The sequence below is a fragment of the Phalacrocorax aristotelis genome, chromosome 2 (genome assembly GCF_949628215.1).
Source record: "Phalacrocorax aristotelis chromosome 2, bGulAri2.1, whole genome shotgun sequence".
In the NCBI taxonomy this organism is placed as follows: domain Eukaryota; kingdom Metazoa; phylum Chordata; class Aves; order Suliformes; family Phalacrocoracidae; genus Phalacrocorax; species Phalacrocorax aristotelis.
This window is the reverse complement of record NC_134277.1, coordinates 35,725,839-35,786,786: the sequence shown is the minus strand read 5'-3', so window position 1 is coordinate 35,786,786 and position 60,948 is coordinate 35,725,839. Positions and strand designations below refer to the sequence as shown.

Sequence of the window (60,948 nt, the reverse complement as noted above, 5' to 3'; positions counted from 1 at the left end):
AATCCTTGAAAATAACACATATGTTTTATTGTCAATAAATTAAAATTACATGCGAGATACCTATGGAAATGAATGGTACAATAGCACAAGTCTAGGTACAGCTCAGATGGAAAGATACTGACATATGGACACAGGACGGCCAGGAAATCTTGCAGAAATTGATTGAAGCTGCCATTTTCCCAGGTTCAAGGCTCCAGGGAAGTCAAAATTTTGTGTGAACACAGGTTATTTTCTTGCATAGAGTCACTTAGGAAATTAAGACTGGTAAGGCATAGAAGAGCATGGCTTTTAAATGAGTAATTGTGTGGGCAATGCTTTGTGACAGTAAGTGTTGGTGCAGCCAGTTTGGGCTCTGTCATGACGTGGTATTTGACACAGATCAAATCACAACCTCCTTGCCTTGGTTTCACTACACAGCAATTAGATTACTGATTAATTTAATCGTTATTAATCCTGAAGATTACCATAAGCGTGTGCTTCTGAGGATTAAAACTGAAATCCTCAAAGCACACTTGCAAAGAAACTGGTTGCAACAACAAATGTAAACTGAACTTTAAAACAAGAAGTAGCTCATTATGCATTATTCTGATTTATTTCAAGTTAATTCTTCAGAGCAATCAAAGGATGAAGTCAGGGAAAAAAAAAAAAAGGGAAAAGCTCTTGTATTGAAAAAGGCCTTAGAGTGCTGTGGGACGAGACTTTCCCCCAATTGCTCTGATTTGGGAAGGCTGATAAGAATCTGCTATCTAAATAATAATAAAGATGTGTCTGTGATAAAAATTAAGAGGCGTTTGATTATGAGGCATTCTCATTAAGGTGCCTGGAAACATCCCTTGCAGAGCTGTCAGCCAGTGTGATCGTCTCTTTGTTAGGGCTGGGGAAGTTAAAGACTATAGTCTTGTTAGTCAGCCTATCGCCAGCTCTGTTTCTAAGCGATGGTGGCCGGAGGAGGAGGCGGGGGGGGATGCTTTCGGACAGCGGTGAAATGCAGGCATGGGGCGCCGGCTCCCTCAGACCCAGCCCAGGCGCTGCCTGTCCTGCTCCGTGTGGCAGCTCCCACCACCGGTCGCGGGGCAGTTCAGTTCCAAGAGCGGGGCCGCAGCCCCAGGGGCGCCACCTCCCTCGGGGCAGGAGACCCCGGGCCCCGCCCCACCTTCCCCGGCGGCGGGGCTGGGTGCTGACCGGCGCTCGACTCGCGTTCCCCGTTCGGTACCGGCGGGGAAACAATGACTTGTTTCCCCTCCGCACACACACGCCCTGGGGCTGCCGCCCCCTCCCACGCTTCCGGGTCTGCGGCGGTGCCCGCCGACCCCTCAGCCCCTAGGCGCCCTCATAGACCGGCGGCCGCCGCCCGCCCCTCGGAGCGGGGCAGCACCACCCATTGGGGGAGAGGCGGGCGCGGGCGCCCTCACCGTCCGCTCTGCCACCCTATTGGCTGGCGTGACCGCGCTTCGTCCTCCCATTGGCTGTGGCCACCGCCAGGCAGCGGCGGGGTCGGGCGGTGCCAGCCCGCGGCTGCCCGCCTGCCCGGCCCCCCGCCCCTCGCCGCTGTCGCTCCCGGCGAGCGAGTAAGTCCGCGGGCGGCCGGGACAGCGGGGGAGCCTCTGGGCGGGAGGGGTGAGTTTGGCTTGGCGGCCGCTCCCGCGGAGCCAACTTTTCCCGCGTCGGGCTGGGGCAGCCCTCCGCGCCGCCGGGACGGTTTTGCGGCCGTTACGGCAACTAATGGAGCCCCTTCGTGCTTTGGCTCCCGCGCGCCGTGCTCCGCACTCCGCGGCGGGCTTCCCCGCCCTGCCCCGCCCCGCACTGGGGCAGCCGCCGGCGCGCGGCCAGGCGCGGCCGTTACCCGCCGGGCTGGCGGGCGGGGGCGACGGCTGTGAAGGGCGCGGGGGGTGCTGCTGCGGCGGCGGCGCGCGGCGGAGTTGCCGGGGGAAGAAGGGCCGGTTCCCGGGCGCGGCGGGCGGCCGTGAGGGGCTCGGCGGGCCCCCTCCAGCCTTGCCGGGGAGAGCCGGTCTCTGCCCCAGGTGCGGGGTGGGATGAGCGGGGAGGCGTTCCAGGGACCGGCTTCAACCCCCACCCCCCTTCCCGCGGGTCCTCCCCCGGCTCGGAGCGCCGGCGGCATCCCGGCCGCGTCTGGCGCCTGCCGGGGTCCTCTGCCCCCCACCTCCCGCTCGGCGCCCGGGCGGCGCCCGGGGAGGGCAGAGGGGGAGAGGCGGCGGACTCGGCGGGGCGGCTCAGGGCTGGCGGGGCAGCGGCCACTTGTGCCGCCGGGAGAAGGCAGCCGGGGGCGGGCGGGTGAGACAAAGGAGCTGCTGCCGCGCGTCTCCGCAGAGAGGGGCACAGGCAGCGCGGTGCCTGGTAGCGGGCTTCCCGCCCCCTGTGCTGGGCGCCTCTGCCTGATCGCGGGAGGAATCCCTGATTCAGGGAGCAGCTCAGTGGCGTGCTGTGGAATACACTCGTTCTAACCCATCTCCTCCGTACGGTTTTCTTTCCTGCCGCGTTGACTTCGGTGTCCACGATAGGGATGCGAGAGGCAGCAGCAACAGTTATGATTGCTGCGAGTTTGCGGTTGAGATCTGTAAGTAGGAAGTGCCGCAGGCTGCAGGGGGTTGTGCCTGCGTAGGCTTCGTTGTTTAACTTCACGCACGTTAAACTGAAGGAACTTTCCAAGTTCTTTGTGTTTTAAAGGTAATAGTAAAGGCAGAGGTAATGCCCGTGGACTTGTCTTGTTCCATGTAATCCTAGAAGCCATCACGTTTTTTTCCCACCCAACTGAATTCTAACTCCATCCCGAAAGAGCTCCTGAAGTCTTAAGTTCACAAGGAAAAGATTTGTCTACTTGAGGATTATTAGGTCTTCTTAGCACTGATCTTTCATCACTTTTAATATACACTGCTAGTGTGTGAGAAGTTGACTACAGAAGAACAAAATATGAAAGTTTCTGTGAAGTGATAGCTCTTAAGTTTGCTAGCTGCAAGTTCAGATTTGGCAATTAGGTTTTTTTTTAAAGGCAACTTGAACAAATGACGCTGCGAAGAAGCAAAAAGCAGTTTTATGTAGCAAAGTGTAGAATGATGTTGGTGATTGCCTTTCATTGCATCTAAAAGGCTTTTCTGTGGTTTTTCCCTCCAGTAATGCAGCTAGATGCTGGTCTCTTCAGAAGCTTGTGCTTTCCATGGAATGCCTTCCTCTATGACAGTGCGTTGCTTCTTCTCCACCTTCAACAAGTTCTTTTATGTTGTGAAAAGTAGGTAGTGTTGTGAAGCTTGGAAGAATTAACTTCCGATCTGTTTTACTTTCATCAGTGAAATACTTTTGGTAAGAGTAATGTTCTTTGAAGTTGAGTTTTAGATGCATCTGGCACTGTTCTTGGACTTATTTTTTCCGCCAGAGTAAGAGGACAATATGAAAGTACTACTTTTGAGATGCAAAACTTGGCCATTTCTCTCCTATGATAATCTCTTTGTGAGACAAGGTACTTTAAACCGGCCTTTTGTCAGAGGTGTGATAATTCTGAGGAAGTTCAGTATTGCTTTGGATGATTTATTAACTGTAGCAATTCACTTCTGTTCTCTTTTAAAGGTACATGTTAAATTTATTCAGAATGCTTCTTACAAGGAAAAAGGCTTTCACAGCCAGAATCGTGTTGAACTTCTGCCATAGTCTCCTGAATGGGAGGGTTTTCTTTCACTTGAGAGAGTCCGTGGTAGACATGTTCACTGGCATAGCTGGGTAATTAAGTCACTTGGGTTCTAATTTTGCAAGGACTTGTATTGCAAACAGGCATGTGTGTGAGAGATTGCAAGGCTAGGCACTACAAATGGTATGTGTCATCTATATTTTACTTAGTACAATGGGGCTGGCTCTAAGCTAGGAGAAGAGCATGTTTACTGATGCATATATTATGACTGTGTCAAACCTAACAAGTTGCTGAGTTAAAGTCTAATTCTTAGTACACGTTAGCGTAAAACTCTATCTTGAACCTTCTCTGTATGTTCATGTCATGAAATACATTTTCATTATATCCTACCTTAAGGTAAATATAGGTTCTCTTAACCTGTCACTGATTTTAACATATGTAATGTGAAAATCACCTTGTTCATTCTGGAGGCTTATATTATTAGTTATCAAATGTTGGCTAACGTCTGGCGATTTTAATTAGAAAATAAAAATATATTTTATGGCCCAATGTGACACCCATTTTGTTTCAGGTTGTGTGCAAGATGCATAGTTTGAGAAATCTGCATCATTTGTAAGAGGAAAAAGTCACAGTTCCAAGGCTTTCCTCTGGGACTAAGAGGCTGTAGAGTACCCTTTACATTTGAGGCTTTAAAATTAAAGTTTTATGACGCTTAAATGTTGGTGAGAATATTAAAATGTAATAGCACTTGGACTCCTAACAAAGATCACCTGGGCATTCTGCAAACATACAGAACCTATATGGGGAACAGCTTAGACTTAAATCTTAAGGGGGACCACCAGTTCACGTTTCATTCCCAAGCCTTCACTTAGGCAAATACAACCTCTGCCTAACCTGGCATGCCTCTGCTCTTGCAATTGCAAGATTGGGTACAAAGCTTATATTTAAGGCTGCCAAGTGTTTGTGCAGGTAGTTTTGTTAGCGTAAATGGAGATTACATGTATGACTCACTGCACTTGTGTGTTACTTACCGTGTTATCAATTACCAAGCAGTCAGTCTTCCAGGAGCAATATGCATGAAGTTTAAGCAGGAGATGCTGTCATGCTGTATAGGGAACGAGAAGCCTGATGATATGACCTTGACCGTGTGTATGCTCCGTCTTCTTTGAAGTTACGAGAACTAGAGTCCAAATCTCTTGTACTTCAGAAAAACTGAAGACTGCAAATTTGTATTTATCTTCTGAGGTGTAGTAGCTTGATGACTGGAGTGACTCTGTGTAATGGCTAAGACTTCTTCCATGGTATTATGAAAATGCAACGTGCTTAAAACCTGCATCTTTATATGCAGTGTTTCAGTGTATATGTTTCAGCATGTTGGTTTGTGCTTGGTAGGATGTACTTGAAAGTATTTGTTGTTTTACTGGAATCTGATAGTTTTCCTGGTCAACAAAATTACAGCTTTTGATTTATTAATGCTGTTCTGTTTAATTATGCAAGTATAGCCCCCCCACCTTAATTAGAATTGTAGGCATGATATCTTTTCTTTAAATCCATATTTTCTTTCTTTTCCAGACAAAATGGCCCTTTTGGCAGTTTGCTGTCCTCAGTTGCCAGAATTGAAATGGTGGCTCTTTAAATGCACATTTGGGAGTAGAGAATGTGTTGGAATTTAAGCATTTTTTTATTAGCCTCAGTTAATTAGGAACTTAGATTGGATAAATTTATTTGAAATGCTTCTTGAGATAATCTTGTAAGGCAATAACAAAGTGGTGTCAGGATAAGAACTGAAATCTATGTCAGATCAGTGTCATTAAAGACAAGGAGTACTGAAGTATGAAAATGTTTTGAATGTGTAGCAGCTGCATATTGCAGCAAGGCCGTGTGTAAAGCTTCTAGGCTGCTCAAGCTCTGCATGCCATTAAAATGTTTGATTAGTTCCTGCATTGACCAGAATCTTCCCTGTACTCTGTAATGTGTATTGTAAGTGTATGCACACACTTTTAAGATGAAGTACTCCTGCATGCTCTGAAGATTTTCTTTATAAATAAGTGATGCTTAAAATATCTGAAGTTATATGAAAACATTGGTGAAATTTAAAAAGTTTTCCATGAGGCTGAGGGGTGAAATTCTGCTGCATTTGTTCTTATTGTAAATCATTAGATTGCTGTCAGAATTTGTGCTGGAACTTTGTTAGCATGAAAACTCAGACTCCTGGATTAGATTAAAAAAACACCACCACCACAACAAAACAAACAAAAAAACAGCCATAATGTTTGAAAGGTCCAACAACTATAATAGTTTTCAATTTAGAGCACATCTAAAATAATGCAGGATATGAAGTGTTATCTTGTACTTCTGGTGAATCTGTTGTGGAGCCTTTGTCCTAATTAGGACCATGTTCAAGAGCAGCAGAATAAAAATAGAAAGTTGGCTTAGTCTGAGAGGGTGACTGTTATTTACAGCGATTTCTCTAGATGCATCCCCACATGAACTTACATGCTTTGGTAACAACTGGAAAGGGAGTGAATGAAAGCAACATAATTTACAGCCCAAGTGAGTACTGAAATTGTCTGAATGTGACCCTTTCTTGTAATTGCAATGATAAATGGGAGGATGTTTGTATTTGTGTGATGAATTAAGGGCTCTGTTTATATGGCCTCAGTGTAACTTCTAAATGGTGTACAAATTTAATGCAAGTGGGTTCGATAAACAGTTGTTACTAGGAGTATTATTTATTAGAACTGGAATCAATAAAGCATGTGGAATTTGGGCAGATATTTAATAGTCATTGTTCTTTTCTATGGAGAATGCAATAAAAGGTGAGGGCATGCATGAATACATTTCTTAGTTTATTTTAAATGATGAGCATTGCTGAGGAATCATCTGATTGTTGAGAGGAAAACTTGTTATCTCTCCAAAACAGATGTATGTTTGTGTTCTTCCATCTCATACCTCTGTCATATGAGATGCTGTGTAGCAATCAAAGCATAATAAAGAAATTTAGGTAAAAGCAATACTACGAGTAGTAAAACACAGCTATTGCTGATGCAAAAGCCGCTGAGTATTTGTATTCCATTCTGACTGGCATAAGAGCTTTCATTTTAAACTTAGTGACAGAAACTGCATATTTTAGGCACTTTCGAAAGCTATTGAAGACGGCGCTCTCAGGCAAGAGATATCCTTTACATTTTGTCATTTTTTTCTATTTGTAAGGTAACCTTTAATTAAAAATAGCATAGTAACCTCTGAAGCCACACTGGATGCTAATTAACACATTTCAGTGCTTAAAGCCATGCTGTCTCCTAAGGTTTCCTGCTGTTTGCACTGGATAAATATTTATGCTTCAGCAAGGCATTAACTTCAACCTGATGAATAGTGCCTACAACTTTAATATTTTTGTTAATACTAAACACAGTGATTCAGTACTATTACTATATTTTATTGCAATTCTTTTTTTTAGAAAGGGGGGAACAAGCCCGTTACACTTTAAATATGCGATAGTTTAATATTCAGTAATTAAGCTGTCTAGCAGTGTGAGTATTGTACAGAAGCTAGTGCTGGATAATATAAGGTCTTCATGAATGTATGGTTAATGGATGAGGCTGTACTATATCATTGTGGTTTGTTTGCAAGTACCTCAATCCTATTCTCATGTAAAGACAATTTTATTCTATCTTTAATTCTTTTTAATCCTACAGTATTTGCTATATTAAAGGAAATGATTGGAATATGCGTAAAAGCATTAAACTGGCCTAACAGATCTTTTACAACTGCGTTTTACAGGTTTTTAATACCAGCCACTGTCTCTGAAAATTAGGATACTGTGAATATTTTCAGTCTATCATGTAAGACGCGTTGGGTATGCTATAGTAACATTGCTATCTGAGGAAGCAGGCTATAGGATCTTCAGGTACAAAAATAAAAACTTTTTTCCACAGTAACACTCCTTCTCAGTGTTTGGCTGAAGGAAACAGTGTTACTCTTCCAGAGTTGAAGTAGGCTGCAAAATCAGACCGCAACGTCATATATTTTGTGTTAGGTTGATGAAAGGAAATTTTTTTTTTAAAGCCTGGGAAAGAATCATGTTAGGGAATTCCTTAGCTCTCGGTACTTAGTGCTAAAGCAACAGTTTTATGTTCCTTACAGTAACTTTACACTGGATTCTGCCAGCCAAATTCTGAGTATTCTCCTAGAGTTTGTGGTTAGTACCACATCTGGCTGAACCAATTACTGTCTACTCAGTTAAAATAATACCTCTCTTGACTTTCTTCAGATTGTGCCAAAATACCTACCTGCTTCATGTCTTGTGCTGTGGATATGCTACTGCTTTCACTCAGTTACAGCTTTTAGGCTCAATAAGCTGTAGTCTTTCCACCCCCATCTCTCACGCTCCTAATAATATTGACTCTATATGTCAGGTCTAGAAAGACTAATAGGCTTCTGCATTTTTTTTCCTGCTTTGAACTAAATTCCCAGTGCAGCAGCCAGAGGAGCAGGTGAGAGGCTTTTGACAGTAATTCTGCACACCTGCTTATACGCGTATTCTGTAGCTTTGCCAGTGCTGGTGTAGTATTTACCAATTCCTGCCTGTCTTGAGAGAATGTGATTTACATTTAATTGTAAAGCTGAGGGAAAAAAATAAAGTTTCTTCCCCCCCCATTTTCTAAGCAGTATTTGGTGTCAGTACTGTAAATGATAGGTATTTCCACCACCGTGGTGTTGTGATGAGAGACTGTACTTCAGACAATCAAGTTTGTCATGTTACTTAGTGAAACACAATAAAGGGAACATCTGTTTTGTAGACTTAATGATACTACTTGAAGCATCAGAATTCTGTTATTTCCACTAGAATTGGTTGAAGTGTTTGTTGAATTTTCAGTAATGTGTGCAATATAGCAGAACTACTCTTCCAGCACTTGGAATGCGTCATGTTAGAGGCTGACTGAGTAGATTAGCAATCTTGGCTACTTTTATTTTTTTGCTGCCTTAGTAACTTCTGTTTGGCATACATATTTTCAATATTATTATTTCTGTCTTATGCCAAAATTTAAGAGTATCTCAAACATATGCATTTGCACTGGTTACTAAGAGTTCTTACTAGAACATAAGTTATTTGTGCAGTGCTATTTTATCCCAAACTGTTGTTGTTGTTGGCAATCTATAGGTGTATGGGTAAAACTGATAAGGATTTTCCACCCGAAACTTAACATAATCATAGAAGATCTCTAAACTGTGCAGTTCCTTTGCATACATAATACACACATTCATTCATTCCTTAACGAAGTAATGAAAATCTTTGATTCATTCCCATTTTAGTGGTATCTTAGTGTCTTAGATGTTTTGTCTAATTCTGGCAAAGAAGTGGATGACAGCGCACCAGTGTTCACAAAGTTGCAGCAATCCAGTGAAATAGTGATAAGGTCTAACTCACTTAACCGTTTGTAATTGCTTTTTGTTGTGGTAAAATGAAAGTCCTGTATATATTCAGTAGCAGCGGTAGGGTGTGGGTATCCTTGATGTCAAGGCAAGAAGGAACACCTAAAAGAAGGTCCCTGCTGGTACAGTAAATAGAGGAACTGACTAAAGTGTGAACAGGAACCAAACCGAGTGATGAAACAGGAACCAAATGATGCCACATTTACCCTTCAGGAGGTTCCTTAAATGTGACTACTGATTTTAAATGATAGGTGTAAGATCCTTTTGTGTTGTGCAGTTATTGACCCCCACCCCCTGCATGTCATGCCGTTTGGAAAGTGGCCATTCGCTGAGTTTATATTTGTTATTTCCTCTCATTTGATATAGCCTGCTTTGTTCTTGGTTCATTGCAACTCATCTTTCCTGTGGGTATGACAGTTTTTTATGCACATAATGTGTTGCTTCCTAGGGTTGTTAAGCTGGATTGATGTTGTTCAGCTGTCGTTCATTTGTGTCAACGGTGTCCCAAATACAAGTGTAATCAATGACCAGTTTCCATGTATTGTCATAATTGTACCTGCAATTCAAGTGACTTTTCAGTTGTGCTTGTAAGCAGAATGGACTAAAGTTCCAAGTTCACAGGCTTGAGGCTATTATAGAAAAAAAATCTCGACTACTTGGACGTTAGACTACAGAAGTATTTGCCAGGCTCTAAATCATGATGTCTGTGCTCCAAACCAGAGCTCTGAATTTGTAAGTGAATGTTGAAGTACTGCTCACTTCTGGAAATACTAGATTTGAGGTCTTAAAGCACTTAGAAATCAGGCCTGTCTTGAGCAGAAGACATCTTGAGATTTAATGAGAATGCAAATAAAAGGGACAGGAAAAGAAAGTGAGTGTATGCTCTGCTATTTTTACTCTTAAACTGTTTCCTGCTACCTAAGTGATATCAATATAAATTCACTAGAAGCTTTGGAACAACAGCAGATTACTTGGTGATACTGCTAACCCTGGAAATCTGTACCTGAGTTGTTCAAATAAGAGTCCCTCTAGAAGCTGTGTAACTCGAGTTTCATTAGATTTATATTTCTTTCATAGAATAATTAATATTCTGAGCTTTAGATGCTTTAATGAAGTAGGAACTTTTTACTTGAAGAGCTTTTTCATCTGATATGGATTCAACCTAAATTAATATGCCCTACAGTGTGAGACAATTAACACCATTTTTCTGGTTTGCCACTAGTATGCTTTTGGGATTTGACTTCCTTTTTTTTAATTTACAATACAGAGCAAGACATACAGAGTAGCAGATTGCCTGAGACTTTAACTTGTACACACTTTGTACTACAGCACTGAAATGATATGTGGCAATAGAGCATTTCATGTGTTGGATGTATCTTTTCTGAATGAGAGAGAAGTGTGGGTCCTGCTGTTATTTTTTAAAAATTTCAGTTAAAGTAGTAGTGTTTTTCTGTTGCTTATAAAGTATGTAAAATACACAAAGTTGTTCTTAGGTGCTTTGAAATGTTTTTCAAAATAACGTGTCCAGTCTTGTGAGTATACCAGGCTTGTGTGGGAGGGCTGTTAGGGGGGATGGGAGGGAGGGAAAGGGTAAGGAAGAATGAGAAAACTGCTGTGGGGAGATAAAGCATATTTTTCCTGAAACTGTTTAACACAGCATGATGTGCGTGTATTGATGGATCATTTTAATTCTGTAACTCAACAGGGAGCAATCGTCAACCACTCAACGCAAACTAAATCCTAAGGTTATCTTTGGTATTGATGTACCCTTCCTGGAAAATGCAAGTTTGTTTAGCATTTTTCTGTCAAAATGACATACTGAAACATGTATCAGTAGACCACCATAAACCTCTTTTTGCTATAAAATCTGTGGTGTATTCCTAACAGCAAGGTTCCTGCTTTTCTCTCATGATCTTTGGGGAAATGGTAGAATGGTATACTGGAGATAATATTTTGCAAACATTAAGTTATCAAGAATGCTAATGCTGCTGCATTGGTAGAGTTAGGGTGATGGGGTGTATCATAGCACTCATTTAAAATAAATGCTCTGGAATAAAAGTAAAATCAAACCCTTCCATTGCAATCATACTTGATCATGTCTGATGTTATTATGCTATATTGTAGATCTGCCCTGGGTAAACACTTCATAATGGTTATTCTTGCAGTGTGCTATGTTGTTTAAAGCCTGTTTCTAGGACATCCAAATCATTGACCTATCTCAGGATTTATGCCAAAGGCATAGTTTCATGCTTGTTTCAAATACAATGGGTTCAACTTCCTCAGCTACAAGTGGAAATGCTTTGAAAGGATAGTTCATGTTTGTGGGTACATGAAAACTTAAGAATGCGTGCGGAGTAGGAGCCCAGGCCGTAGAGGGAAGTTCTAACTGACCACGCGCGACTGTGATGGAGGAGTGTATGATTTCAAAATAGTTATCTTTGGTTTTCATGCTAGTAATACTATTTTTAAGTTTTTAGAACTTAACTAATTTTTGGCAAATAAAAATAAGTCACTTCTGAAGCACCTCTACCTTTTGCAACCTAATTCTCAGTTTGTGGAGCTTCCTGGATTTCGTGGAGGCAGAAGGAAGATTCAGTTGAAATGAAGTCCCAAGAGCAGCTGCAAAACTTCTTCCTCATGGGGCTTGCATAGGATCTTCTAAAGTCAGTTTCTGGCTTGCAGGTAGGCATCTCTGCCTTCCAAATTAAATTAGGTGCAGATACCTAGAATGGGGTTGGAAATAGTCAGAATCTCCTGAAATCTCATTCTCAGCCAGTGGAGTTGGGAAGTTTTGGCCAAAACTGTTGTATTCTTAATGTTGCTACTAAAAAGTAGAAGGTAAAGAGTATTAAAAATGGAAGGTGAAGAGCCTGCTCAAACTCCTGTCCCTGCCTTGTGAGCTGAGTCTTTTTCTTTCTAATAAGTCACTGCTAAACAACTTGTCAGATGAATCAGAATGGTAGGGGTTGGAAGGGACCTCTGGAGATCATCTCGTCCAACCCCCCTGCTTGAGCAGGCTCACCTAGAGCAGGGGGCACAGGAATGCATCCAGGCGGGTTTTGAATGTCTCCAGGGAAGGAGACTCTGCAACCTCCCTGGGCAGCCTGTTCCACTGCTCTGTCACCCTCACAGGAAAGAAGTTTTTTCTCATGTTTAGCTGGAGCTTCTTGTGTTCCAACTTGTGCCCATTGCCCCTTGTCCTGTCACTGGGCACAGGAATGCTCCATTTGCTCTAGCTGAAACCACATACTGTAATGGCAGAAGACATTGGAATTGTGCCTTTAATGGTTGATGCTTTAATGGCTGATTAACTACATTAATCCAGAATAAGTAAGAACAAACTTTAAGACAGGATTTTTTTCAACTACATGTATTTTATTTTATCTGAGACTAGGCTGTTTGTATCTGTTCTTTCTTAAAGACTTAAGATGTAAGCAATACTGTTTACATGGAATAAACCAGGAAGCAACTATATTTCAGCTGCAAAGAAAAACTTTTGCTAGTAATAACTCTCATCTTATTTTTCTGTAATGAATGTAACTATTGTTATATTACAGATGATAGAAAAACTTATACCTGAGGTGATACTGCAAATGAAATAGCTTGAAGGAGAGTAGGACTTTTGGAAGCTGCAGAATAGGGGAGGTAACTGGAATAAGTCAGCTTACAGGTGGTGAGTTTTGACTGACTGGATGATTACCAGTATGGCAGTTGTACTTAGTGTGCTTTTGTGCAGAAGGCAGTAAGGAAGAATATGAGAGTAGGATTAAAAAAAAAAACAACAAGCTGTGGAAGTTACTTCATTTTACTTCAGTTTGGCACTGTACTGCTAGGGCTACTTTTGTACTGCTTTAACAAAATAATTCTGACTTAGTATGGCTTGTATAAATTCAAGTGAAAATGTAAACCTATAATCTCATATTTGTATCTTGGTGAGTTGTTTAGCTGGCATGAGTCATTTGGTTGTCTCGAAAGAGTTATCTCCTTGCTGGTAAAGGGCAGGTACAATGTTAGTTACAGGTGCTTTTTAATTGTTGTTTGCTAATCTGAAACTGAGCAAATATAATTGTCAGGAGTCAAAGACCAGGATTAAAATCTTTAAAAGCCTATGGTTAGAGGGATCCTACTTTCTGCTCAAGACTAGAAAGCTTTCATCTTGAATATTTTGGGTCATGTGTGCCCATATGGCTATTTGGCAGTATTGTAAATGGTGTTATGACCTCAACTGTAGGTTGTGGGGTTTTTTCCCTATTGACAGAATGGGAAGGTTGTAGAAAGGTGAGTTATAGTTTGATATGCCAAGTATTTGTGTGTAGGTTTCCAGGCTAGAAAGTGTCTATGTTCTATGGTGCTGGATCCTTTACACAAGAAACAACTGCATTTAAGACAGTTATTTGTAGTTGCTATACAGTATATATTAACAATACATGCTTTCTTTCTTTAGAGTAACTTTTTTTTGTTCCTTATTTGCTGTCATCAGAACTGAATTGAGGTTTGTCATCTGTGGCTGAATATTATTAGCCCTATGATTTTAAAAATCTGTAATGGATATCATTCAGGGGGACTTCTCCATTTGATGGGCAATTATCTATCACTCTCATATCTCAAGTGTAAACTGTTCAAGAAGCATATGTGCACAAGTTCAGGAAGCCTTTTATAAATCTATATCATGGAAAAGTCCATTGACCCCTGACTCTTCAAGGCTGACATTTGGCTTTGTCATCTAAAGTGTGAGCTGCAAACAGGGTGGTTGCTTCTAGCACTGACAGAGAGTGGGGTGAAAAAAAAAACAAGTGGCAAAACTGAAAAATACCCTTGGCAGTAAGACATTGAAATTGACAGCAGTTTCAGTTCCTAAGGTTCAGTAACCTTTACAAACCACTGGGAACAAACATGTTCAAAACAGTTGTCTTTGTGTAGGTTCACTCCTGTATTGTGAAGACCATTGCAGTAGTGACCATGCTGAGTCAGACCAGAATTTCTGAAACCTTGTTGTCTTAACAGTGGCTGTAAATAGAGGCCTAGAAAGGAACTGATAGGTGAAGCTGGAGGAGTCTTTTGGGGGAGCAACTTCTGACTTCAACTTTCTGAGCTGGAAGAAGTGCTTTCATATTTAGTGGCTGTGGATGGATTCTTCCATGAATGTGTCCAGGTGTGCTGGTTTCAGGGCTTCTTTTTTTGTGCATTTATGTAAAGCTCATGTACTCGGGCTAGGGACTCAATGCATACTTCCTTCGCATTGTTTTTGGTAACCTCTTCTGTTTTTGAGCCTGTCACCTATAGTTTCAGCTAATGCATGTTCTCCTGTTAAAAGATGCTGAAAAGCCATCTCTTGTCACTTTAGGAATTTGCTTGAGCCTGAGTCAGTGATGCTTGGTGCACTGTAGCTATCTTGTTGACACTGCCTGATTTTACACCAAAGATAGCAATTATCAGAGAAATTTGATAGTGAATCTTTGTGCACTGCTTGCATTGTGTATTTGAATAGAGCACATGAATGCTTCAGGCTTAGCACAATGAGTTTTTGTTTCTTTATGCAAGTTTGAAAAATGCCAGGAAGTCAGACCTGGCCTTTGTGTTTCTGAAACTTGCCAGAGTGGGTTTTGGAGTCCATAGTAGCATTGGTTTCTTTTCTCAAGAGGCTTCGAATGATTTGCTACCCATTACTGTACCTACAGGTATGTCTGAACAGGATAGCCTGACCATATTCAAAATTGTATAGTAATGAACAGATCACTGTATCACTAGAATGAGTTGTGCGTTAACATCAGGAGAATACATTCTCTTCTTTGGCAATTTATTAAAGAATACGCTTGCCTGAGTGCTGTTTCCTGTTCTGAGACTTACCAAGGGTTGTGTCAGTCTCTGAAACGTGCTGGGAGAGAAAAGGGTTCTGCAACATGAGTTATGTAGACTGTAGTCGTTAAGTGAGCTTGATGTATGATGTAGAGCTGATTAAAAAGTTTTTAATACTACCTGTACCACTTCAAAGGGTAAGAAAAGTTGACTTCTAATTGGCCCTTCCTTAGTTTTATGTAGAAACTACTATAGAATACAAGATCAACATGTACCAGGGACTTGATCTCTTATGGGTCTGGTACATCCTAACAGAATGCTCATGGGTTTACTTCGTTCCTCTTCAGGATGAGTTGACAAATTTGGCTGATGGTTCATAAAAATCTTAACTTTCTGCTCCATGTTTCCCTTTGGCTAAAAAACTTTTTCTTAGCAACTAGTACAAGCTTCCAAGCAGATACTTTTCAGATTAGGTAAGGACACAGTATATGCTTTTCCTCCTTTTCCAGCAAGTCCCAGAGGACAGGACTTGAGCACTACTTGGCTCCTGGTTTTGTTTTTTTCCAGATCTGTGACTAATACTGTGGTTCCAGAAGGTCAGTTCTGCAGAACTCAAGAGTTCATTCTTTATCCAAATCCAGCCTCCTTGTACTTAATCCAGATTTCGTTTGCACACATGCATCCTGTGGATGAATTCTACAAAGGCTGGGTAGTTTTGAAGAATAGGAAAGCCAGCTATTGTGAGAATTTTTTTTAAAGAACAACCTGTGCATATGTTGTCTCTGATTTCATTCAAGGCTATGATTTGATATTGCATTAAATAAGTCTTGAGTGACCGGTATGAAAAACTGAAGCCATGTAAGTAGATGGATCCGTTAGTAACTTTGCCAGAGAATACATCTTAATTCATCTTGGCTCACCCTCCACCAACTCGGTGCATAGCAACTTCCCCCCCTCCCAAAAAAAAAACAAACCAACCCCAAAAAAACAACCCAGTAAGTTTCTGTCATATTTGTGCTGTAATGGAAAAAAGAATGGTCTTTGTAGAGACTTTGTGGAATTCTCTTCCAAACAAGACTCACTTTTGTCAGATAAACTTGCTTGATATCTTATTCCAGTTGTACTACTCATCTCGAAACAAAACAAAGATTGTTCTCCCCTATGTAAGGAAAGTTTTATTATAGTACTAGAATAGAGTAAGATCAATTTACAGCTCTCAGAGGCTGCTTCTTCCTTGGGAACAGATCCAGAGAACAATCTCACCTCAAGCTATATCAAAATGGATTGCAGACTTTGAGTAGAATGTTAGACTTATTCTTCTCTCATTAACATTAAAGCTCAAGTTGCATATGTCCTAGGGTTCCAATTTTAGAGATTAGTAAGGGCTGTATGGCTTTATGTGCTTACTTTAAATGGAAGTTGTCCTAGGAAAACTAGGTTGTTAATTGTTTAGTATAAATCCTATTTCTTGCTGCTAATCCAAGTTGAGAGTCTTGGGGAAAATACTCCAAAGTGCTTTTAACTCACGAGGCATAAACACACAGATAAATTTACCACCTGTTAGCAGGGCTGCAGTAGCTACACATGCTCTCATCATGTAGCAAATGTGAACTACTTGTGATAAGACCTGCAATGAGAGACTGTCACCTGAAGTTGCTTTATTTCATGTATGATATAAGCTAAGAATATATGTCTAATAAAAGTCCAACAGAGATGTGACAATCTGACTGTTACTGAGATCCATCACAAATAATTTAGTGGTATCACTTGAATCTTTGAGACTTTTTCCTCTTTCCTGCAACTATCTTCCACTAGGACATCCAAATGACTCTCCCTGTTAATCTCTTGGAATGAGAAGCTTGGGGACATTCAAAGCTGCTTGTCACTTTTAGTCAAAGTATTGTTTGATTTGTGGGGTCTAAAGCAATTTTTTAGAAAGAAATTCTCAAACTCTACTCATCTGAACTCTTTGCAGGGACTTAAGAGGAAGAAACCAAGGAAAAAAACTCTGTTCAAAGGGAATTACATGCCGATATACCTCAAAACAAGACACTTTTTTGGGAGAAATGCTGTGCAGTGCTTGCTGTATTGTTTGAACTTTCATTACAGTTTTGGTAGTTATAAAGCACATTCTCAATATAATTTTACAGCTTTTTTTCAAAGTAGCATGTATTTACTCTATCCGCTTTGTTGCTTTAATTCCATAGTGACTGTGGTATCTAATGCTTTCAGTGAGGTGCCTATATCTTGCGCTTGAATCCACTCAAATGAAGCTGTAATTAAGGCATGCTTTTTTTAATCCTTTTGGGATTTTTTTCTGTAAAAGGTTAGCAGATGCTATAAACTAGGCCTTATCTTGGCCCACTGTTAACAATTTCGTTTTGGAGTTACTTTTTGTAAACTTTCTATGGGCTTCAGAAGAAATAGCATTGTTAATTGAAACTTGTTAAACCTTCCTTTAGAATAGTCCTAGGTTTGTCAACTCTGTCCATACATTGTTGCAATCCAATGTGATCTGTTATTTAACTAGCATAAAATGTGGCAATCCGCAGCAAAACAGTAGGTTGTCAGCCTGTTTTAATAGATCCCACACATCTGAGTGTGGAATTGAGGCTTTTCTTCCTTCTAGGGAGACATCAGTCTAACAGATAATCTTTGTTTTAAAGGAAAATAATTATAAAATTAGATACCTTGTTTGTGACACTCAAATGTGTATTGCTGTGGACCTGTACTGCTTGAGGTTAAACAGTGTATCCAGAAGGGTATATGCATTTTTTTAATGCATGAAGGTAAAATAAGGACAGTCTATCTTCTGTGCATCTCAACTGCCTTAACTCTCAGTGGAATGCCTCTGCTACTTTAAAAATCAAAGACCTGATTAGCAAAAACTTTGTGCTGTTTCTTATAGCTCAGGCTTTTAGAGATTTTATTTCAAAAGTTCATGCTTTTGCAAAAAAAAAAAATAAAATATTTGCCTTCAAATACACAGTCATAAAAGCTTGAAGTATTGTCTTTGGTCCAATGGATAATGCCAGCCAAAGATGCTCTTACTGTTTTTACTGGTCAAATGAACCCTGTGTTCTCTGGGAGCCTTTAATCTGAAAAGAATGCTTGATGGATGAGCAGAAATAGGAGAAAAAAAAAAATGCATCTCTTGGATAAGTGTGGTGTCAACTATGGACTTGGAGTATCCAGGACACCTTTGGACACTTCTAAATCATGGGTTTCTTGCTTTGAACAGTCAATATTAGCACAGGTGTGTGTGCCATTAATGGGGCTCAGTAGGGAATAGTTACTATTGTCATCCCTGCTGAAGCATGAGATGTTGCAAAAGCCTTTGCAGTCACAGGAATAAAAGTAGGTCTAGTAGATTGTGTGATTCTGTAGGAACTGATGAGGTCATTGCTTCAGTAACTGTAGTAGGACTAGCCTTTGTGTGTGTTAGCACGCAGTATTATGCTTAAAAGCCTCACTTTGCAGCAGGGTTTGAGACAAAAGTGTAGGCTATTCAGAGGCCACTAATCCATATTGTCGTCGTCATACCTTTAGAGGCCATTGGTGCTGGTCAGAAAGAGTTGGTATTAGCTAGAGGAGTTTCCTTCATGGCAGTCCTTCCTATTTCTTTGTTGATACAGGATAACAGAATGCATGAGGTTTGAATGGACCTGTGGAGATCACCAAGTCCAACTAACTTTGCTCAAAGTAGTGAAAATTAGAACAGGTTGTTCAGGATCTTGTCCGCCTGGGTTTTGAATATCTCCAAAGATGGAGACTCCTCAACCACTCTGGGCAATCTGTTGCAGTGTTCAATAACCCATGAATGAAATTACATTTAAACCCTTTTTTGGTGTATTTCAGCTTGTGCCCATTGCCTCTTGTCTTGTCACAAGACACCAATGAGAAGAGCCTGGCTCTGTCTGCTTTACTACTTTCCCCCATGTAATTATCTACGTTCATAAAATCCCTGTGAGCCTTCTCTTCTCCAGGCTTAATAGTCCCAGCTCTTTCAACCTCTCTTCATGTGAGAGGTGCTCCAGTTCATCCATAAGCTTTGTGGCCCTTTCCCAAACTCTCTCCAGTATGTCCATGTGTCTCTTTTGCTGGGAAACCCAGCGCTTCAGATGTCTCACCAGGGCCAAGCACAGGGGAGGATCATGTCCGTTGCCCTGCTGGCGATCCAGGGGCTGTTGGCTGCCTTTGCTGCAAGGGCCTGTGTGGCTGCCTCACATTCCCCTTGCTCATGAAGATCCCCAGGGCTTTATCTGCAAAGCTGCTTTCCAGCTGTCTGGCCCCGTGTGTGCTGATGCCAGGGGTGGTTTGTCCCCAGGGGCAGGACTTGGTGTTGCCCTTGAAACTTCCTGAGATTTGTGTGTTGGCTCCCATCTCCTGAGTCTGGGAGTTAAGGCAATTTTCTGTGCTCAGAGGCGTGGGATTCCTGAGGGCTGCAGTTGCTGGCAGCAACAGAAGGAAAGGTGGCAGTGAGTACCATGGCCTTTTCCATACCTCCTGTCAGCAGGTCCTCTGCCCCACTCAGTCATGGAGCCCTAGTCTTCCTGTTGCTGATGATACTTTTACAAAAGTCTGTGGACCATTCTGGAGCATTCTTGATCCCCCTTGCTTTGATCCTTATTCCTCTTGGGATCCTATGCTCTACTACATCATGGTCACTGCAGCTATGGCTGCCCCAACCTTCATGTCACTGCTCAGTTTTTCAATCTTTGTAATTATGATATTCAGCAGAGTGCCTGCCCTTATTGGCTCCTCATAACCTCTTTCAGGAGGTTATAATCAGTGCACTCAAAAAACCTTCTGGATTGCTTGTTCCTTGTTGCGTTACCCTTCCAGGATATAACAGGGTAGCTAATGTTCTGTGTGAGGACCAGGTGTCTGTAAATGTGAGGCTTTCTCAGTTGTATGAGCAAGGTCTCATATTTCATATTGATGAGGTGATGAGTAGCAGACACCTGCCACAATGTCACCCATGTAGGTCTGCCCTCTCATCCGTGACCCATAAGCTCTCAGCTGTTCCATTATCCATTGCAGGGTAGAGCTCCATGCATCCCTGCTACTCTCCCTGATAAAGGGTGGCTTGCTTTCCTCACCACCCTAGTCTGTCCTTAAAGAGCCTGTATCCAGCCATGGCAGTAGTCTGGTCGTGTGAGCTGTGCTGCTTTGTCTCAGTGATCCTACTGAGATCATAGCCGTGCAGCTACACCCAGACCACCAATTCTTCCTGCTTGTTGGCATGCTGTGTGCGTGTTCATGCATGGGCACTTCACAGAGGTACCCAGTCATGCTGATTTGCTAGAAGAGGTATTAGAGCTTCCCCCATCATGCTGTCCTGGAGGAAGTGCTTTATATATGTGCTTAGATTTGAGGTGGGGCCCTGTTTTTTTGTTTACAAGTTCTCTCTTGCCTGCATCACTCTACCCTTTCCTTGCCAACCAGGTCTGCCACTTCCTCACTTGGCTGTAGGTTGTCATCTACTTCCCCTGGTACTACTGGTATCCTTCTCATGGAGCTGCCCCAGCTCTCTGCCTGTCAGGAGAAGCCTTTTAGTGGAACAGCTGCTGCATTGTACCTCCTAGATGTTTACAGCTACTACTGCCATTTTCCTCACAAATTACATCTGGCCCTGTGTGGCTTATAATTCCTTGGCCCTTCCTTGCTCCCCTTTCATCCTCAGAAAGCACTCTGTTCTTGTATGCTTTGTGCAGACTTGCATGTCTTTCTGGGGTTGTTCGAGGAGATTGCCCTAGCTGGTTCCCCATGGTTTCACCTGACTAGGGCATTCATTTAATGATAGCTCTAGTGGGGGGGAATTTCTGGCTGCTTATGCTATTATTGTGTATTAAAATGTTTCAAGAAGTTGCTGGACAGCATGTTCAATTTTGTTCCTTTTGCTGTTCATGTCTGAATAGTCATTTCATCACAACCATGTCCTATGCATTGAAAGATTTTGATTGTTTTCTCTTTAAGTAAAGCCTTACTTAAGCGGTTTTTTTTCCCTTGCTTTGGAGGGTTATAGTGAGCTCTCACTATCATGTCTGGTTCTTCTCCCTTTAGGCTTCTTAAAATTCTCTGGATATATTCCACTATAGTCTGGATTTCAGAACAAAATATTTGTATTTGTGTTATACAAGGCAATTCTTCCCTTCCCCTCTCTTCCTTCCTTGTCATTCATCAACTAGCCCATACTTGGGTATCAGTACTTCATTACTAATTTTAAACTGGTAAAGCAAAACTTGATGGGATATGTCACATGATTGAACATTTCATCAAGAAAGTGTTAGCTTTTTCCTTAGATGAGCATTTAATTTTGTGATTGCTTGAAATCCATGGTCATAATTTGGATAAGCTGATGTGCATCGTCTAATAGTTGACCTATGCTTATGGTATCCCCCACAGCATGTTCTTTTAACTTTTAATAGGTTTGCATCTTAATGATATGTTGCTCTTTGTTTCATAATAAGCCATTCCAAAGGACAGCTGTTTTCTCAAAAAATAAGAAATCAGAAATGAATTTCAAAAGCCATTCTGTATCTCTTGTGTTCAGGTCTTAGTACTGATGATCTTGCTCTGTCTGAGATAGTACAGGGTGTTGAGCAAGGGAGTCCATCTTAGGTACATGCTGAGGCAGCAGGCTCATTGTCTTGCAGTTGCCACGCTGGGGGCGGATTGAAAGGTTTTTCCATCAGCCTTTATTTCAGTGACCTTTTCCAAGTTAGGAATAGCAGTTGACTAGGAAAAATCTAAATGGTCATTTCTCTCAGTGAGTCCATACACTTTTATCTCGATTTCTGTAAGCTGAAAAATAAATTGAAATTGAGAAGGTAATATTTTCTGTTTTCAAAATGCCATTTCTGCAAATCTTTGACTTATTGAGCTTCCCACGCAATACATACTTGGAATTTATTAAACTGCTGTACATGAAGACTCCCATGCTTAATGCTTCCAGCAGCTTGCATGAGTGAGATGGAATAAAAGTTCAAAGTGATGTCAGTGTGTGAAATGTTAACAAGTAAAAACATAAGATTCTTTATATATTCACAGGGACTTAATTTTCATCATATGCTTAATGCAGTGACTACATAGTTTTCACAAACTGTGTTTGCTTATTCTTTCAGGCTGAAGGTTTTGGAACGGATGTTGGAAGATGTTAGCTGTGGATACTGGGCTTGTGGAGGAGTGGTTATCAGAATTCAAGGTAACAAGTGCTCAGATATTTAGCCAGTTGTGTTTGAATTGCTGCTGGAGCAGTATGCAAGAGCGCTTGATTGTTGTAGAAAATGAATAAAACAATAACCTTGGATTTTGCTGAAATAATGTGATATATACAAATGTCTACTTGAAAGGATTTTTTTTCCTTGTCTGCTTTGGGATTACATACTTCCTGATACAGAGCAGTGAAAATGTATATCACGGATGAATAGTCTTGCTGGTTTGAGTGCAGACTAGACTTGACTATAGGTTTTCCTATAGTCTGCTTAGGTACACTGGGAATGTGTTTTCTGATCTGTATAATGGTATATAATCTCCTTCGAAGGACTGCAGATAAGAAGTACTGTAAGAGCTATGGATAGTAAGTTTAAATGTACAGCTTTCAAAGGGTTGCTAAAAAGGATTAGATTTTTACCCTCTTAAGTACTAGCAGAAAATCTGTTTAGTATTAGAGAAGAGCTGTTCACGTCAACTGGAATTTGTGTTCTTTGAGTAATACTATATCCTGTAATAATGTTCACTGGCTGTGTGCAGTCTTGAGAAAACTCCTTAAGGTATGGATCTGCAAACTGCCAAGTTTCACAGTACTGAAATTTCACAGTGAAACTTCAGTGGGGTTGCGTCTGTGAAACTGTTGGTTTTTATGTATTTCCCATCCACTGTCTCTACATTCTGAATTAAACTGGCTGCAAAATGATAAAATGCAGTGTGTCTTCTGGCAGTTTTGTTGTCCTGAAAATACAGTGCTTTCTGTAGTAAGGATTTCTTTGTGAAACAAGTTTTAGTTTATAGTAAACTGATAAGTAACTTGTAATGGAAAATTGTTGTTGAAATAGCTGTTACATGTTAATTATAAAAATTGCTTTTCCTAGTAGTTATAATATTTTTATTTCAGACGCTGCCAGAAGCATCCATATCCAGCTATGCTACAAACTTGAAAGACAAGAGTGCTTTGATTTCATCTCTTTACAAAGTAATTCAGGAGCCACAGAGTGAGGTGAGTATATCGAATCTTTCACACAAAATGTCTGACATAACACCAGCAGAATAAAATAAGACCTTGTGTTCTAGTTGATCTTGTTCTATGTGAATTACAGAACTACATGAAGAACCTCCATTAAAATGATTTTTCTTAGCAATAGCATAGTACCATGGAAACAATAAGTTTTGTAACCTACTGATCAAAGCTAAGCTTGTAGATCATCCTCATGGGCTTCAGAACTTGTGTATAGAATTGAGAAATACGTTAAGGAATTGAAAAGATATTTGAGACTGACAGAATCCTTTTTGTAATTCAGTATGACTTGAATGTGAACCTATAGCTATCAGAAGGTTGTCTATTACAAACCAAGAGAACAATGTTAGATAGCTTTGTGATCCTTTAAAGTTACTGTTTAGGTTTTAGGGGTTGTTTTTGTCGTTTTAAATACATACAGTATAAATATGTGTTTATACAGTGGATGTACCCTTGCTGAAATGATGGTTAAAAAAAGAAAAAATCTGGGGGGAGGGGGCAGGTTTGCTCTGTACCTGTGCCAGGAATGATTCCATGCCCTATGACTGCACTTTTTTTAAAGTATCCAGGGGAGTTCAGAACATACTGAGCTGGTTTTAGTTGTCTTGTTAACTGTATTGTCTTACTTTCTACTATCCAGCAAACCTTGTGTGTATTATTTTAAAATTGCACTGAGTACTTAATTCCTCTTCTGAAAAGACCCAGCGTAAGGGACCTTTCCAGAGTTTTGAGATTGGGCCAGTAGTGGTCAGAGGGTAAAACACTTTCAGTGTATACATTTTAGAGAGAATACTGATAGAGAAACTCCCAGGTTGTCCAACAAAGAAGAAATGTAATTTTACTTTGCTGCTCAGAAGGGCATTCTGAGTCATTCCAACTACTGAGTCAACCCTGTCTGGTCTTCAGAATGCATATCAACATGTAAATTTGATGAATCTCCCTGTTGATAGCCAAACTGATACTTTCATGCACTCTTTGATTTCTTACTACTACTGGCTATCACTAGGTCTCTCAGGGACCTTAGTAGCAGGGTGGCCAAGGTAGTTGGGATAATTCTGGGGGCAAGGTATTGAAGATTTCCCTGTTAGTGAGACTTTGAATTAAAAAGAAAAGCCAGTGCTGACTGAGCGTTGTTCTGCCTTGGGAGAACAGTCCTAAAATCTTTATTTGGACAGTTTTCCAAGTAGCCCCTTGTACTTGGAGCTTTCCATGGTGTGAAAATACCTCACTAGTAGTTAGAGACAAGTAATTTCTTTCAACTATTATTTGAGATTTATTAGCTGCATTGTGTAATGACAACTTGCTTTACAGTGTAGGGTATGAGCGGTCCTTATCTCATGTACATAATGCAAAGGGGAAGGATTAATGCATGAACACTGCAAATACTGCTGAGATTAAAAACAAACAACCCCATCTGTATACCTTTAAATATAGGTACTTTTAATGTAAAAATTATCTGTACCTTAAAATTGTGATTAATCTTGTTTTGGAGGATGGATGTGTTGGTTTTTTTAAAGTATTTGAAAAACAGTTGTGTGTTTGCACCTGTGACTGCATTTTCCTGCTGGTTTATGTTTGCTTTTCATATGGGGTTTTTTGTTTGTTGTTGTCTCCCCCCCCCCCCCCAAATTAATGATAAATTTGTGAGCTAAATCGACTATTCCTTTGCTATAGCAAAGGAATATCCTATTCGTAGTAGCTTTGTTAGTAAAGACTTTAGTTACTTTTGAGGTTCCTCGGCCACTGATAGGTGAAAAATGTAATTCAATACAAGGAGAGTCCTCAGTAGATGTGAGGATTTAAAGGAATTCTAATTGACTCAAGAGTCCAACAATAAAAAAAAATCTGAGGTTTGTTTCTTCACAAATTCAAGATTTCTTGCTTTCTACCTAAACCACTATTGCTGTCCTTTTTAGATAGTAGCCATGGAGGTATTTACATTAGGCTGTAGCATGTGGTGGCATTTTGAGGAAGGAGATCTGGTTTTGTACTAATTACGCATTTAAATGTGCTGATATAAAGCTGTCTCAACCAAGATAATGATGTGTACATGGATACCTGTCACAGCTATTTATGTGCCTTTTAAAGTTCAAGTACATCATTCTGAACTGATACTTCACTAAAGGAAGCATGCAAATTGTGTGAAATATGTAAGCTGAAGATGGAAAGCACTTGTGCTGGTGAATTTTTCTGGAAGGATCTTTGATATTCTGCTCTTAAAAGTGAGTTCAGCTTAGCGTGATTTTTTGCCTTTGCTGTAGATTTTTCACAGATCATCTTTCCAAAGAGAAGCTATATCTGTCAGAAGCTAAAATTTCTTTTTTTTTTTTTTTTTTTTTTTTTTAATGGATCAGATTGCCCCAGATTACTACTTTAAAAAACCCCAAAACTTGCTAAGATCCTTTGGGTTCAGAAGTAACTTTGGGAGGTAAGAAATGTTGACTCAACTTTCTTTGTATTCAGGAGGAAAAACTTGAAAGCAAACAGGTTTGGTTTTTTTTAAACATGCTCTTGTGGTGATGTTTCCTCCTTTGCTTCAATAAAGGGAGGAAAATATAGAAGAATAGGTTTCTTACTTTTTGAAAGCTTGTTCCATTGAAAAACTGAAGGTGTGACCTAGACAAATAGAGGAAGAACTTGCACGTTGTACTTAGAATAAAATAGAAAACATGATTTGCATGTAACTAGCAGTAAAGTACGTACCTATATTCCAGTTTTTAAGGATTTTCAGAAAGGTGTTGGGTAATACATTGCTTTCTGAACTGAAGTGCAGTGGCAGTACTAATGATTATGGTATCTTTTCTCAGTGCAATCTCTAAAATACTCTAAAATGCATGTCTAGTTTGGATTCCATCATTTTCAGGTTGGAACTTCTGGGGATTTTGTGGAAGAATACATTTCAGTGAAGGTCTGTTACCTGTTACTAGCCTGAACATTCCTGGTTTTGAAATTAACATAGAGTCTATTTCTGTGAGTCATGTAGACAAACTGTTAAGACATTAAATCTTGGAGGTAAGGAGCAAGGTAGCAAAAGTAGTCCTTTAGGTTTGTTACATTTGAATCCTTTCAGAGATTTGTGACTGGAGAATGTCACACTTATGTAATGCTTTTTAATATATACATATATATATCTTAAAAAAATAGCTGGAGCTGATAGAATGAATTCTAAATAGCTGGAATCTCAGATTTCATTTTGTAAAGTTCCCTAATAAAATACATCAATTGTCTAGATTGTTTTTCAGGGAGTAGTTTCTTAGATATAGGGTCCTCCTATTTGTTATTACTTGCAAATAAATTATTGAGAAGATTTAAAGAAAAATTGCCTTTTTCCCTTCCCTACCCCACTTTTTTTTTAAGAAATACTTTTACTGTTCCAAACTCTTACTGATGGTTTGCTGTGTTTGCCACCAAAGTTATTTTTGAGTATGTGCTTTTGAGTTTTTGCTTGAGAGTTCAGTGTCCAGTTCAGCTGGCTTTGAAAGTGCCTACTGGTTTTGACAGTATTTTCTACTTGGGTTAGGAAATCTCCTACCTAGGTGACAAAATAAAAGTATAACTTCCATACACTGACACATGATGGTTAACACGGTGTTTCGTCCTCTAGCGGGGGTAGGTGGTAGCACAAGAATGCACATTAAATCCAGAAACAGTGCAAGCTGATGGCATAATTGTTTTTAAGTCTTTTTTTAAAAACTTGTTCTAGCTCAATGTATTATTTCCAGTTCAATATATTACTTCCATTTATATAAGCTTAACAGATCTGATTGTAAAATTACTGTTGAGACTTCCCATTTCTGTCTCAAACCTATATATACATTGAAGTTTCTAGAAGATTTTAACGAGAGTGGAAAAGTGAACTAATGCTACTGTATACGAAGTTATTGTAATACTTTGAATTTGAGTGTTACACAGCTCTTCTCACTTGGTGGGTAAAAGCTGCTAGCAATTTGTGTGTATGCTGTTGGAGCTCTAGAATAGCCAGACCTTTTGTTCATGTGATTTTCCTGTATGTTAGAGATATTGAGGCAATGGTATGAGGTGTGGTGATAACAAGTATTCTCTATTTATGCCTTTGAGGCTGGAGGAAGTGAGCCAAAAATGAGAGAATTGGAATTCTTTCTTCACATGGGATGGAAGGCTCTAGTTCTATCATCTGAAAGTATGTTATAAGGGATGAAAAGTATATAGGTTGAATTGGGCAGTTACAGCACCAGTCACTCCCTAATAGCTACAATGTAACTTATCAGTTTACAGTTTTGTCCAACGGATTGATCCTTGCAAAGTTGCAGTTTTTTGTAATGTCTTATTCGTTGACAATTGTAATTTATATTTCAGCTTCTGGAGCCAGTTTGCCATCAGCTCTTTGAGTTCTATCGCAGTGGTGAGGAACAATTGCTACGATTTACACTGCAGTTTCTACCGGAATTGATGTGGTGCTATCTTGCTGTCTCAGCCAGCAGAGATTTGCAGAGCAGTGGATGCATAGAGGCTCTCCTCCTAGGAGTTTATAACTTGGTTTGTATTTGTGTGTAATTATTCAGGCCTAAAAATATTAGTGTGCTTTTGAGGGTTACTATAGAGTATTTTACTGGGGAATAATTAACAATTTGATTTTGGAATTGAAATGAAGTGATTGAGTATCTCTGTTTTGACTCTTCAAATTGATGTCTATGTCAGAAATCTGCAAAAGGAACTTTTTCTTTTATTTTAGTGAATATTTTCTCTGCTCTTTTTGTGGTTCCAGGAAAGTGTTAATGCACAAATGGCCAAAGGAGTCAAAGGGGTCCTCTTAATTTTTTTGTTACTTAATTCTTGGTATAGTGATTAAACTTAGATTCTGCTCAAAAGCTTTTAGAGGTACTACTTTTGAAGTGGTTGCCCATATTTTATGGGGTATTTTGACTATCTTGGCTAGAAAACACAAGAAATCACTTTCAACAAATTCTTAGTACTCGACTGCTGAACAGATTGTTTAGCTTTGAGAAATTAAAGATCTTTCATTTTGTAATGACCTTGACATTTTTTCATATTTTGTATGGAAAAGATATTTTTTACTAAATTACTGCTTTGTAGAACAGAATTATGAAGGAATCTTTAAGAGCTATTATAAAAAGCTTAGTGTTATGTCCACTGGGATTCTCTTCAGTGTAGTTTGTATGTTCTGGATGTTTTAGGAAGGCTTTTTGGGAAGTGAAACAGTGATGAACTTCAAGTCTCCTCTTCCCATTCTCTTCCCATTCTGAAAATCTGGAGAAGACAGCTCCCATCCTTCTAAAAATAATCTCAAGTGTCTTTACCAAGCAAGTGAAAACATTTTTTTTTTCACCTAGGAGTCCACTTAAAAAGACCTGAGCCCTTATATTCAACTCTTCTTTAGGCAGAGTACAGGCTTCATGTATTTTCTGTGTGCTTAGTTGTATCTGAGAAGAAAAACATTCCTGGAAAGCATTTGGTATATCTTATGCCTTCCTCCTTTATTTCTGTGATGAAGTCACCTGAATTGGTTGACGGATGTGGCTATAATCACTTGCCTTTCTTATAGAAGAGATTACATTTACAGTTAAGCTTGAAACCAGCCCAGTAACCTTTTCTCTTCGCGATGAACAGTTTCTTCCTCAATTAGTAACACAGCCATCCATCTCCAGCTGCTTGGGGTCATAAGAATTTTACAGCAAGTTTCTGCAGGAAGCTGTAGATCAACCTGATTTTGGGAAACATTTATATTTTTTCCTCCTTCTGCTTTAAGACAGTACGAATGCTTATGCTAAAGTAATGCCACGTTACTGATGCTGACTACTTCCCCTCTGATGTTGTATAAAATTTGTAACAGTCAAGATGGTACCATTCTTCAGCATACCAGGTTGAAAAGGTAGTAGGTGACCTGCTTAGATACTTATTTTCTCTTTAACCAGCAACTTTGTTTTCAAACGCAAGATGAAAGATGTAGCCTAATACAAATAGTAATCCTTCTGTAAATACCTATGGTGGTCTCTTGGAACTTGACGAAGTTAACATGCTCAGAGTCCTGCAGTATCTTACTGAAGGAAGTTAAATTGAGTATTGTTCAGAATAATTTTAAATTCACTACATTGTCAGGGGTATGGAATTATTGTGGCTGAAACTTGGGATCATGAACTGGCTTGTTCTACTGTCAGCTTGGAGACATGAAGTGGTAGTGCGTGCAGTCAATATTTTTGGCTTTCCTGGCTGTAAGTGTAAGTTCTTTTTTCTAATACACTTCAGATATTGAAATGCACTCCCAAAACTTAATTACAAATCTGATTAGAATGAAACATCAAAATATTGATATTTTTAGATTTTAGAAGTTTGGATGTAGCCAGTTTTTCTTCCCTTCTCCTCCCATCTATTGGGACTGTTTACCGCATTGATACAGAAGCAATACTGAAAATTAAAAGAATCAGTGGTTTATGTGGAGAGTGGAAGAGCTGTATAACTCTTCAGACAGAACAGCTCTTTATGGCTTTTTGATACTTCTCAGTCTTCCTTTACCACTTCATGTTCTACTTTAAGACATGATTTCTAATAATTACTATGTGAAGTTAGTCCTTCAACCTTCCAAGGAATAGGTTTTAGGAGACACTGAAGCTCCTCTCTATTCTCTGCCTTTGGATATAGGAAATCTGCTGCTGAAATTTAGGGCGGGGGATAGTTCGTCTGTGTGTGTGTGAGTTGGTTATTGGTCAGGTCTGCTTTGGAATTTCTGAAGTTTATGTGAAGTACTTCAGTGCTCTTCTGTGATACATAGGCACATCATCTTTTGCCTTACCCTTAGTCTTCTGCTAACTTGCAGGAGCAAGAAGTCTGCCAACATACTGCTATCGTGGTATCTTGCAGGAGAGTAGCTTCTCTAAAGCTTTGCATCCATGCCTCTTTTAACTCTATAAGTATGGAATTATCAAACTTGGGCTTTTGCAGATACTATGATGTCTGCTACTGTCAAACCATAGGAGGCTGCAGTCATTCCAGAGCTATAATATTTCCAAAACAAATTACTTGTAGAGTCATTTATTGGTGGGTAAATAGTTTTCAGAACAGAATTATTGAGCCTTCAATATTTGCAAATAGTGTATAATTTAAAAAAAACCAACAGCCCACTGTTTAAACATATTGAGATTTCCAGTTAGTGTTTTTTAAGATGGACTATGTATGTAAACGTATGTACCCTTTACTAAGTCTTTTGAATACTTTTCATAAACAAAGCAAATGCACTGTGACAGAAACCAAATACAGAGATAATTTCTGGCTTATAGCTCGGATTGTTGTAGTATCCCTACCTGTCCCTGTAATAATTAGTTGGCTTACTTTATCTATTCACCCCCACCCAGCATTTAGCATTTTTAAATGTCTGGTTTCTGTAGTACAGTGTAACCATTGGTATCTTCTCTCTTTTTCAGGAGATAGTTGACAAAGAGGGACATAGCAAAGTGCTGAGTTTCACAATTCCGTCTTTGTCCAAACCTTCGGTCTATCATGAAGTAAGTGACATGTACAACATAAAGTTGTTACTGATTGAGTAAGGCAGTATGCTTTGGGGCCAGTTTGTTAAGAATAAAGGTGAAAAGTAGTTTTAGCATGTTACATGATGACATAGGAACATATTTCTTAGTCTTCTGAGTACTACTAACTGGTCTCTGGGGCCTCTTCAAGACTGAATAGTCATAATTCCATAATATCAATGCACCAACTATGTCTCTCTTTTTTCTGTTCCGAAGCCATACACCTTGTCTGGTGTAAAATAACTTCTCAAATCTAAGACAGCTAAGCAGTCAGATAACTTTAAGCCTGTTGAAAATTTATGTACAAATATGGTGATGCTGATTGTTGTCTATTTTCACTTGTAGCAAGACTTCAGGTGGACATGTTTTGAATGACCCTTTTTTCTTTAGCCTTCCAGCATTGGCTCCATGGCTCTCACTGAAGGAGCTTTATCGCAGCATGGCTTGTCCAGGGTTGTATACAGTGGACCTCATCCTCAGAGGGAGATGTTAACAGCACAGAACAGGTGAAATTGTATAGTAGGATTTTGCTTGAGAATCATTGCTGAATCTTAACTTCTTATAATTTTAATATAGTTATAGACTGAAGGTGGGTAGGTGTATTTGTATTTTGTAGTGGTTTTTTGTTTTTAAACACATGTAAACATAGATGCAGAAAGACTAACAGCACATGATACTACATGAAGAGGAAAAAGCTTACAGAACTAAACTACTTGATTGTCAATTTTATTGGAACAAAATACCAAATCTGTTCAGATAACACTTGCAAATTTCTGTGTAAACTTGTTTTCAGAAATGAAATTAGTAATGTAATTCTGATGTTTCTCATGAATCCCAGGTTTGAAGTGCTGACTTTCCTTCTGCTCTGTTACAATGCTGCCTTAAGCTACATGCCTGCAGTTTCTCTTCAGTCGTTGTGTCAAATTTGTTCAAGGTAATTTCTGTAGGTTGATTACACTTAAAATGGCTTTTTCAACTTGAAATGCAATCAGTATGAACTTTTTGCTTTTGTTTTTTTTTTTTAAAAAAGCTTTAGGTTCCCAAAAGCTGTATGTAAAATTGACTTTTTTTGCGTATGTTTACAGCTGCATTATTTGCTTTTAAAGTATCTCTTATATAACTTTGGATTGAGAACTTTAAAATGAGAAAGCAATGACCTGGCTTATATGCAGTACTGTTAAGTGAAGAAGCCAAATCAAGGGAACAGTTTGTTTTAATTAAAGTAGCTGTAGGTGTGTTAGCTAAATAAAATAAGAAATGTCTTCTAAAATCTTGGTAAATTTTGTGTTGCAAGCTTACTAAATATATTAGGATGCTGTGCAAGTTGAAACTTTTGTGAAATTGTAGGAGATCTTGAAACAGGAAATACATCCATTCTTACAAATACTTTGGGTATTACCAAAATCTGCTGTTACTTGAAAAAACAAATACCCTCACCCTGAAAACCCACCTCAGCTTTAATTACAGTGTCTGTTATTGATCCATTTCTTTTTTTCAGATAGGAAGAACTGGTAGTAAACATGTCTGTCTCTAGATTCTAGATGATGAGGTGCCTAGATTTTCTGTCTCTAGATCTTTGAAAGTGGACTTTGGGTTAAGTTAAAAATTAGAATTATCTCATTAACCCAGGAAACTGAAGAGAGACCTAGAATTCAACTACAGCAACTTTTTACCAGTCATGATTCCCAGGTTCCTCACACAAAAAAACCATGGTAATGGATGCCTGTAAGATTCTCTCATCTTCAGAGGAGGTGAGAGAGCATTGGAGCACTTGTAAATATTTACAAGAGCCTTTACAAGATCTTTGTCAGATATGCTGGTCTAAAATTTCAGGTGGAAAATATTTAGAAGCTAAGGACAGTGGACAGAGGCTGATATTGCTTATTCTGCTTGATTAGGTTTTTATTGTATTTGTGATAAATTTTAAAAGCCTCCAAAAACAACTCAAGCAAATTACCAATAAATGCAAGCAAGTCTTTCTACTTCAAAATGTCAAATGTTTGGATACTGAATTATTTGATACTATACAATTCGAGTTTTATCTTAGTTCTTCATTCCCTACTGTTTTTGGCATCCATGTTTCTCTGCTTACTGAAAATCTCACCCTGACAGCATTTTAGGGATTCAAGGGAGTATGTGTCAGAAGACCAGAATATCTTTCAGTATCCTGTTTGGATGTGGTGCTGACAAAATTCTTGGAAGAATTTATAGAATAACTCCTTTAATTGGTTTGAGCGGTGTTGAATTTAGGCTTCTTTTGGAAGATCTGTATGAAAGCAATCTACAATGAATGTGCTTTCTTCTAGTAAGTCTAACTCAATTTTTATGACATTTTTTTAAAGAAGCAAAAGCTTCTAATACTTATTTACAAACATGAACTGTGAATGTGACAATTGCATTTCAAAATATTTTGTGCTGATCTCAGGTGTTGTAAATCCAGATTTTTTGCATTTTGGGCATCTTCAGTTAAGTCTCTTTTCATAAGAGTGTTATCTTACTCTGATGTAAAGTGAAGCAGTTTTGCCGATGTCATTCTAGCCTTTTTAGAGGAAGTAACTCACATTAGAGCAGGACTTTTCAAAACTAGTCAATACCGGCATTAATGGAATGACTGTACTAAGGTCTTTTCTATATAACTGTCAGTGTTAACTGATCACATTCCTACCGTGAGTTCCCTATTTTTCCCCCCAAAATACTTACTGTATCCCTGTACAGTAGCACCTAGTAAATGCATAAATATATACATTGGCATAAAAATGACCTGGTCAGATGGTTTTATGTAAACTAGCATTTTTGTTTAAACGGGACACTTACTTGCAGCTACCTCCACCCCTCAGGCTTTACACAGCACTGAAATGCTTATTGTTTTAGTGGATTATAGGTGTCATATTTGAGCCAAACCATTGGTAGAAATAATGGACTATCTGGAACTAAAGTGTTGCCCAAGTTGCATAATAATAGCCTCTTCTGGGGCTAAAGAGGAGGAAAATGGGATGGGATATTTGTGGGGGAGTTACTGAACCTAGTTAATTTCAGTAACTGGCTCCTGTGGTTTAGGGCTAGGTAAGAGTCAGAAAAACAGCTTTCATGCTTTAACTTTTGCCATGTAGGAACAAAATTAAATATGAGAGGATGAATTACTTTGGTTCCGACATCTTAAGCATATTTAACAGAAGAGTCAATTTGATTCACTTAACTGGAAGTCAGAATTTTTTGTTTTAGCTAGCTGCGCATATACTTTGCAGGTGAACTCTATGTATTTTAAGATATAAATGTGTTTGCATTCTGGTTTCTAAAAAATCTAGAGTTTTAAGCCATTTGAATAGAGAGACACAAATCACAATGCTATCTGAAGTAATGTATTCCTAACAATAATAAAATCAGTTTTAAATCTGAAGTAATAGGGAAGGAGAACTAAATAGCCGGTGCTTCTGGCCAACAACAATGTAAAATTTAGGAGAGAACTTGCAGTTAGTTACAAATTAACATGTTTGTCTAGTCTTGAAAATGAAAGTTCAAAACTAAGCAAAATAAATTCTTATTTTAGAAATATGATTTTGAGTTGTTGAATTCAGTTACTTAAATCTTGGTTTAGGCCGGTCTGAGAAATTTGTATTTAGGGTTGTAAATTTCAGTGAGAATTATAACTAAATACTGATGCTCAGAGCAGCAGTTGACCAACTCTGTAAAGTGGCAGCACAAGCCTAAGGCTTATGAAATTACTTTCAAGCCAGATGAGCGCATAGAGGATAGGTATCCTGTACCTATAAGTATTTTAACCTCACGAAGTTCCACAAGGCCTACAAAGTCTGCACCTGTGTGTGGGCAATCCCCAATACCAGTGCAGACTGTGGGATGAATGAATTGAGAGCAGTCTGACAGAGAAGGGCTTGGACATACAGGACAATATACACTTGCAGCTCAGAAAGCCAATCGTATCCTAGACTGCATAAAAAGTGTGACCAGCAGGTTGAGGGGAATGATCCTCCCCCTTTACTCAGCTCTCACGAGACCTCACCTGGAGTACTGCATCCAGTTCTGGGGTTCCCAATAAAAGAAAGACGTGGACCTGTTTTGTGAACCTCTAGGTCCAGTGGAGGGCTATGAAGGTGATCAGAGGGCTGGAGCACCTCCCGTGAAGACAGGCTGTGAGAGTTGGGGTTGTTCAACCTGGAGAAAACTCCAGGAAGACCTTATTGCAGCCTTTCAATGAATATAAGGGAGGCTTATAAGGAAGATGGAAGATGCTTGTCACCAAGACCTGTAGTGATAGGACAAGGGGCAAGAGTTTTAAACTGAAAGAGCATTGATTTAGTTTGGATATCAGGAAGAAATTTTTTACAGTGAGTGGTGAGGCACTGGAACAGGTTGCCCAGAGAAGCTGTGGATGCTTCATCCCTGGAAGCATTCAAGGTCAAGTTGGATAGGGCTTTGAAACATCTGATCCTAGTGGAAGATGTCCCTGCCCATGGTAGAGGGGGTAGAAATTGGTGATCTTTAAAGGTCCCTTCCAACCCACCATTCTATGATTCGTCCTTTGTAAACATCTCATAATGTTTTCATTTCCTTGCATGTTGTCTCTAGCATGGCTTCCTGTCTTTCCTGATAGCGTTCAACATCTTTTGTTGTTGCTGCTTGATACAGTGATATCAGCATGAAGAGTCAAATTTAGATCATACTAGGTGGAAGTTACATAGGAAGGTACATACTGGGGGACTTGCTAAGTGATAGAGATCTTGGGGCACTGTCTGCTTTCCTGTTGTTTTTGTTGGGTTTTTTTTGTTGTTTTTTTTCTTTTGTTTGTCTGTGGGTTTTGGGTTTGAGTGTGTTTTTTTTAGTAGCCACAGCAGAAGATGAGTTGTGGGATAGAGAAGGAGAGGAAAAAAAATGCAGTAGGTTAATGGCAAAGTTAGTATTAATACAAAAATCCTTCTGAAATACCTATTACAGATGTAATTTGAAGGGTACTACAATACTATCTTAACTCAATTGTTTTTCTGGTTAAAAAAAAGGTAAAATTAAGAGGAGTTTTACAAGCTCTCTGGAATTGAAGCTGAAGAATTGAAGCTTTGAGACTAAAACTTACAGTCTATGCTTTGAGGAAGGAAATACTTTGATTAATGTCATTAAAGGTTATTCCAGAAGTCCAGTGATAGCCACTGAATTGAATATTTAACTACCCAGTATCTTTGATTTCTAAAATGTTTTGACTGCAGAACGTGATGTGGAATTTACTTCAGAACTAAATTCTAAAGCTGTCTTTTACTGGATTTTAGAACAGTTTTATGAACGTGATACTTCTGGTCTCTTTGCTTGAAAACTTGTATGCAACTTCCATATTACATGCAATGACACTTAACGCTTCTGTCTGTAACATTAATGCTTGCTATGTGTTTTATTTCCTTAAATACCATTAACTTATTTTTTGTCTGTTCTGCAGCAAATGCGTGGATTCAGAATGACTTTTACTGGCAGTTTTCTTTCTCATTCCACTTTAGTATACACATAAACAGGAATGTCTGTGATGTCTGTTTTGAAGCGTTGAACTCTGCCAGTAGAGGGCATACCCTTCTGCCATAATAAGAGGTAGTCGGCTTCAGCACAGGGTTGTTGATGGATACCTTCTTGTGGGTCTTTTGTAGTCAAAATGTACACTAAACACCTAGCTTTGTAGAGTTGTATTCAAAGGTGGTTCTACAGTATTTGCTAATGACGAATGCATGATTTCTTTAGAATTTGTGTCTGTGGATATCCTCGCCAGCAAGTGAGAAAGTACAAGGGAGTCAACAGCAGGATTCCAGTTTCATCTGAGTTCATGGTGCAAATGCTGACAGGGATTTATTATGCCTTGTAAGTTGCTGGGCATTTTTCATACACATATAAAATAAATGTCAGCTTAATTTCTACACTCATTTAGGCATGATGCCTTTGAAATGTTTTATTTTCTAGTGGACAGGTGCAGAGTCTAGCAATAAGATCCTCAAGAAGAGGAAATAATTCTCCAGCTGGTTAGCTGAATTTACTTACGACATATTAGGGAAAGAGGTCTAGAACAGCACTTAGTTATAACTGATGTGAAAAAAATCTTTTAAAAAAAACCTTTTCCAACCATTGTCTGCTGTCTGCATTTTTGCATGCTTAGTTTTGACATCAGTCTAGTTAAGGAAAAAAGGTCTTATAATTCTTCCGCTGAAATGCTGATGTCATTTACCCTTTGATAGTCACGTTAATGTGTAAAGCTCTCTTAGTGACTGAAATAGTTAGAGACTAGTAACACAGGAATACTCAAAAGGTGGAGTAATATTAAAACCATCCTGTTTGAATTTCAGAATATTTCATGACTAGCTGATCAGTAACTAATTATGTAATTTTTATACTGCTCAGGGTGGCCAATGAAAATAAAACTTTGCCTCCATAGATGCTACTTCAGAAAAGTTCTTTAAATAGCAGGCTTACAGCTATCTAGAGATTTTTTTTTTTACATTATTTACATTATTACAGTATTTACACAAGTAGTTAAACTCTGCTAAATTGAGCTCTCAAAGAATACTAAATTTGTGAAGGTTATGTGACCAAGAACGTTCATCTGCTGGTATAGGTGTTTATTATTATGTATATATTTACCTTTGTAGTTATAATGGAGAATGGGATCTGGCTCGTAAAGCTATGGATGACATTTTGTATAGAGCACAGCTGGAACTGTATCCAGAACCTCTGCTGGTAGGTGTTGTATTTCAACTTTTTTTTTTGAGTAGAATTTTCATTCTAGGAAATCCTTCCTGTGAACATGCATGATAGACATCACGCCAGGAACCTAAATCCCATTAGGTCTATGTGGCTGTGTTCCTGTGAATAGCTAGATCTTCAGGTATACACACACTCGCACAGGTGCTTTTGATGTACTTATTTTGTCATCTTCACTAGTGAACAACCTGTTTGCAGTAGAATGATTCTAAGTCTTGAAAGTGTAGATTATAGTGCAGGAGCACTCTGCAATTCATGTTAAGTAATTGCCACATCTTTGAACTTGAAACTTTTAAAAAGTAGCAGGTATTAAATGTAACTTAATTCTGAGAGGTAATGGCAATCAGCATTCTTCATAATCTGTGCAAAAAGCTAGTGTGCTTTTTGACCTTAAACTGGAATTGTACACAGTATTCTTGGAGTAATAAGAATCCCCTGACAGAATTCTTCTTCTAAAATTTGGATCTCCATGTTGAGAATTTAACTGCATCTTTTCTGTTCTAGGTTGCTAATGCAATAAAAGCTTCACTGCCTCAGGGTGCCATTAAATCTAGTAAAGAAGGAACAAGATGCATTCAGGTTGAAATTACACCTACTTCATCCAGAATATCAAGAAATGCTGTGACTAGCATGTCTATTCGAGGCCATAGATGGAAAAGGCATGGTAAGAAATACATTTTGCAATGAAGTCTCAGCTCTTTATGTGTGTTTAATATTGAGGATTTTGTTATTGCATATCTTCATTGCTAGTAAGCAAGCAGCAGTTTGGGGGTTTTAATTTTCTTAACTGGTGAATGGCAATCTTAATGCAGTTTAGATGAACTATATTCTTTATTTCCTTAATCATGTTTTAAAAAAATCCCAAACAAAAAAAACCACAAAATCCCTTTTTGTTAAAGGGAGTTGAACAAAGTGATTGATTCTTTAAAGAGGCTGATGTCCCTGTTTTCTCCTGAAAAGTAATAATAGTATCTGAAGCAAAGCAAATATTTAACAACTTTACTGCAGAACCTCATCTGTCTTAAATTACTTAAATAAAAATCAGATTTAAGGGTAAAGGGGTAAATTACTATGTTTCGGTGTCATGGTTTAACCCTGGCCAGCAACTAAGCACCACACAGCTGCTTACTCTCCACCCCCATGTCTGCAGTGGGATGTGGGAGAGAATCAGAAGAGTAAAAGTGAGAACTCATGGGTTGAGATAAAGACAGTTTAACAGGCAAAGCAAAAGCTGCACATGCAAGCAAAGCAAAACAAGGCATTGATTCACTCCTTCCCATGGGCAGGCAGGTGTTCAGCCATCTCCAGGGAAGCAGGGCTCCAACACGTGTAACAGTTACTTGGGAAGACAAATGCCATTGCTCTGAATGTCCCCCGCTTCCTTCTTCTTTCCCCAGCTTTATATGCTGAGCATGATGTCATATGGTATGGAATATTCCTTTGGTCAGTTGGACCAAACTGTGCCCAGTTTGGTTGGGCCCAGTTGTGTCCCCTCCCAGCTTCTTGGGCACCCCCAGCCTGCTCACTGGTGGGTGGGGTGAGAGGCAGAAAAGGCCTTGTCTCTGTTTTGGTTACTGCTGAGCAGCGCTAACACATCCCTTTATTATCAACACACTTTCAGCACAAATCCAAAACATAACCCCATACTAGCTACTATGAAGAAAATTAACTCTACCCCAGTCAAAACCAGCACGTTTGGGCAAACTAATATAAGGGCTTCCACAAAGTAGAAGATGGGTCTGGGCTAAGGAGTAGAAAAAATGGTGCTGAATGTACTGCAGAAGGAGAAATGTATTTTACTACTTCTACCATCTTCAGATGAGGGAAGAACCGCTGGACCAGCAATCAGAATTGGCAATGCCTTGTTCTGCTGGGCTTGTAATTCTGATGACGGGCTAAGCGAGTGAGTGTAGATAAGAATGCTCTTTTAATAGATTCAATAAAGATTTTAAAGTAGTATCATAAATTTATCTGACGTGTGCTCTGTGAGGTTTTTGTAGTATATGGACAGTTTGGTTAGAAAAATATTGCCAAGTTACTTGTAAAGGACCGAGGGGTAATTCAGGTAAGTGTTGAGAAAATTATTTATAACTATGCTGGTGGTAGATGACTTTAAAATAATGATAGAGCTTTCTGAGCAGTAATGATACACAGTGGTAGTAGTAGTACCAATAGTAGGCTGCCAGAGGGGGCAAGGGGCAAAGAAAGGTAAAATAACCAAACTTCTTTTCAGTTGACTGAAAACTGCTTAAAACTGTCAGACAAAGCTGAGGAGCAAAACATCAGTGTCTCTAATTTGAGCGCGGTCCAGCAGCAAGTTATTACTGAAATCTCAAGACTGCTAAGGACCATTTTAGTCTTTATCATTTGTTTTTCTTTCTTCAGGCTTACAGTTGTTAAGCAAGGATTATTGACCAGGTGCAAGAAAACTGTATGATAGCTCAGCTTTTAAATGGACAAATGCCCTCTGAAGCTTGGCAATTTTGTCAGCTATTATTTTTGAGTGGTTCTGATGCTTGTTCAAATGAGAAGGTGGAGGGTGAATACAGATCAGGAATACTGAGTGCCAGTTCATTCAGAGGAACTGTAAGAGTATTAAAACAAACATTCCTTTTGTCTTTGTGTTTACAAAAAAAAAATTGTTACAGAATCATTATTGGAAACGTCCTTAAGAATGCAAATTTTTCAGCACATACAGATATCTAGAAGTTTTTACAGTTATTGCCTTCTTGCAGGGGGTGATGCTTGGTGAATTTCAAGGAAAAATGGGTGGGACAAGTGTGCCCTGCAGCAGATAACTGTAAGGTGAAAGGGAAATGAGAATAGTAGTAGGACTAATTGAAGGTGGGGAAGATGTGTTTTATGGGAGTCTCATAAAGCAAGGCAAGTTGAGAGAAACAGCGATGATCTAGTTAGTGTGATCCAAGTGAGGAGTAGTCAGTGCTTACGGATGAGGATTGAAAGATTAAAGACTTTTACAAAAAACTCTTGACAACATTTTATTTGGGTTATTGGGAAAACTTTGTATTTGCCTTAAAGGTACAGGATTTAATGAAGACGAAGAAAGTAACTTAGTGTAGGGTGAGGGTGGAAGGAAACTTGTATAGCAGTTTGTGGGAGTAGTTGTAAATTTGAAGGCTATGTAAACATTAGGCTAGTTTAAAGGACAAAACTGAGCCTATGGTATCTTCTTCTGTCCAGTTGTTTTGTTTTAAATGGTAAATATTCCATGCATATACCACTTAAGCTAATCTCCTCAAAATTTTCATTATAAAATACTAACAGAACTGTTGTTTGTGACTTGAAAAGCCTTTTTAAAGTCGGAATGTGTGGTCTCCTGATTTCAGGATTCCTAATAACATAATTCAGTGCCCCACAATTCCCAATGAAAGAAAGATATGGAACAGATCTTCAGGATCATCATGCAGAAAGAGTAACAAGGCTTGTGCTTACAGATGCTTGTTTGAATTTAAATACTGGAATTGGTAGAAATCAGATGATAAACCTTGTACCTCCTGACCATTATTCTCTCTCTACGGTGTAAGGGGAAAAGTTACATTCAAGGGTTTTATTTTTGTGCTTCTGTATAGTAAAAATGATTTGTACATATGGATTAGAAAGGTAGAGGAGACAGCTGAGAAGTTTGACCTTTTATATTACATGGACCAGAAGACCTGATGAAGCAAAGTATCCCTTGGGGAAGCAGGGGCAGCAATTCTCATTCACTAGCTATTTGTGTAAAATAAATAAAGTGAAAGCTTTACAGCCAATCACATTTCCATCTGAGAAGCACAGGCTTTATTTTTTTTATTGTGTAAAATATTCAGTTTTCTATGTTTTCAGACATTAGGTCTTGCTAGCCTTTGCTAGAGCTCTAGATTGAAGTCAGTTTTGAGAAAAGGTTGGCTTAACATTTAATCCTGTGATACTCAACCCTGTGACTTGTTCATTAGAGCTGTTAGAAGGATTTTTTTTAATCAAGTTAGTGTTGTGAATTTGGACATCTAAAGTAGGTACTTTAGAGGTACTTCATTTGCAAAATGGATCCATCTAATCACAAATGGATAGTATTTAGAGTCAGTTGATACTAGCCACCACTTACCAACAAATTATTTAGTGCTATTGAATTGGATTGCCTATTAAGCTTGGAAAAGAGGGGCATTGGCTACTCTATCTAGCCTTAGTTTTTTGTAGTGTTCATGTTTTAAAAACAAGCTTCTCCGTTTCCATTTGCAAATAGAGCAAAACCAGAAAAATCACACAGTGTGTAAGGGACATAAACACCTAAATGAATGGTTATTTATGAAAGCTAGGAAAAAAAGCCAAACCAAGCCCTAGCAATATTTTCCTTACTAATGTAAAATCTGCAAAACTGCCCTATAAGAGGATTGCTTGGGAAAAACTTCTGTGTGTAGAGGTAGTGCTTGTAAGAGAGATACTCTGATGTAACAGACTGAGTAAGAAGAGCAAAGCACATGTTGGTGAGATACATAACACAAAAACAAAGGCATCAACTAGAGAAGAACAAGATGTATTTTTTTTTTTTCCCCCATTGCAGAAATTGACTTTCCTATAGTACACAAGGTTTAAAACATTAGTCTTTGAATCTCTGTGGAGATGATTTTCATAGTTTTTTTTGAAAGTGTTAATTCCTGAAATAGTTATAACTTTAGGAATCTGGAATGAATGTTAATTTTGGTATATAGGCTTTATGCTTTTGTGAATAATTCAAAATGCTAACATTGTACAGGAAATGCAGCTTGAGCTTGTGGTGGTTAAAATTGAATTACAATCCAAATGGGCAGTTTGACTGAGCAATCTGAGGTAAATTATGTAGGCAACCGTAATAATAAAGTAGACTATGATCGAAATATGTTTTGAATTAGTTCCTAGCAGCTAGTAATAATGAAATGCATTTATCAAGGTTGGTTGTACTACTCAAAGCATTCAGAGGTGTGACTCCAAATGCATTTTTCTTCAACTGCTATGGGCATATTTATATTAACTTTCAAATGGATATAGATATTCAGTTTTGTCTCTATTTAGCAGTGTCCTTTGTCTTCTCTTTTGCTGCATTGCTTTGTGCTCTGGCTATTGATATCTCTTTCTCAAACGATAGACCCCCAGAGTTGTCCAGCTTGAAGCAGTATTATCTTCAAAACCAAGCAATGAAGCTGAAGGTTTGTTTTAGGTGTTCTTAAGTTTTTAAAATGAGAAGGGGATGCTGCTATGAAGACCATGGATTGTGTAGTCTTATCCCTGCCATGAGACTGCAGATGCCATGGTAGACACCGTTAATAGGAGTTGAGATACCCAGTATCCCCTTTTTCCATTAATTTCTTCCTGTAGGTCAATGTTAAACTCAGAGAAAGGTATAGTCCCTTTCATTAGAAGTAGTTAATAGCACTTAACGAAAAGATTAGACACAATTGCGCTGAGTAAAACCCTTAAGTTTTGGGGGTTTTCTTTTTCCCCCAGTTCATTGTGGTAATGGTTACACGGCAATGATGGGGAAAGTGCTGATATCATAGTAGGGTATTATGTTTAGACATGCACACCACCAAGCTACAGTAAGTGTTGCAATTATACAAAACGTGTAAAAAAAAATTCTTCCTCTGTTCCTCTGATTTCTTCTGTGCTGTTGTGCACTCTGTCTCCTTTCTTTGGAGCTGGATGCTGTTAACTAGTGCTTTTCTGCCCTTTGTGGGGAAGGGGCTGCTAGTAAGCTCTGTTCCGCTCTCTCCCTTCCCTGGTGCCCTGGTTCTAAATGAAGTTTCTAGCAGAATCAACTTGTGAATATGGACATTAGTGAATCCTGTAAAGAAGTTCTGCTGAAAGAAGGTGCCTGTAGCTGCACTGATGGGTAGCAGGAAGGGGCTTGAAGATTGCCGGAGGAGGGGCACAGGCACCTCACCCTAGTAAAACTAGACCAATGAGGTCAATCAGAGCATTGATCTTTTCTCCTCACTAATCTTTCTGCTCCTGTGTTTTTAGAAAAAAGGCTATATTTGATGGTGGTGGTGGTATCATCATCATCATCATCATTATTATTCAGTACTATTGCAGGTCATGGTGCTTGGCTGTTACCTTTGTTACTGATGATAGAAGACTTTAGCAGAAAGTGCTGTTAGAAGGAGTAACACTTGGAAACAGGTCCAACTTGAGTTTCCTGCCAAATATCAGGAAGTTTGCTATTAGCCACTGTTATTAATGCTATTTCTGTTGGATAGTCCAACTTGTTCAATAGATACTTTCATTGGTAGCTGGCTACTTAGAAAAACAGCTTAGCATTTGCAGGTAAAATCAGGGATAGCCCTTACACCAAAGGACAATGATATCCATCCCTGCTAGAATAACCTTTTAGCTCTGAGACTTATTTCATTGTTGTGATAAGTGCGGAGAGCACAAATGCCAGTGAAAAGCCCAACGCTGTAGCCTGCTTGACTTAGAATTACCCTGTGTGTGCACGGGAGTCCTCAGTGTGGGGATGGGGAAGAGAGGAGTCCCTCCAGCTAAAAAGCATTAGAACTGCTGCTGTGAGAAATCATCTCATCATAAATTCCTCTGGTTTTGGACTTCATACTGTCAGTTAAATGTCTACTGCCAGCTTCTGTCACGTGCCATAGCAAACTGGCAGTATACTCTGGGTGGTCCTTACTTAATCTTCAGGACTGAAAGAGCTGCGTTATGAATAAACCACAGGGATTCAGCTGAGCTTTATTCTGAGCTGTACTTTTAGTGCATTTTCAGTCTTGTCAAGTTTGTGGCCATAGTGTTTACATGTAGTATACATATATAACACATATTACATATATAACTACATAGCATATGGTGTAGTTCTTGCTATTCTTCACTTATATTTCTCTGGTATAAATCTTCATAGAGGATGTGCCAGGACTATCTGTAACTGATGGCTTCTTTTTTTCTTCTCCAGGTCATATAAATGCAGTTTTGTGATTGTAGAGCTAGTGCTGATAAAGCAATTCTGAATACTTTTTAAAAGACCTTTAGATACAGAGAATACTTCAAACACTGTGGAGCTGACAGATCATTAGGATTGTAGCTTGTTACTTGCATATACTTGGAATTTCCGTAAAGTTTCAACTCCCATTTTTATTTTCACTTTTTTCCTCTCAAGAGTTTATCCTTCTCAAACTTGTCTTCATCTAATGTAGACAGTCATGTTTTGAGGTGGGGTAATATTTTTTACCAGGATCTTGTAAGAACTATTGTGTTCTTATCACTGAATACCATTATTAAATCCCTTGTGTTTACCATTCTCACAACCACCATTCTCACACTTTAGCATGGTGATACAGAGAATATAGTCATAAAAGTTAATTATGGAGAGTTCTTTGATGTCTGATGATCTGTGAATGGTTGTTTCGCCATCCTCAGAAATCTCAAATTTTGAAAGATCAAGCATGGGGCTTTTCAGTATGTAGGTGCAGGCCAGTAATTGCAAGAGCGAAGCCTGCAATTTAGAAATAAAGCAAAATTCCATACTCAATTTTGCTAATTAACGAGATTAATATGTGAACTTCTGCTTTAATTCATAATGCTTTAGTCATCTGTATCTATTGGCTCTTGTTTCATGTTTTGTTTCAGACATCTTTTTTTTTTTTTTTTCTTATCCATCTTTAATTCTAGAACAACCAGAGAATGGTAATGATGCTACTGAATTGGGCAACTTTATCATACCAGAGATTAGTGTCACAAGTGTGGCTGGAGAGAGGACCGGGAATGGGGAAAAGAGCAGAGCACTAGCAGAGAATGATGTTCAGCATTTACAGGGAGTACAGGAAACAGCTACAGATCCTAGAACTGACAGCAAAGGCATGCCAGAAATCAGGAGGCAAAAATCTGTAAGAAAAATGATGGAGGATGGAATAAACTCATCTGGCAGAGTGCAGTTTTAGCAGAGCACTTGTAGCTGCACTCTAAGGTACCACCATTGATTGAAAGGGTCACTGCTGCATGTTTGGAGAATTAAAGTATGCAGTTAATATATTTGCATGTGTGATAACACAAATGCATGTATTGCACACAGCTTCGTTGGTGCCACAATGACGACATACTTACAAGTAGATTTATTTAATCTGGAGAAAACACACTAAGACTCAACATACCTTTGAGTTTATTAAGCATATTTATTGGGTTTACAAAATCCAGTGATCAATGGTACAAAGTATTCATCAAAATGGATGTGAAAAGTATCTTGCTGTGTACCTCAGATTTCCCAAATTCCACCTTTCATGATGTACTGGAGATCTCATGTTGCGCTTGAGTTTCCAACTCATACCACCAGACCTATGACACAGAAAGTGACCTTTCAGTCCTAAAGCATTCGTGGGCTGCGGAACATGCAGGTGCCATATTGGGTGTCCTGGGGCATTGATCACATATGTTTATAATTAACAAGCTTTGCAAAATCATGTATTGGAGCACTTGCTTAAAATAAGATTTACACTTTTTTTTGTTCTGTGTGATATCTTCTAATCTATAAGTTTCTAATCTCCTGCATGAATTAACAAGATTGCATTTTTTTTTTCCAAAATCACTACAAAATGAGATTGTGGGCATGCTTTTTGATCTACTTAATGTAGCATTATTTGCTGTAACTTTATATCCTAATGAACCTTAAGTCCAAAATGTAATGAAATAGGTAAGTGTTTTGTCTCCTTTCTCTGTTCTGTTGCTGTATGGCTTCACGCTTGTAAATATAAAAATCTAGCAATACATAAAATCAATAAATATGACAATTGCTAATTATTTATTTCTTTTTCTATCATGCAGGTAATACTGATTTAGCAATTCAAGAAGACCTGATAGAAGTATCCGAAAGTGATGAAGGGTTTTACTCTAGGGCAACTTCCAGTACAAGTCAGTCTGCCCTATCTAACAGCAGCAACACGAGCAGTAAGAACCTTTTAGGGAAGAGCCAACGAAGGTCTGGAGGAAGCAAAGCTGGAGGAAAAGAAAAGGAAGGAGAAACCTGCAGAGAACACTTGTCACGAAAACAAACTCAGAGAGCCATGAGTGAGAATCTAGAGCTTGTCTCTCTGAAGAGACTGACACTGACAACGAGCCAGTCCCTGCCTAAGCCTGGCAGCCATAGTTTGGCCAGAACAACCACTACTGTGTTTAGTAAATCCTTTGAACAGGTCAGCGGTGTCACAGTTCCAAATAATCGTGGTGGTGTATCTGGTACAGAGGCAAACAGGTTTTCAGCTTGCAGTCTTCAGGAGGAAAAACTGATATATGGAACAGAAAGAACAGATCTTCCAATTTTAAGCAAACAACCTAATCAGCAGCGACCTCCTAGTATTAGCATAACTTTGTCAACAGATTGATATTAAATTGGCATGTACGAAAAATAAAATATTGAGGGTTTATGCCAATGCTGGTACATTGGTACATTCAGCTCCTTAATATGCTATACATTACTTTCTTAAACCTCAGGCCCATAAACTCTTATTTGGCTCACATTTGACAGTAACAGTGAATAGACAACAGTTATAATAATTTTGCATCAACTTCTAACAGCTTGGAAAGTTCCTCTTTGACTTACATCCAGTATACACCCGATTGCTTATGGCTTCATGTGAAGTTTACAGCTTCACCAATTTAACAGTTATTGACTGGTTGTATAGCCACTGACCAAGATGTGTGGCTTTTTATAAATGCACAGTATGGGAACAAATAGAGCCTCTTTCCCAGATTCTGCTTTTTCACTACCACTTGGCATAGGCAAAACTGCAAGTACTACTTTTATTTAAGAGGAGTCTTGCAGTACAGGCATGAAATTTTGGAACAGCATTGTAAGAACAAACATTCTCTTATGTTATCTATGAGAAAGCTGTGCTTACATGTAAGGTTAAAACTAGAAGCATCGGTTCAGTGTTTGATGTTATGGTGGTTTTTGTAATGGTACTTAGTACACGTTGCAATGTTCATACTTTGAGTCTGGATTACAGATGCATTTTGGTTTTTCTATATATCTTTGAAACTGGGCCAAAAGTCATATGGCAGCAGTACTTGTGGATGGGAGTTCTTATCAGTTGCTATAGTAGTCACTCTTCAGACTTACAAATTGTGTGACAGACTGTTTCTTTCATATTCTTAAATATCAGGCACAAAGCTGCTCATTGAAAAGTGGCTGTCATCATCATTTTCATTATTTGTGGGGAAGAGATGTGCTTGTATAACAATGTTATGCAGGAAATAAGGCATGAGCCCTTTGCACTGACTCAAGCAAATCAGGAGTGTGAATGTGTTTAATGTGAACTTCCTACTTGAGACTAACAGATTACTACCAAAGGATGTGTACTTTCAGTAACTTGCAAGCACAAAGGGAAATTATAATGTAAATATAACTAGCACTGTAATTCCTAGACTTTTATATCTATTATTTTTCTAGTTTGAAATTCTAAAACAGCAACCTGTTCAAGGTTACCTAACCTTTAACCTTCAGTTAGTTTCATACAAACTTTTATAGTGTTAAGACTTAAAAAATGGACATTAAAGCTTCTTATGTAGAAATCTGGAGAAGATATAGCTGACAAAACCACTCCAGTAGCAGCGATTAGCTGATGAACAGACAATACATTATTGTGAGTGGAGAACTAGGATGAAGATCTAAGGCATAGTCACTCCCAACTGCCCAGGTTTCTGCACCTAGTGATCCCTTAATCATCAAGAACCTTGTAATAAACACTAAATTTCTGGTAGACTTTCTTATTTGCCTGGAGATAAGTTTAGATATCCCTTTTTGGCTTAATCTGAAGCACAAATAACTTTTAAGCAGCTAATGTTATTCAGGTTTATAGCAATTAAAAAGCTGGTTAATTAATTACAAGAGATGAGGAGACATAGTTGATAGGGACAAGTAAGTCGTATAATTCTACTTCTAAGACTGCAGGCCAGATGTGTACATTTCTCAGTATTCACTGAAGTCTGTGGAATAGCTGCATCAGTCTATGGATGTTTGTCTTCACCTGAGAACCGGAGTTTAAATGAATGTGCCACACTTTCTTGTTCTTCACTTTGTTGTGTGACACTGTTCTATTCTAGTAATGCAGCAGTACACCTTTTTGCAGTGTTTTCTTAACTGTACATGAAAACTTATATTCCTATTGTATAAACTACAAGGTTCTCCTGTTTAGTGTTTAATACTTTGGCCAGTGCAACTGGTTCTTTGAAGTTGTATGTTTTTGTAAATACTTTGTACAGCAGAAAATTTTGCCTCTTTTTAACAGATTTTTCTGCAATACACATTAGGCAGCACATTTGTTTCATATTGACTAATACACGTGGCTGCTGGAGCGTGCATAACCACTAGCAGTAGAAGGGTTTTAGGCAGCTGATAGCAGGCCTCGGCTAGCACTACACGTGCTTGAATGTAGAGCTCTTCTGTTCCTTGAAGTTTGTTCTAGATGTTAGAAAGAAAGAACCTGCAGAACTTAGAGCTGCCTCTTGATCTGCTCTGGCAGTGTAGCACTTAAGAATACTTTGGAAACACGTTACAGTAATTTAAATTGAAACATAAACTAGAGTAGCTAAATAAAATTGCAGTTGGCAGATGTTTGTTGTGATGATATTACTTGTGAGTTAGTGTTAAGGGACTAGAATTTTTAAGTAATTCTACTGGTTTTGTTTCATTTCATTCATGATTGTTTCAGTTAGACAGAGCAGACACTCTTTCAAGCTGGGTGTTGGTATAAAAGATATTTATTATACTGGGAAGATTTAGTCACTTCAGCTATAAATAATTAGAATTTTGAAGGTTCTAAAATGCCATAAAATGTAGATATGTAACATAATGTTTACAATACTGCTGGCTCCAAGGCAAACAGTGTTGAAGTTAGTTTATCCTTTTATTTATCCATCTAATTATTCTAACTGTGGTCTGGCTTGAACCCAAGACATAGGCTCATAGTGGTACAACTGAAATTACATAAACCTTCAGACTTTTTTGAGAAAATGATAAAAGGAAAGGTTCTTGGTGCTAAAGGCTGCTGTTTCTATGCATATGTGGCTTAATAAAAATATGTATGTGTTGGTCTCTGGAGCAGCTTACACAATGAGCATCTTTTGTGAACTGGCATCACACCTTGATACTGATAGTCTAATGAATTTCTTTCCTGATGTAAGTAATGAAACTTTCAGTTGTGCTTCCTTTCTTAAAAATGGAAAAGGGGAAAAAAACAAAACAAACAAAAACCAAACCAAAAAAAACCAAAAGCAGGGTAAGGGAGAGGGAGGGCAGAATTATTTGTTGTCCCAATATCCATGGTGCAAAATTTGGGGTGGGGGGAAGGGTGGGAGGTAGGGCTGGAAGCAGATATAGTAATTCTTTCACGATATTTCTAAAACTGTCAGGCTCTTGGGTTTTGAGCGTTATCTGATCACTTTAGACTGATGAATGAAAAATGTGTATTAGAGAAGTAGAGGCCTTTTAACAGTGTAAGGAAAACCTGTTAAAACATCCCGTATTGTAGTCTGGCCGGTGGCGGGTAGTTCTGATGAATAGTCCAAACATCATGCGCAGCTGCAACGTTCTGTGGGAAGAATGTTATGTAGGAGTGAATCATCTCAAATTATAAGAGAAGTTGTTTTAATGCTGACATTTATAACTGACCTTACTGTTTCTAATGATGGCTTTGAACAACAACACTTTCAAAACTCTGTTGAAGCTGAGAAGAATTATTTTTGTGAGAATCTGGAACATTTGTGAAAAAATTTTGTGTGGCCTCGAACCACTTGCTGTAGAGCTGCAATGACTTTTCTGAAGGAAATGTCCTTGGATACCGGACAGATTTGACAAATACAGAAATATATACCTATTTTAGCCACAGTTCTCTCCGAGGAGGCCTCTTATTTCTATGAGGGTTCTAGAAATTTCTAACTTAATTATTGTCTGATATCTTTTGTCAGTGTTTGAGGCTTATAGTGCTGTATATAGGTGTGTAATATATTGCCTCTTGTATAATTCTACTTTTAAGACTGGATGGGTACATTTCTCAACATTCACCGAAGTTTGTGGAATAGCTGCATCAGTCTGGATGCCTGTCTTCACCTGAGAACCTGAGTTTAAATGGATATGCTACACTTTTTCATTCTTCAGTTTGTTGTGTGCAGCTGTTCTGTTCTATTAACACAGTATTTCACCTTTTTTACAGTGAAGTGGTCTCTTAATTGTACATGAAAACTTACATTCCTAATGTATAAACTACAAGGTTGTCTTGTTTAGTGTTCAATAATTTGGACAGTAAAATAAACTGGGTTTTTTTGAAGTTGTATGCTTTTGTAAATACTTTTTACAGCAGCAAATTTTGCTGCTTCATTACAGGCTGTGTTGAAATACACATTAGATAGCAATATGCTTGTTTTCATTATACCCTTCTAGAAGTTACAGTAAGGTTGACCACATGACTTGAAATAAACTGAATACCCGTTTTACAGAGCGTAGGCTCTGTAAATGCCGCCTTGTCAGGTAAGACACCGTGCCTAAACCTGAGAAACACTGACTGGCAGGTGAAAGGTGGGTTCAAGCAGATGGGTTGTAAACTGGTTGATGGCAGAAGTAGATGACTGTCCTGTCAGTAATGTAGCACTGCTTGGGCAACTTGGTAGTTTTGATGGTCTTGATATGACAATGGTTTGGTACACAGCCATTACTTACAATGTGTCTTTATTATTAGATCTGCTACCCAGCAATCTTCACTGTTCCTGCGACCTGCTGGCAATCCAGGGGCTGTTGGCTGCCTTTGCTGCGAGGGCCTGTGTGGCTGCCTCACATTCCCCTTGCTCATGAAGATCCCCAGGGCTTTATCTGCAAAGCTGCTTTCCAGCTGTCTAGCCCCGTGTGTGCTGATGCCAGGGGTGGTTTGTCCCCAGGGGCAGGACTTGGTGTTGCCCTTGAAACTTCCTGAGATTTGTGTGTTGGCTCCCATCTCCTGCCGGTTGATGTCCCTGTGAATTGTAGTGCCCCCTTCTGGGGTGTCGACAGCTCCTCCTGCTTCTGTTATCTGCAAACACGTGAGGGTGAGCTCTGTCCCATCACCCACCTTCATCGGTGAAGGTGTTAAGCCATGCTGGCCTGGGCATGGACCCCTGGTGTACACCAGTAAGGCCAGGTGTCCAGCTGGGCTTTGTGCCACTGGTCGCAGCCCCCCGAGTCTGGGAGTTGAGGCAATTTTCTGTGCTCAGAGGCGTGGGATTCCTGAGGGCTGCAGTTGCTGGCAGCAACAGAAGGAAAGGTGGCAGTGAGTCCTGTGGCCTTTTCCATACCTCCTGTCAGCAGGTCCTCTGCCCCACTCAGTCATGGAGCCCTATTTTTCCCTAGTCTTCCTGTTGCTGACAGTATCTCTGCTGAAGTTTTCTTTTGTTGTCCTAACCTCCCTTGCCAGATTCTACCTCATTTGTGCTTTGGCTTCCCTAACTCCATCTGTGCACGCTTGGATAGTACATCTATAATCCCCCTAGGTCCCCTGCTTTTGCTTCCACCTCTTATATGCTGCTTCTTCATGTCTAAGTGTAAGTTGAGAGCTCCTTGTTCATATATCTAGGCCTGCTACCTTTGGTTGATTTTCTGTGTGTTGGGATGGACCATTCCTGAGCCTGGAGGAGACAGTTCCTGAACACCGACCAGCTCTCCTCGGCCCTTCTCTCTAGGGTGGTCTCCCATGGGCATCTAACGAGCAGCTTCCCTGCGCAAGGCAAGTTCTGTTCTGTAGGTCCAGGGTTGTGATCCTGCATTTTGTTCAGAGGTCCTTTCCTTTCCCTTTACAAATGTAGTCTCTGTAATGCTGTAGAGAAACCTGGATGAATAGAAGAGCTGATGGCAGCCATGGGAGATCTCACTGTGCGTGGGTTTTTTTTTTTTGAATGGGCAAAACTCAATTTCATACAAATAGGCGAGAAAGGAAATCTCAGATTCCTAACACTTCACTTGAACAAGCTAAAAGTTTTCTTTTCAAAAGGTACAAATTAGACTTGATGCTGTGATTGTCCTGTGTGTAAGGTCTGCTATTTCAGTTACAGAGGGTGAAAGGCGGTGCTTAGAATGGGCTCTTATGTGGTTTCAGGTCAGATTTGTTATTGATGAGTGAAAGACAAGATGAATTTGAATACCTCCTCTCTTCCCAAAATGTGGTGGGGAGTACAAAAGAAAACAATGGTACCCCAAAATACAGCCCTTAATGGAGGCTGAGAGTACCTGAGAGCCCGCTGGACAACTCATAGTGAGAGGGATGTTTGAAGGTAATACAGGCAATTAGGAACCAGTTACAGAAATCACATTTGTTTCTACCGACTTTACAGCTAGTTGCCTGTATTGAGCTTGGAATAATTATTTTTCATGTTTTATATTAATCTGGCTTTGTAATAAAGATTACTTCAGTATGGGAGTGTTCTCCCCACCCACAGCTGCCAGGTATTAAATACATCTGCTAATGTGGGGTAGCGGGAAGAATGTCACTGTGACTCCAGAAACCTTTGTGAAGCAAGTCTTTACATTGCACAGTGCTCGCTTCATTAACTTGATTCCTAAAATGAGATTGTGTTTAATCATCTGTTACTCTAAATGTACTGGGACAATACTGAAATTTAATGGCGCGGAAAGACTTATGGAAGTTACTCTGAGTCACGCTGTACTTCTGACAAGCTACCTAGTTGTTTTTCTTGTCATTAATGCTGACTAGTACTGGCAGTCCTCTGTGTAGAGTTTCTTGGTCTGGACTATGAGGGCAGATTTTTCTGGTGTGAGAGGATAGATTTCAAAGGAGGTGAGAAGAAATACGAGTGTTTTACCTCAACAAGGCACAACAAAGTGAATGGAGGAGTGTCGGGTATTGGCACAGGAAGCCCTCGGTGTGGACGCGATTTGCCGATGTTTTCGCAATACAAATAACGAACCAACATTCAGTGCTTTCTCTGAAAGATGCTTTGCTCATGCGTGAAACTTGAATATCATCTTTGATTCCTATCAAAGTAGGAACAGAACAGTGACTCATTTAAAACATATATATAAAACCATGTTATGTGTGTGTATATACATTTTTATATATGCACACATATATATGATTTTCTCTTCAGCTAGCCAAATTATGGAGTTCTTAGAACTGTTGGAGCTGGCAAAGGCTTGGACCAGCACTGCTGTCAATGACCCGTGAGACAATCTAAACATAGCTAGGAACTAAAAAGTTGTACTGCCACTGGTGTGTTTTCCTTGTGGTGTTATCTGCCAAGAGTAAATTGATTTGAACATAAATGGTAAAGGATCTGTACTTAGTTCTTAAATATGTTTTAAAAACCCCACAACATTCATATTTTTTTCTTTTGATGTTTTGTTGTTAAAACACATGTGGTTTCATTATTGTTAATAACATGCAGTTCAGACTTCGCTAATAATTCGGATTGAATAATTGAATTGGGATAACATTATACACGTTAATGTTTTGGAATCAAGTGTGAGCCAGCTGTCATACCAAATGTCAGCTTTCAGCAGACTGTCCTGCCCCTAAAACGTCGGTGTTTGAGACATCTGCTATAATAAATCACAAAATGGAAAGACTTCCGCAAGGTAACAACAGTAATGTTCTCCAGAAGATTGTTTACTCGCTAATTCATTGGGATTTATATTCCTCATTTCAGCCATTAAAGAAAACTAATCCAACTGCCATTTAGATAAGACACTAATTTCAGCTCTCCCGGTATTGACTGGAGAAAGATACAGGGACTGTCATACTGATTCAGCACATCCTGACATAAGGAGATCCTCTCTGACACCCGAAAAGCATTCATCCCATCTCTCACTTCTCATCCTGAACAACCGGCTTAGCATTGCTGCCTCGTCACTGCTTCCTACCGAACTGAATCCATACATCCCTCTCCTTGCTGCATGAAGCCAAAATAAGCTTTAGTGTAGCAACAGTCTCTTCAGCATAGCTCAGAATGTCAGCAGGAAGGCCTTAGAAGCAGGCAGATGTCTAGGAAGAATAGATCTGTTTAGTAGTTCTCCTGGCCAGAATGTAAAGATCAGCTTGAAATAACGTGGATGGGTGCTGGGATTTAAGATTCAAACTGCATCTGATTGGATTATTTGAGTAATGACAAGTTAGCTGCATTTCAGAATGTCTAAAGCAGGGAAGAGGGAAAGAACTGGAGCACAAATCTCTCTACACCACTCCCTTTTCTGCCATTCTTGCTTCAGGATCCCCCTTAAAAGTATGTAATAGCTTTATCAGCTTTTGAATTTAAAGCAGCAATGTTGTTAAAGCTTCCTTACAACTGAATGATACCAGTTTGTTTCTAGCTGAATCCTCTGACAAATCTGACGCTTGGTTCTTAACTCTTCAGCCTGGGAAGGAGCTTCTTGACTGCCTCCCATACTGCATCAAGTTCATAACTAAGTTTCTTTGGTCATCTGTAAGAATTTACTGTTTCTTGCTACCAAGGTAGGAAGCCGTGCTACAAAAGCATTGCCCTTGAACACCTGAAGCACATTCAAGTTTATGATAGATTCAAGCCTTCCCCAGCTCCGTGAAGGGCCAAGGAGAGATTTTCATCAGCCTTTGCCCGAGAGAGGCTTCCCGACCAACATCAGAAGCATTAACACGCTTACAGCCTCGTACTGAGGTGTTTGTGTGGCAGCCAGCTCTACGTGCGGCTGCAGGAGTTAGGACAGAGGCCAGCGCCAACTGGTGGGCTTTTCCAATACTCTGCCTTTGCGTGGGCAGAACTCTATGTTGCAGAATAGTGGGAGGCTGGATGCACTTCCCAAATGGCCAGCTGGAAAGGCAATTTTGGAAGTCTTGGTCTGGACATTGCGTTGACCCCGAGCAGCGCTGCAGCTGCTGATCTCCTGAAACACTGTGATCTAGTTCCTCAATGGATTAGTTCACTGCTTTGGCATCATTACCTAAACTAAAATGTGCCCACAGTCAAATAACTCGAAGACATTACTGAGCAATGGATTTTCCCAAGATTCCACACTGTATGATCCATTTTGTAAAGCCCGGTGTGCATGATACATACTGCAGCATGATATGTGTGCTCCATTCTCAATGAATGACAGAGTGTTTTTGTACCTTAGGAGCAGTATTGGATAAAAAACTGTGATGCTTGCGAGCACAAAGAGTTTTAATGCATTCTGGTAATGGTGAGATGAGTAACTTCTTAAATACGCCAACAAAATTACTTACTAGGTACATCCACTTATAAGGTATTTGATGCCATAATTTAATTTCAGGCAGAAAAACAGCACCTTGGAAGAATCTTTATTCAATCTTGAGATATTGAACAGCTTTAATATGCCTTGACATTCAGTATCACATTCATAATCCCTGTAATTATTCCTTCCTACTCTAACAAGAGCAGGCACTGTACAGCACAAGTACTGAGGGATAGTTTTGTTTCGTGCTTGGAAGGAGGAACACGTTATATAAAGCGCACTTTGTACTGAGCTGTGGGAAAAGAGGTGAATGGGAGGCTAAACCAGAAGCTTTAAAAGCAGTACAAAATGCCTAATATGCTTCCTCTCTGCCTGTCTGTGTAGGCAGTTTTGAATGAATAAAGAAGATGCACAAAATGAGACAGGCATAAAGCTGCGACCTTACTGGAGGGAGAGAGCTTTTGGAGGAAACCTCTTCTCGCATGGCTCCCACCTGACTGCAAGGGCAAGCGTCTTCCCGTCAGCCAGGGCTTGTGCTGTGGTGCTCTGCCCCATCCCTCCCTGTGCCTAAAACTTGTGCCTCTGTCACCTTCTTGGAGAGGAACCTGAGCACTGGTACTACCACAGTAACAAATACAGGAAATTAATGCTAAAACAGCTTACACAGGGCTAGAATTGCATTTGTCGGTCGTACTGGTGGCTGTGCTCCACTATGTAGGGGTTAAGTGTTGATGATTTTTCTTGTCATGCTTTGGCGTCAAGAAATGCATGATTGGTACCTGGAGCCAAATGATGGGAACTTCTGGACTGTTTCTGGCAGAGGGTTACACACACACCATGAGTGTGTGTGAAGAATTCTTTTGCTTTCTTAAAGGAGGTGACCCCTAAACTGGAGGTGACAGTGGAATTAAGAGGACTTGCTGAATGTACTAGCCTTCGGCTGGTTATCTGAGGGAGTTCATGGAAGACACAGGGCAAAGGCTACAGTTTTTGGTCAGATCTGACCTTACAAGGTGTGAAGGAGGCATCCATATAAGGATGGGGGGTTAAAAGTTGGACATCTCAAGGTTTGCAGATATCAACCAAAGAGGTGAATAGGCAGTTTACAAGGTACATGGGAAGGGCAAGTCTGGTGTGATGGGGGAATGAAGCTGTCCACGTGGCATAGCACAGCTGATCTATCTACCCAGAGCAAGAACAAGGTGCAGATCTGACTCTACAGGAGATCCCAAAAAACCAAACATTACTGTTGTCTCGCTGATTTGGCCAGTGTGGTCTCACTTAGAAGGTTGGTTTTTTTTAAAGTAATGTAAGGAGTTTGCATAATGGCACTGAGACCATTCATGAGCAGTATGTCAGAGTGTTTGCTATAGAAATAATACACTAGAATAGCTTTTGTAAGCGGAGCATGAGCATGGAGAGATCCACGGGACTGACCAAAGGCACAAGTAAAGGTAAGGTTGGTGGTGACGAACAATGTGGCAGATTTAAAAAAAAAAAAAGGAAATGACTATGTAGTCTTTAAGCTAAAATCTCTTGGGAAGAGAGTGGTAAAAACATTTTAGTGGGATAGTGTTACACGTCTGCTATAATCCGTTGGAGAGAGATTTGTAATCTTTGCAGAGGAATGTTAACAAAAACTGTCATTAGTAGAGATTTAAATTTTCTTGTTGTAGGTTGGAGGACAAATTCTATCAATAATTGCAGCTCCTTATTGCTTCTGGAAGTCATAACTGACACACTTGTTCAACAAAATATTCCTGAACCAAGAACAGGGCATGCTGCTTCATGCTTCGAACATCTTTATGTTGCAGAGAAGTAAATCAGCCCTGGGTGGGAGCTTGGCTGGTGAGACTGCCCTTCTGGCGTGTAAACCATCTTGTTCAGCTTGGGCTCTGGTACTTCTACACAAGACTTCATTGTACCACTGTGCAAGACTTACAGTGAAGTAAGTGACAGTTATATAAAATAACTGTTGTTGGTTTAGACAAACAATAAAAAGTAGACCTTGAATCAAAGGACTTTTCTCAAAGTTCACCCTTTTGAAATAAAATGAAGATGGATGGACAGTGAAGTTCATTGGCCTGAGAGAAAGCAAAAAAAACTCCCAAAATCTCAAAGAATCTTTAGTAAAGGGCAGTGTCTCTAGCGTTTTTACCTTAAGAAGGGGAGAAATCTTGTTTGGAAAGCTGGCATCTTTAAAAGTGTGCTAGAGCACCTGTCAGGAACTGAGTGAACAGGGAGCAGAAGAAAGCGTACAGTCTATTGGGATAAGAAAGTCTTTGTGATGGACTGAATTACCAGAAGACTTTAACTTTTGCAAAGGAAATTAAGTATATGTACAGATTCCGTAACTATAAAAACAGAACAAGGTAAAAAGCACAAAGCGGCCAGAGCAGGACGGGGTCTGAGAACAGCAAGTGTAAGAAAATGTTTTCAAGAAGATTGACATTGCCACCCCATGGCCAGTCAGTACAAGGACATAGCGATGCACATCCAAAGGTTAAAGCAGAACGTAAGGTAAGGTTATGTTCCTACAGTCCCTGTCACAACTGCTTCTCTGAATCAACAGTAGAAGGCCGGGCATCCTGGGTAGTGCAGAGCCTGAGCTGTTCACTAGTGTATCATTCCCACCACAGACATCAGGGTAGCCCCTGGGGGTTCAGTTACATGCCACGGTACGTTGACTGAATAAGGGGGACTCTTTATGCCAAGAAGAACAGTTCAGTGGCTCACAAGTTCAGCAGCTGATCTTTAAGCTTTTAGTTATCACAGCAGATTGCAGTTCACTGAGTCTTCAGGCAAATGTACTAGAAGGCTCTGTGTGGTTTGCTGTGCTGTGCTCTATGGAAATACTTGCCTTAAACTACTTCTTTGCAGCTTTCATTACCTGGAGAGATTAAGTGAAGCACGGCAGGGTTACAATCCTGAAGTCACCCTGTGGGTCTTTCTAGCAGTCAGAAGGAAGATGCCCCATAGTGATCCAACTTGATCACATTTGCTCAAGTCTCTCAATATCTACTCAGTGGGCAAATTATTATCTAGCATGAACTCCCCTAGCCTTGCCAGTCACCTCTTCTAACCACTACGCTACTCTGACAGGTAAATCAAAATGTCAAGTCAAACAAACCCTGAGCACCCATGACATCAGGCTGTCATATGGAAAACAGAAGAAAGTCAAAATGGAAGCTAAGGGTGCTTAGGCAACCTTTTTCCTACGGACTAATATGCAGTCTGTAGGAAAAGAAACAGTATGACAGAAAATATCAACTCTTGTTCAACAATAAACATGGAGAACCTGTATCACTTTTTACATATCACTGTACCTCTTACTAGGTGTGCATGTGCCTGTCACCAACGGAACTCATCCCAACTCATATTTCTTGGGAAAATATTCTGTAGAGTTACATTGAAGGTGACTGAATTATCTGAAAAAACTACATGGAACTATATGAAAATATATGATAAGAGAAATGCTGGTTAGCTACTTCATAAAACCGATAAATCCTAACTTTTTATAAGCTATGGCATTGTATAGATGAAATGAGAGTTTTGCTGTCATAGTTGATATGTGCTAATTACAGCAATTATGATGCTTGTGGTGAAGGAAATTTGCAAAAAAGTATATTAAGTGTTCAGCACTCAGCTGCCTGTCAGCTGAAAGGAAAGCGAGTTAATTGAATGTAACAGTCCATCCTCTTTCTGTTGTAAATCAGTGGTTAATTACAACATGCAGCTACATGGCCATATGTCACTTGCTCTGGCGTAACAGTAATGTGTCATGCGATTGATCACTGCACTGATGGAGCTGAAAGCTGGTATAGCCCTGTGCTAAATGCCTTACAGAAGTCTGAGTGTTGCATAAAACTAACCTTCATTCAAAGTGTAGGAATAAAAATTAGGCCAAATATCCTACCAGCATCTGACATGCGTTTAATGTGTTGTATTAGCGTGTGAATTTTTTCTGCTATTGCTATTTATTGTAAATAGGTTTAAATATAGAAGAAAATAGATGAAGTGGCAGAAATATCCCCTAGGAGCAATCACAGAATTACTGAGAAAAGAGCTGTTGCCAGGTGCAATTTTTCTGTAGACTTCCTGAAGTTAAGCAGAGCTGTTCCAAACTGATTTAATGTCTCCATGTATCTGGAAATTGGCTACTTTTAAACTATAACAGGTTTGGTTGCCATCTAAAAAATGCGGAGTTGTCTCAAGGGCTGCCTTTCTTAAATGTTCATTTTCTATTTCATAATATCCTTGTGCCTGATTTAAAATACTGCTTAGAAACTAGGTATGATTTTCAAATTTTCCCACAGAAATTGTTCCTCTACTGCACCTCTCCTGATGGCTTTTCAGGCCAGAGGACTGATCTGTGTAGGTGCAGACATGGCAAATGTGTGGGAATGAAGAACAAGCCTTAAACCTGAGAGCCCAGTTGTTTGGGGCAATAAGAGCCTGGAACCTCAATTTGCAGTCACCGGGAACTGGAGATAATGATGTAGTTACCAGAAGATTTAAAAAGGACAATAGGGAATGTATACTAGAACATATTGCCAGACATTCCTCTAACTTTCCCCCATGTAAACCCTTTTCCTCTGTGAGGATAAACCAGAACGTAACAGTATGTATTTGGCATGAAGGGCAATACAGCGAGGTAGAGAGGTAGGCTTAATGAAGGTAGCTAGGTTAATTGTGAAAGGGTGGCACTTCCCAACACATCAATTATGTCTTCCATTCTGCTTCAGATGTCCAATATTGAGCTATCACACAAAAATGTGACATTTTGTGGTGCCAGGAAAACCATTATTAGACCAGTTTATTAGACTGTGCACACTGGAGCCAGTGTGCTTAATCATTTTTATTCCCTATTAACTAGAATAAAAACTGGAAGCCACCACAGCAAAGGGCTCCAGAGCGGAGGATCGCTATGGGGGACCCTTCCTAAAGTGGCAAAACCATGGCAAACCCATGAAGGCAAAAGCACAGGGTACCCCAGCCCCCCCCAACCCTGAGCGGGAAGGAGTGAACTCCTGATGAGTGGCAGCTCTGACTCAGCGTGGGCCAGGACAGGACTGATGGCGTCCAAACCAAACCCTCTCACGTACAAAAGCAGCCCCTGGGGAGCATGAGTGACCACAAGCGTGTCAGAATGGCGTGGCGTGGCAGTTTGCGCGGCAGCTCGCGTGGGCAGGGCGAGATTCCCTTCCGGGCTCTGAAGAGTAACTCAGCTAGTGGTCGTTGCCCCGCCAGGAGAGGGCCTAGCTATGGGTTTGCTCGCCTGAAAGCCATCGCCAGAAGGAGTGTGGTGACCCAGACAGAGCTGCTGCACAAACATGCAGCTGTCCAGGTCTCCGGCTGCAGGGAGTGCCTGAGCCTGGCACTTGTTCCAGAGGGCAGCAGAGACAAC

At 39.7% G+C, this 60,948-nt stretch overlaps 1 protein-coding gene across 5 annotated transcripts; it reads left to right on the top strand.

The window, feature by feature from the left end:
• The first annotated feature begins 1,485 nt into the window (after nucleotides 1-1,485).
• On the top strand, nucleotides 1,486-50,661 carry HYCC1 (hyccin PI4KA lipid kinase complex subunit 1). Of its 5 annotated transcripts, none has more exons than XM_075083024.1 (12): nucleotides 1,486-1,568; nucleotides 21,997-22,076; nucleotides 22,986-23,087; nucleotides 27,441-27,620; nucleotides 30,521-30,601; nucleotides 31,013-31,128; nucleotides 31,461-31,556; nucleotides 36,356-36,472; nucleotides 37,255-37,342; nucleotides 37,871-38,030; nucleotides 45,017-45,311; nucleotides 46,163-47,456. In XM_075083024.1, exons 2-11 carry the CDS (start codon nucleotides 22,026-22,028, stop codon nucleotides 45,283-45,285), a joined length of 1,260 nt encoding a protein of 419 aa, XP_074939125.1. In that variant the 5' UTR covers nucleotides 1,486-1,568; nucleotides 21,997-22,025; the 3' UTR covers nucleotides 45,286-45,311; nucleotides 46,163-47,456. The 5 variants fall into 5 exon arrangements, with proteins under 5 accessions (XP_074939125.1, XP_074939126.1, XP_074939121.1 ...); XM_075083025.1 differs by having other exon boundaries at nucleotides 45,017-45,231; nucleotides 46,163-46,307; XM_075083020.1 differs by lacking the exon at nucleotides 45,017-45,311 and having other exon boundaries at nucleotides 46,163-50,661.
• Nucleotides 50,662-60,948: the final 10,287 nt, after the last annotated feature.

Excerpts from the sequence above, each read along its gene's own strand:
- HYCC1 (XM_075083020.1), top strand. The coding sequence starts at position 22,026 with ATGTTAGCTGTGGATACTGGGCTTGTGGAGGAGTGGTTATCAGAATTC. Across the intron at positions 23,088-27,440 it reads TTCAGGAGCCACAGAGTGAG|CTTCTGGAGCCAGTTTGCCA; the intron begins GTGAGTATATCG and ends TTTATATTTCAG. Across the intron at positions 31,129-31,460 it reads ATGTTAACAGCACAGAACAG|GTTTGAAGTGCTGACTTTCC; the intron begins GTGAAATTGTAT and ends CATGAATCCCAG.